The following is a 72,089-nucleotide window of genomic DNA, read 5'->3' as shown; positions in this document are numbered from 1 at the left end:
CCTAAGGCTAACCACCTTGCACAATAGAGTGATCATAGGTGACTCAGTACTGTGGCACACAGATGTCCCACTCACTAAGTTGATTAGGTAATAACCAACTGTCTATCACATGCCAGCATCTGACACATGACACACCCAGTCAGGCCACTCCACAACAACTACAAGTATCACTCTGTCATCATCCATGTGGGTGTGAATGACCTGAGACACATCTCCCTGCAGTACATGACAAGAAACGTGGTTGAATTCTCAGATATGGCATTCTCAGATATATATACACACATAAAGCTTGGCCTACTATATAGAAACATCCACTTTCTGTCCTCTTCCACTAGATTAACCCTTGCCTCTACTTTCCTCCTTCCATCTCTGCTATATGGTGCCCCCCTGCTCACTAACCTATCATCTACCTTACCTCCAAACTGGAACAATGCTACAATAAAATCTCTAAATTTGTCACTAAATCCAAATCCTCCTCTCATCACTGCACCTTCCTTCACTCTCTAAACTGGCTTGAACTCCCAAATCATCTTAACTTTCTCCAACTCTCCACAGCTCATAAACTACTATTCTATCCTACTAACTGTCCTGCACTTTCAAATATTCTTTAACCCTATACTCCACTCAGATTCCTTAGATCTTCTCACCAAAACCAGATCACAGTACAAAAACCAAAGTGCCCAGCAAGCCAACTTCTCTTATCCTTCACCCTTGCTAAAAAAATGGAATGCCCTTCCCACCTCCCTAAGAACCTGCAACAACCTAGCCAACTTCAAAATCCAACTTTATTCTCACCTTTATCTAAATAGGATATGCAACTGTACCCTTCAACCAATACCTGTCCAATTATCCTCCCCTTTCTCTCCAGTCTCATCTCTGTACCTTCCTAATCCTTCTCTAAGCCCACTTACAATTCTAAATGTAGTAGCTACTAAAGCATTTTCCTCTTTATGCTTAAGCTACCCTGGCAAACCTCCTTACCTTCCTATCCTCATCTAAAATACCAATTGCATAAGCTTCTAAACAGTTAAAGTTTTTAATGTTTTAATTTTTCTTCTTTACCTTTTTCTTTGCTTTTTATACATATGGCAATCTTTTTCCCGTTGAACTCAACTGACATTGTTAATACTTTTTGCTCTGAACAAGCTGATATTTGTTTTGTAGTCTATTTTTGTACAAAACTGTAAATTGTAATGATATCTGTGTCTAAACTCTTTTTTTGTAATTAAAGTGTTGTTAATGTGGAGCTTTTTTCCCCGGGCCTCCACTGAAAATGGGCCCCCAAGCCCAGTGGACCTCCCCGGTAATCAAACTGAAATAAATAAATAAATAAATAATGCGGACCAGGCAGGTGTGACAGTAGCTCTGACCAATATACGGCCATCATCCAGAATGATGCTGCAGTACTATTAACAGATAATTTACTGTAACATTGGCTTACGTGTTGTGTGTCATTCTCAGGGGATCCAGTATCTCTCTGCTTGGGATAACATGATTGACAGATCTCAATGCCTTGCCAGAGATGTCCTAAATCTGCCAGCCCAGGATTTCCAGGTATAGGGTAAGTGTCTTGCCACTCTTATAGTGCCTTATTAGGCATTGTTCCAAATCAAATTACCACATTAACAGCTAGACATGCATGCAGTCTGAGGGTCATGCTGCTCAACAGTAGACATCTAACTGACAAGATGCAGTCACTTAAAGTACTCCTCAGAGTGGAGAACATTGACATTTGTGTTGTAACGGAGAGGTGGTTCACAGCAGCAGACAGCAGCCGTGCACTAACAGGCTATGACACATTCCACAGCTGTCAGCCCCCAAACATGGACCACACCTCCACAGGTGGTGTCTCCATATTTATAATGGATATGCACACCTCCAGACTAGCATCCAAGCATAATGCATTGGAGGTACTTCCGGTACAACTGACTTTGGGTAATAGTGCAATCCACACCATAGCCTGCTATTGGTCCCCATCTATGTCCCTAGACTGTCAATGCAAATTCCTCAACACCATAGCATCTCTGAGGGTCCAACCCAACACTGACATAGTAGGAGACTTCAACTACCCCTCCATAACCTGGGGAAAGTAGTCAATCCCCAGTACACTGGCCCAATGCTTCCTGGAATTCATCAGTTCCAATGGCCTGGACCGGCTCATAATGACCCCCAGTAGAGGATGCAACAACCTTGACCTGTGTTGATTACTTACATATGGGACTGTTGCTCAACCACAGTTGTCAATCCCTACCTGGTCAGATCCAAACATGATGTAATCAACATGGAGCTCAACATCTCATCCATACCCCTACAAAGGTAACCACCTTGCAAAACCTCTCAAAAGCTGACTTTGCAGTCATAAAAACAGGGGTGGATGACTTTACTGCACCCATGCCAATGGGAAATAGCTGCATGAAAGCCAAATCATACACATATGCTCTGCACAAACATGTACATGGATGCATGGTACTAGCCATAGGCAACAGAACCCAGACACTGTCCTCCAAACACTGGAAGCCAATGTGATGGTCCCCTGCCATTACTAAAGTGTACAGCAGAAGGAGAACACTGTTGCAGAAAGAGATGGTGTCCCAAGACTGGTGAACCCCCTTATTAGCCTCAAGCACAACTTGGGATCCCTCATGGAATCACCTATGGACAGCTATGAAGGTAGAATTGCAGCAAACACTGACGACAATCACAAAAGCCTTTGATAGTTATATCAACAACCTCCACAGCAATAACCACAAGTGCTGTGAGTTACTGCACAATGCTAATTCCTATCCTGAGACAACAGATATTGGCCACAGTCTTGTCAAAACATTCAGTGTCAGCTTTACTCCTCTCTCCCCCCAAAGAGGACAATCACAATGGCAGATGAATTCCAGGCACCCAGCATTACTGTTGGCCAGGTTAGACCTGCATTGTCCACAGGCAAGAATACAGCTTCTACGGGACCTCAACATATCTGTGGCTGTGTTCTGCATGACATGCAAAGAGACCTGGCACCACATCTGTGTGCCCTGGTTAGTCACAGCCTCACCTCAGGCTTTGTCCCTCCAAAATGGCACACTGCTACAGTCATCCCTCTCCATAAAGGGGTAGCATCTGCAGACCTTGGGGATTATTGTGCCCTTAGCCTGACAAGTCTACTATGTACGGGTATGGACCACATCATCAGGGACCTGGTTGACCAAGATATGGGTAATCTTCTAACTCTGGACTCCACACAGTTTGGCTTTCTAAATGGTAGATCATGCCTGCTCAACCTGGTTGATGTCTTTGAGTGACTGCATACAGCCTACCTCAATATGGCCAAGGCTTCTGATACCATTCCTCAATCAGGAATTATTGATAAACAAGTAATCTCTGTGGTATCCTTGAAGTCTCAAAACAATCAAAACAACCCACTAAACAAGTGTAGTGGGGTCCAAAAACAAAACTGCAAGAAACTTCTCTGTGTGGAAGATTTGTAGTCCATATATCTCTAGTGAATCACTGTATATTAATCAGATCAGACAATATTAGTAGAAGTAGTGAACTTATACTCATCTTAAGTAAAAAAAAAAAAAAAATAAAAAATATATAATTGTACAGAATTGCTAAGTATTCGAAAGTAATCCAAGCAAGGCAGGCAGTCTGTTTCCAGTCAAAAATCCTTTATTAAGTACACAGACAAGCGATCCAAGTAAAACAAAAATAGAGTAATAGTTTCCTCACAAGCTTTCTAAATATACATATACTTTTTATCAGGCAAGGGAGTGGTTTATTATGCTGTAAAACAAAGTGTTATTGGTACACATGTTAAATTCACATCCCTTCCCCATCAGTGTGACACTCGAGCTGGTCCTGCCCTAATTAGTAGCTGTCATAATAATATAACCCTTATGTACTTTAAATAAAATTTATAATGATGTGGTACCTCTTATTTAACCAGATTATTAAGTAGATTTATCCAAGACAATATGCTACATGGCTGGAAATATATCAACCTTAGTCCATTTGCCAATCAAAAAAAAATGTATAAATATATACATATACAATTTGCCTGCAAAAAATCAATTATAAAAATCATATTCTATTTTCATACCCTATTGTTAACAAAGATCGCTTTTGTCCTTCTAGACTTCTTCAGGTCTGTGTACAAGAACCCTAAAAACTATCTATAAAAAATATATAATTGTATTATTAGTTAATATTGTTATTACACATTATTTTGAATAAAGTGGAAAAAAGAGAACCAGAAAAAGAAAAAAATAATAAGAAAAAATGTTTGGTGATTAAATATACAGTGAAATTACAACTGACTTAAAATGGTATTTAAAACCAACTGGTAGAATAAAATAAAATAAAATTAGTCACGTAAACAATGTGGCAATTTTCTAAATTCTAGTGCACTTTTAATTGAACAGTAGTAGTTTAGTCCAGGCTTCCTAAAAGAGTTCAGCTTTAACTGCCACATGAGTTCACGTTTCTCCTGAATATTCGGGATGTCTCCTTCAAGATCGCCCATGTCTATGCGATTCAGGATTTGGAACTTAAAATCTGTGTGTCTTCAATGAAGAGAAAGGTGTTTGGCTACTGCATTATTTTTACATCCAGAGCGGATTTCTGACAGATGACATGAAATTCTACGCTTGAGTTTATTTACAATATTGCCCATATAGAATGCATCGCATTCATTGCACTGTGCCCAGTAAATTACTTTTGTAGTGTTACAGTCACCCCCTGCACTGGTCTTAATGATTTTCTATAAATAAGGGCAATAAATATACAAAATGTACAATTAGTTTCACATCTTTTAGTGTTTCTCTCATATGGTCTAGGTTTAAATTCAACAAAACTTGAAAACAAGTCTTACTAATGTTCCTGGCCTTCCTATAAACAAAGGATGGGGCTTCACCTAAGATGTTAATCAGAAAAGGGTTTCCTGTAACAATATCCCAGTTTTATTCAATAACATTTTTATACTGTGATAATCCAAAGTGTATGTCAGGATGTAGCTATTTTTGCATTTGTTATTCTCTGTGGAATTATTGATAAACCCAACAAACTAGGCATCAACCCCTATATCAGTGGGTGGTTTGCAAACTGGTTCATAGAACACACAGTGTGACAGTGGCAAACTCCAAGTCAGACTGGCAAGCAGTCATGAGTGGAGTCCCACAGGGATCAATACTGGATAGTGGCCTAACCAGCATCTACTTCTCAGGAGTCCAGCCCAACACAGAGGAACTCTGACTGACCAAGTTCACAGAGGACTGCAAGCTGGGAGCTACCATGACCTCCACAAGTGATGTAGGCATCCTACAGAAAGGCCTCACTGAGACCAATGAGTGGTGTGAAAACCATGGCCAGAAGCTTAACACCACAAAATGCATCATCATCCCCTTTGGAAAAGCACTCAGTTCCCAGTAAGTACCACATCAATGGGATCCCAAGGAACACTGTAGGCATTATAAAAGATCTGGGGACACAGGCTGACAGCAACTTCTCCATCAAGCACCACATTGCCACTGTGGTCAGGAAGTCCTTCTATATGGCACATTGCATTACCAAGGGATTTGCATCCAGGAAGACAGAGGTAATGATTTCTGTCTGCTATTCCCTCATTAGACCATGCCTCAAGTATTATGGCCCATTTGCCATGTATCTAACTAGACACCTGCTACAGCTGGAGAGGCCACAGAAGCACCTCAAAAAGGGGTTTCTAGGCATTAAGCACATATCCTACTCAGACAGACTCTGAAGACCCAAGCTATTCCCTGTGTCATATCACCTAATTAGTAGCTATCTGTGCTTGACTTACAAAGCCATGTTTGACCCAGTTGTTTTAGAAATGCTACATATAAATCCATCTACACGACACATTGCAGAGACCTCCACTCCAGTACCACAATCACCACAACATGCTAGTGGGACAGGTCCCTCACCAAGAGACTGCACATGCCCTGGAATACACTTTCCATACGTCTCATGCAGAGCACCTAGTTCCAGAGAAACTTGAGAGTTCATAGGGTCATAGGTTCATAGGTTGGTACTAGGCTATCGGCCCTAGGGCCTATACAAGCCTAGCCATAACAATTTCCTGGCTATTTCTTCCCACACTATTTACTTCCCTGGACCCCTGTCTAGCAGAGCAACTGATGTAATCCCTGGGGTGAATTTCCTTTCTCCCATCCAGTCGTCAAGGTTCCTTTTGAAGAGGGTCAAAGAGGTGCTCTGCTTGACATGTATGGGCAGTCTATTCCAGAGTCTGGGAAGTCTCTGAGTCAGGAACCTATCCCTCCAGCATGTTTTATTTATTGTGATGACAAGGTTTAGATCCCCGGAGTGTGTGGCTCTGAGTGATTGGGATTTCTTTAAGTGTAGCATGTCCAACAGCTCTGGGTTTGACAGGGCCTTGTATGTTAAGCAGAGATCACCTCTGCGTAGACGATATGCGACAGAGTATAGTTGGAGTTTTTTAAGGCGGTCAGCATAGGGCATCTGCTTTAGGCCTGTGATTCTTTTAGTGAGGTATTTCTGCAGACTTTCCAGTTGTTGCAGATGTCTTGAGAGGTACATACCAAATGGGGCGTTGTATTCTACAATGCGTCTAATGAGGGATGAGTACAGTGGGACAATGACCTCCTTTTTTCTGGATGAAAAGTCTTAGTGATAAGGTGTGCCACATAGAAGGATTTCCTGACTGTTGTGGCGATGTGGTTATCGAAGGTGAGACCACTGTCCACATATGTCCCTAAGTCTCTTATCACACTTTCAGTGTTTAGTGTACTGCCACCTATGCGGTAATTTATGGGAACAAGTTTTTTCACAAAGGGGATAACTATACATTTCTTGGCATTGAGCTTGAGCCCATGGCTCTGGCACCAAGCATCTGTTTCTGTAAGGCCCTTTTGCAGAGTATCCACATCATTTGGGGATTCAATAATGGCTCCCAGTTTGCAGTCATCTGCAAACTTTGTTAGCCAGAGTCCCTTAGTGTTGGCCTGTACTTCAGAGAAGTAGAAGCCAAACAAGAGCGGTCCCAGGACTGAACCCTGAGGTACTCCACTTGTCACTTGTCTGGAGCTGGAGCTGGATTTGGTGTCAGCTACTTTTACAGTGTGGGCTCTGTCAGTAAGCCAGTTGGCAACCCATCGAGTGAAGTAGGGATTAATGCCCAGCTTAGTAAGTCTATCTATGATTCCAGAGTGGGGGAAGGTGTCAAAGGCCTTGGCGAGGTCCAGAAAGGCTGTGTGGACTGCCTTACACTCATCCATAGCTCTGGAGACTGATTCAAAGAAATCAGTAAGGTTCAGGAGACAAGATCAGCCCTTCATGAACCCAAACTGGGTGGGGTCCAGTGTTTGAAGGTTGCCAATGTCTTTGTTTATAAGTTCCATGATAATATGTTCCATGGCCTTGCAGATCAGGCTCGTCAGACAGATGGGGTGGTAGTTCCCGGGATCCAAGGTGGATCTCCCCGTGTGGAGTGGGATAACTGTAACTGTGCACCACTCAGTGGGCATGAAGCCAGAGGTGAGGCTATAATTAAACATGACACTTAGGTGAGGTGCCATTTAATTTTGTAGTTCATGTAATACACAGCCCAGGATGTCATCTGGTCCCATGGATGCTGTATTCTTAGCTTTAGAGAGTGCTTTTTTACCTGTGTGGCCATTATTACCAGAATTTGGCAATCTTCTTGTATTGAGATGGGCCATTTACGGGGTGAGAGGGGGGTGAAGTTGGCACTGAATTAATCTGCCAGAATATTGGCAATATCCTTGGGATCAGTATATTTAATGCCATTCTGTTGTAGCTCAGAGCAGATCTGAGCATTGCCATTTAGATTCTTGACATAGTCATAGAATGCCTTGTAGTTTTCTTCGGAATCTTTGGCAATTTTATTTTCATAACTAGCTTTGGAGGATTTTATACAGGATCTCAGCTTCTTACTGAGGCTGGTAAGGGAGTTTTTTGCATCCTGGGATTTTCCTCTTTTCTGCAACAGTTTCTTCCTTTTGTTGCAAAATTTGTTTATGGCAGGGACCACCAGATTGGCTTCATTTTTTTGGAGGAGAGCATCCTGTTTCTATTTGGGATTGCATGATTCATGCATAAGTGGATGTGCTCATACAGTGCCTTAGTGTAGGATTCAGCAGTTGAACTTTCTGTTCCTGTCTGCATGGGTGTCATGAAGTTTGTCACTTCTGACTTGCGTAGCATGAAGTTGGTTTTGGAAAAGTTTTTTATGGAGGTTTCCTTACTGGGGGGTCGGGGGTGGGATGTGGATGTTAAGGATGATTAGCTTATGGTCAGACCTGACCAACAAGGGGGTGACCATAGGTGTGGAGCATCAATTTTTCATGTTGATAATGGCCAGGTCTAGGATATTGGAGCCCCCTGGTGGGACTATGGATTAGTTGATCCAGGGCATTGGAATTTATGAATTCCAAGAACCATTGGGCAAAGGTGTTGGTACATGAGTAGTTTTCCCAGTTAATGGCAGGGTAGTTGAAATCACCCAGTATTAGGGTGTTTGGTTGTATCTTAATATTTTCCAGTATGTTTAGAAAGGTGTAGTGAGTTGGAGTGAGTGGATGGGTAATAGACAGTTCAACCCAAGGATCACTGCAGTGGCTATACCTGATAGAGGCACTGGGAAGTAACATCAGGTGGCACAATGGCAGGGCCCTTCTATGTGCTAGGCTTGTAAAGGCTCCTGGGCCATTAGCCTACTACACACTTGTGAACCTGTAATGGGAATGACATCAGCAGGACTGATAAAGTAGTGCACTGGGTGTTAAACTTATCAAAATTTTGTAATATGGTGTTATGCAGTTATCGCATGCACCACAGAGCTTATAGGGCTTTAGCCTGAAGGAAGGCACTTTTAAGATGACTGATATCTGTGGGACTGATAAAGTAGGGAATGAGGAAGTGTACTGGGTTTGAATGGACCCAAAAGCTTTTAGTTGTGAACACACACATACACACACACACACACACACACACACACACACACACACACACACACACACACACACACACACATACACACACACACACACACACACTCACGCTTTTACATTTGCCAGGACTGAGATTAGAGCTCCTACCTAATTAGTTATTTGTGTTATGCAGTTATCGCACATGCCACAGAGCTTATGGGGGTGGGCCTAACAAAAGTGACTTCTATGGTGACAGACATCTTTATGACTGCTAAGGTGGGGCAATGGGAAGTGCACTGGATGGGGAAGGCCTGTTCATTCCTAGATCCTACTGACATTTCTCTAAGTGTATGAGTATGCCCACCCGCCTCCATGTTCTAGTTGTGGTGTTAATCTTGGTGGCTTTGGAATTGCCTGCCCCTGCTGTAAATCTCTTTTTGCACACTCCTCCTGGACCCATCTCATTTGCTCACTCAGCTGAGTACAGTGCGATCATATTTTGATTTTGGATACTCCTACCAGTCCCATCTCCTCTGCAGTGTACACAGAGAGCACTTGGGAAGGGCATTCCCCTATAGTATCTTAATCTGCTCTGTTTCCTCCGTCTCAAAAAAAAAAAATTTGCACTTCATCTGCCTTACTGTATGTGTGTTTCTTCCTACTTTATTACCTTATTTTGCTTTTGCCTCTTCTTAAAAGTACTCAATTGAATTTATTCTGCTGCCTTTATTACTGCTTGTTAGTAGCCTGATTAAATTGTAACTGTTATTCTAAGGCCCTTGGTTTAAGCACTTGGGCTTCAAACCAGTTGTTTTACATTAAGAAGGTTTGTGGTCTGCACTGTTGTGGCAGGACAGGTAGTGTGCAGTCTTCTAAGTTGGGAACTGCTGATTGAAGGCTCAGTGTCCGTTATTCTAAAAGTGTATTAGTTCTGGGTTAAGAACTTGGGCGTCAGACCAGTTATTTTACATTAAGAAGGATTGTGGTCTGCACTCTTGTGGGAGGAAAGGCTAGATTCTGCCCTTCTGTGCTGAGAATTTCTGGTTAAAGGCTTATTGCGCATGCTTACTTGAACTGTTTCTGAAATCGGTAAGCCTTGTTTGCTGTAGCATAGACTAGATTCAGGCCGGCTGGATCTAGCTTTGTTTGTATAATTTGTGCCCTGACACAGGCTGTCTTTTTTGGAGAAGGTTTCTCTGTACCCTAATGGCAGGTCGCTGCAGCTAGAACTTGTCTGATTGAAGGCTGCTGGAACAGGGCTCAGTTTTAAGCTTTTTAACTGGTTAAATGGGTAAAGTTTTATTTTGATTGTATCTGCTCTATTTCCTGAAAAAAATATATATACTTGTTTCCTGCCTTTCTGAACTAGTATAGTCCAGTTTTTAGGTTATTGCTGAATCCAGGGCTGTGTTACAAGTTACTGTGTTGCCATTACCTTACTTGGATAGAAGAAAGTTTCTCTGTTCACCTGTGAGAGAGGGGAGCTTTGAGCAGCCTATCTGACCCTGGAGGAGTGGTTTGAGCCCAGAAGTTAGTAGTTTATTGGCCATTTTGGGATAATTTCTATCTCTTTTACTTCCCTGCTATAAAAACCTCATTTGCACAGGTTTTTACACTTGTATTCCACTCAGCAAGTGCCTTCCAGGTGTTCTGCAGAGTCTACAGCAGCAGAGAGACAAAAGAGTGACTCTGGAGTGATTAAGTATCACTTTTCTGCTTTTCTTGCTGTCTTAACTAATTCTACCTAAAATGCCAGTTTTTTTAGCAAATCTGTGATTTAAAAAGTGTGTTGTTGTACACAACTCCACACAGCTCCTCATGGTGCCCTGCAGAGAGACCCAAGAGAGACTTTTCCAGATTTAAGTATTTTTTCTTCTGTTTTTTTGCTCCAACTGCCTTTTCCCACCTAAAAAGCGGATTTCTAACGGATCTGTGCTTTAAAAAGTTTAAATTGCATTTGCCTTCTGCTTTTTACAGTTTTTGCACTTCTTTTATATCAATTTAAGTCATTTCTGTATTGTATAACTGTTGTAGGCTACACACTAAAGTGTGCTAGCATGTTTATAGCATTTACAGTGTTTTCTGTGTGTTTTTTTGCTGTTTCCTGAAAAAAAAAATTCTGTTTTCCTGCATTTGATGAAATAGATTAGTCCAGATTTCAGGTTTTGCTGAATTCTGGACTGTGGTATAGTTTCCTGTGTTGCCCATATCCTTACTTGGATAGGAGGAAGCTTCTCTGTTCACCAGTGAGAGTGGGGAGCTTTGAGCAGCCTATCTGTCCCTGGAGGAGTGGTCTCAGCCCTGAAACTAGTAGCTTATTGGCCGTTTTGGGTCAATTCCTATCTCTCTCAGTTTCCCTGCTTTAAAACCCGCATTTGCTCAGTTTTGCATGATTTTGAGAAGAGAGCAGCATCGGACAGCGCCGCTTAAATGGGTTTAAACTATTCCCGGCTCCACAAAGTCTGCTCTTCGCTTTTTCCCTTAGAACTGTTCTAAATCTCAAAGTAAGCACTCTATTTTCATTCTAAAGCCCTACAGTTGCTCGTTTAAGTAATCTTATAAGTAAGCACTAATAAACTAAAGTACTACACCCTCTTATACTCCCTTAAAGTACTTGGCTCCTTATTGGTCCTTTTTGATCAGTCAAAAAGTAGTTCCTTATACTATTCTGGCATGTCCAAAAGTCAGTTTCAGGTTTACTCTCCAGTCCAGCTGGTGAATCTGGGAATCTTGAGGCAATGTTACAACTGCCTTATGTACACAGGCCACCCTCTCCTCCTCCCAGCAAGCTCAAATATATGTGAGAGATGCAACTATATAGCCAAACTGGAGGCTGAGCTCTCTCAACCCGGTACTGGCGCAGTCAGTCAGATGGAGAAGGTAACCACACACACCTCAAATCCAGTCTCACATAGACCTATCGTAACAGCAAACCAAACACATAAACACACAAAAACATACTCGGAGGCTCGAAATAAAAATCTGCCCAAGCAGCAGAGACCTCCAAAGCAGACATCCAAGCAACCACTACCCCACAACAACACCCACATATCACATAGTTCACAAAGTCAGTGTGCCACACAGTCACAGCCCTTAAGGCTAAACAACACACCTAATACACTTGTAATAGGTGACTCTATTGTCAGACACAATGATGTCCCACTCACCAGGCTGAACAAGGAGAAGGTCACTGTAAGCTGCCTGTCGGGTGCCAGGATCTGCCACATAGCACAAGCACTCAGGTTACTCCAAAGCAAGTACAAATATGACTCCGTCATTGTACATGCTGGTGTGAATGACCTGAGATGTACCTCCCTGGACTACATGAAAAGAGACATAGAGTAGCTCTCTGATCATATAGCCCAGGCCAGTATGACCCTGACCTTGAGTAGCATCTTACCCTCACCAAGAATGATGCCACAGTATAAAGACAAAATGATAAATTTTAACAATTGGCTGAAGTATTGGTGTCATTCAAAGGGGATCCAGTGTCTGTCAGCCTGGGATGACATGCTCAACAAGCCACGTTGCTTCTCTAGGGATGGCTTACACCTGTCACCCCTGGGCTTTTGAATATTGGCTAAGGCTCTTGCCACCCCCATAGTGTCTTTTTTAGGCAAGACTCAAAAGACAAACTGACCTCCATAGACAACACAAGGAAAAAGAAACTAAGGGTAATGCTGCTCAACGCCAGAAGTCTAAACCTCAAGATGCACACACTCAAGGCTCTCTTCAGTATGAAGAATATCGATATCTGTGCAGTAACATAAACCTGGTTCAAGGCTCCCGAGAGCACCCCAGCACTACCAGGTTATACCTCATACCATGCTTTTCAGCCCCAAAACTCGGACCGAACCACAAAAGGAGGGGGAGTATCCATATTCATCAAAGATACCCACACCTCCAGGTTAGTGGCACTGCACAAAGCATCGGAGACCATCCATGTGCAACTAACAGTGGGCAAAACTGCCTTTCAGTTTGTAGCCTGCTACAGTCCACCCTCCCAAACTCAGGAACCCCACTTAGCTTTCCTGAGAACACTGGAGAATGTGAAGGTCTCTCCAAACACCATCATATTGGGTGACTTCAACTACCCAAACATAAACTGGGAGCACTACTCAAGCCCCAACACCCTCGCCCGACGCTTCCTAGAATTTATAAACTCAAATGCTATGGAACAACTGGTCACCACTCCCACAAGAGGGGAAAACATATTGGACCTGATCATCACCAACATGGGGACTCTATGTTCCATACCAGAGATATACCCCTCATTGGTAAGATCTGACCATAAATTAATCTCACTGGACATCCATATCCCATCCCCACCCCCAGCTAAGGAAACCACGGTGAAGAACTTCTCAAAAGCAAACTTCACACTTCTCAAAACTGAGGTGGCATCCTTCAAAGCCCCCAGGCCAGTGGAAAATATGGCCCAAACTGCAGAATCCTTTACAAACGCATTCTATGGACACCTACAGGAATGCATGGATCATGCTATCCCAAATAAAACCAAGAATCACTCCTCCAAAGGCAGGAGACCTGTCTGGTGGACCCCCAGCCATAAATAAGCTATACAACAGAAGGAGAACGCTACTACATGATAGAGCAAAATCCCAAAAAGGGAAGGCATCTCTGATCAGTACTAGCAAGGAACTATGATCCCTCATAAAATTATCTAAGGCCAGCTTCGAAAGAAAAATTGCACAAGATGCTAAAGATAATCACAAGGCCTTCTTTAGTTATGCCAGGAACCTGGGTGGCAACTCCCAGATATGCTCTGAGTTAGTGCAAAATGACAAAAAATACACTGAACCCACAGACATTGCCAACATCCTGGTAGACACGTTCAGTGCAAACTTCTCCCCTCCTTCCCCCCCAAAAGAGCAAATGTCTATCCCAACAGAGTGTAACCTCCCTGACATCACAGATGCACAGGTGAGAGCTGCCCTCTCCAAAGCAAAAAACACAGCATCAATGGGACTGGACGGTGTCCCGGGCTGCGTCTTACATGAGCTCCAAGAAGAACTTAACCCTCACATAAAGTCACTGTTCAATCTCAGCCTTACTACAGGATATGTACCCAAGGAAGGGCGTACAGCAACAGTGGGCCCACTCCACAAAGGTGGTGCCACAACGGACCCCGGAAACTATCGCCCTATAAGCCTGACTAGCCTGGTCTGCAAAGCTATGGAGCGTATCATCATGGAACTCATAAACAAAGACATTGGGAACCTCCAAACACTGGATCCCACCCAATTTGGCCTTGTTAAGGGCAGATCTTGCCTCTTGAACCTGGTCGACTTCTTTGAAACAGTCACCAAGGCCATAGATGAAGGGAAGGTAGTCCACACAGCCTACCTGGACCTCGCAAAAGCCTTCGACACAATACCCCACTCGGGCATCATAAATAAGCTCACCAGCTTAAATATCAACCCCTATGTCACAAGATGGGTTGCAAACTGGCTCAGGGATAGAGCCCACATGATCAGAATTGCAGGTGCCATGTCAGACTCCAAACCAGTTACAAGTGGCATCCCACAAGGCTCAGTCCTGGGACCTCTCTTGTTCGGTATATATTTCTCTGAGGTACAGGATAACATGGGATGACTATGACTGACCAAGTCCACAGATGACTGCAAACTGGGTGCCATAATCGACTCACTGACTGACACAAGCATCCTCCAAAAGGGTCTCACAGAGATGGATAACTGGTGCCAGAGCCATGGCCTAAAGTAAAATGCCAAAAAGTGCATAGTCATCCCCTTTGGGAAAAACAAAGTGCCCACAAATTACCACATAGGTGGTAATCCATTAAGTACGGAAAAGTAATTAGGGATTTGGGGATCCAAGTAGATAGCAATCTCTCCTTTGACAATCACGTTGCCAAAGTGGTTAGAAAGACCTTCTATATAGCCCACCTTATCATGAAAGGGTTCACATCTAGATCAAGAGAGGTCATTGTGCCCCTCTACTCATCACTCATCAGGCCCATAATTCAATACAATGCTCTGTTTGGGATGTCCCTTACCTGACACCTGCAGCAACTGGAAAGACCCCAAAAGTACCTCACCAAGAGGATCAGGGGACTCAAACAGATGCCCTACACAGTTAGGCTAAAGAAACCCCAGCTCTACTCAGTTGCTTACTGCCTACTCAGAGGCAATCTGTGCCTGATGTATAAAGCCATGTCCAAACCAGAATTAATGGACATGCTCCACCTCAGGAATTCCCAATCCCTTAGAGCTACATGCTCCAGGGACTTAAACCTTAGCACAGAAATAAGTAGGACATGCTGGAGGGACAGATTCATATTCCAGAGGCTCCCCTCACTCTGGAACAAAATCCCAATCCATGTTAGGCAGAGCCCCTCAATGACCCTCTTCAAGAGAAATCTTGACGAGTGGATGGGAGATCGTAGGTTTACCCCTGGGATCTCTTCTGTGTCCCTACTAGACAGAGGCACAGTAAACTAACCTTAAAAGGGCTATCTTCTGTGACCTACTATACAGATGCACAGTCAACTAATCTAAAAGGGTGGTGAAAGCCAAACACACTCTGACTAGGTTTATAAATGCCCTAGGGCAGATAGCCTAGTATCAACCTATGAAGTGTGCCCTTCTATAGTACACGTGGAACTCCATTCTAGGGATTGTTGTACTCCAGTCTGGTTTGTTTTGTGCTACAGCCAAACCTCTCAACCTGTTGGTACAGGATAATCTGGAGATAGCCTATTGAAATGTGGGGACAATGGGTCATACAGTGATTGTGACAATTTCTGTCAGTAATGTATGGGGTTCTAGGATTACAGGGCTTGTTTTAGTAGACATCTGTCATATATGCCATTTGACACTGTCATGTATTGTTTCAGTACCTCGTGACATACCTCCTCAGATCATCACAGTGATTTACCAGACGAATACAGGATGGATGATGTACACATCAGGTTTATGGGCCAAATGCTATGCATTCTTGTACAATCCAGCCTGTTGAGGGGTGTGCCTACAAGCAATTGACTGCTGGTGCTGTGGAAATGGTCCAGCACCTTAGTGGTATATTACAATGGTGGAATCTCTGTGCATTTATGTTTTGGCCTGGTCTGATTTCCAGTCCACAGTTGGGTAATATAAGTCAAACAGGATCAGGATGACAGGCAGACTGCAGATAGATGTGTAGGGGATAGGATATGTGGGGGCTGTGTCCTGGGAAGATATGCTTGCCTATGGCTACCAGTACTTTGCACTGGGTTCTCCTCAATGGTTGATTGCACTTGGAGGGCCTTGTATGTGTCGGACTATTTGACCAGCCCGGAGGTGTGTGTTTGTCACATATATATGTATGGCACACCTCATTTTGCTTGGATGGCCACATGTTGGGATCAGGATGTTGCATAGGATGAGCGATTAGGGAGGGGTGTTTTACTCCCTATGGCTGTGGCCCAAGGTTCTGTGGGTGCAGACATGTCAGTATCTTCCAGGGTTAGGCCTGCCTGCAGTGAGTGCATTCCCATGTTTAAACTCCTAGCCCTGCCTGTTGACTGTACAGAGTATCACAGAATGTCCACACCCATGACTTATATATCTTGTTGGTTACCCAAACAAGTGTGGTTTTCAAGCAAAAGTGTTTTTCACGTTACTCAGGGTTGAAGTCAGATATTACTGACAGTTGCCATCGCAGCTTCAGACTTCATACCCATCAGACATTCCATGCTAATATAAATCATTCCATCAACTTTATAACATTATTAGAGCAGTATTTCACAGATGCCCTTCTCTTTGGACCTTCATCACCCCATTATTCATGGCCTAGTCCAGATTTCTGGTTTCCTGAGACTGGCAGGTTTTCTCCTAGCAGTTATCAGCATGGCCTTTCTTTGCATTTTGTGGACTGTGTTATGTTGGTGTTATGGACCCCATGACACTCCCTAACAGGGTGCTGTGGGTGAGGCATGGGCATTTGCCAGAGACCTGTAGGCCAGGTGTGACAGATGCAGGCCATCTGTAGCAAGGCAGTGCATTCTGATGATCATATGTTCCCAGGCTGCCGGCAGGAGACACCCCTGGGATGGCACCAGTATGTTGACTGTGAATGTTACTAACAATTGCTTTCTGTTACTATTGCACCATCACTATTGTATTGCACCATCACTCTTGGTGACAGCTGGATGCTGCTTAAGGCTAAGAACATGTTACTGCATTTCTATGGGACTATGGGGGGCACAACTGTACACGATACACATCTGCACAGACTGTGCTGATATTTGCTTAATATTTTGGTCCCATTTAGCAGAGTGGTGTGCTCTATCTTTCAGACTACAGGCATAACAGTATCAATGACAGGCCAGATTGTTCTGGCATACACATTTGTAGTTTCAGACTTCTTACCTTTCAAAGCCATACTGCCACTACCAGACCTGCTGTGATATCACTGTGTAAAAGTCTGTGGGTGGGGATTTCATGGATGTCACCTTGTGGTGGCCTTTGCCAGGCATTTCTGTATGGTTTTCTACAGCTTATCTGCTGTGTGGGGTTGATGGTGGTTATAGGACCCCCACTTTGACATCCATGCATGTTACCTATGACCCCCCCCAGTTATTTGGCTCACCGCATATACTGCAGTGGCATTTGTCAGCTAGGGTGGTACTGCATGGTGTAGGTAGGGCAGTACTGGGGATATACTTCCTGCTGTCCCACAGATCTGTCAGTTGTCTGCTGCTATCCTAGTTAGCCACCACATTCCCTTACATGTTTGATCAATACCGTAGGTATGCTATCAGGAAATTCCACTCCATTCATTTATTTTGTTACAGAGCCTGGCTTACCTTGTGCCTGCAGCTGTTGTGAGGGTGGTGCTTGAGGGCTGACTATGTCGGATGCATGCAATACACTGTCTATACATGGTCAGGTATAGGTGGTGTGATGTTTGGCATCCATTTCACTGTGTGTGTGAGTCAGAGAGAGAGAGAGATCAGTCCCTGGGGCCCTACAGTGTCATTTTATGTGCTATGCATTGCCTCTTTGCCAAGGCCAGGGCATACTGGGAATGCCTCCATCTGCCTACAAGGGCAGGCTCAGGATATTCCTCTTCTGAATCACTCTGTGCCTGTAGAGACCTTGGCAAAGGTGGGGGGCTGTGTGGCTCTTCCCCATTTTGTTCCTGCTGCAGCTGTTTCAGCAAGATCATATTTTGTAGCATGGCACATACTGTGAACATGTGTGCACATGTGGCTGGAGAGTACTGCAAGGCTCCACTGGCTATGTCAAGGCAGCAGAACCGTGACTTGAGCATCCCAAACACACTCTCTATAATAATCTTGGTTTGCGTGTGTGCCTCATTATGGCGTTCTTGTGTGGGTGTGTGTGCATTTCTGATGGGTGTCATCAGCCACAGCTCCAGTGTGTAGCCAGCATCCCCCACCAACTGCCATATGGGATGTCCCCACTGGTAAATGTCGGGTACAGCTGTGACGAATGCCAGATTTGGGAGTCATGATAGCTTTCAGGGCTGCCAGCCCAGCACACACATTCATGATAATTCCCTGGGCATCGCACACAACCTGGCAGTTGATGGAGGGGAACCCTTGCAGTTTATGTAGACCCTACCCTGTCCACCAGGTGGTGCTTTAATGTAGATGTGTGTGCAGTCTATGGCACCCAGTACCTCTGAGTAGCCTACTACATGGTGGAAGCGACACATTTTGCTGGTCCTCTCCTCACAGGTGCTGGGAAAGTGAATGTGTTCAGCGGCATGTGGTCACATGGCATCCAGAGCTGGTGGGGTATCCTGGATGCAGATGCCTGTGAGACCCCCATGATATCCCCTAGTTGGTCTTTGGAAAGTACAAGTAGCTAGTATTCTTAAGGTTACACATATCTTGGTATCCACTGGGATGGGTTCCCCTCTGTTGGTTCTGTCTCTGAGGCGAGGCTGGAACAGCTCTACAATTTGCTGAAGTATGTCCCTGTCCACCCTGTATTGCTCTACTATCTCCAGATCACGTAGCCCTGGTAGGTTACCCTGGATGTGAACACTCTTCTCCTCCTCCTCCTCAGTCTGAGTTGGTTGTCAGCATTTTCCTCCTCACCACCTTCAGTCTCTAGCACATACTGATAGATCAGAGCAACAGGAGCCCCTAACATTTTTTGTTAGATTTGTCAGTTTAACATTCCCCTGAATGTGTACACTGGTGGTGTAGAGTTTGTGGGAAAAAACAGACTGAAAGGTGTTTGCATAGTTTATGGTAGTGTGCTGGGCTGCTGCCTGTGTAACTGGCTGATTCTGATACATTCCACCTGCCATCTATGCTTGTTCTCCTTGATTGCCTTCCTTCTGCTGTTTCCCCTTCCCATTTCCTCCCCGTTTAAGCCCTGATGTGCGCCACGAATTCCTGGTGCTCAAAGGTCAACAGTTTGGCTATACCCTGTGGCTTTTTTTTTTTTTTTATTTTTTTTTTTTTTTAGGCCCGGTGCACCCCCTGCCTTAGCTGTGCTTAGCTAAGGGTGAACATGGGCCATTGAGCTCCAGTGTGCTTACAACAAGCATTACACACACCCTTTTCATGTTAGCTGCTCCTCCTGTCTACACCATGGTGCTGGAGCACCTACACGGTTAAGTGCAGTCTGATACTTAGAAGAAATTTGTGATTCAGTATAAATCCCCTCATTTGCATACACAACTGCCTTACTCCTGAGTTACCACACTGAGCCTTCACCCCTTAGCAACCACTATTCCCTGGTATTGTTTTCATTCTGAATGCCACTGACTATTATGGCAAAATGCAGATTTCTCTCAAACTTGATTTTTTTCCCCTTTTTAGTATTTTCGGCATGATCTCATTTGCACCACACTGTCCTATCCTTAAACGGCCGAGATCGACCAAAAAAAAAAATTTATTTGCAAGAAAATTAACTATTTTTCATGCCAATGGCCATATATTTGGCCATTGGCATGCCTCATACATGGAATACATGCTTTATTTGAGGCTGTCATGCCTCCATTTTCTATTTTGCAGAAATGTACTGGGCTAGTAGCCGAGTGCATTTCTGCACCCTACACTGTTCCTACACGGAGACGTGCCTTCTTCCTGAATCACTAATTCAGCTCATTTGCATGGTTTTCACCAGCAAATGCTCTGATTAGCATACTGCAGGGCTTTCTGTGCAGGAACAGTGTAGGCAGGCTCATGCACATCAAAACGGCATGCTCCTGGATTGCTTGGCGGCCATATTCTGTGCAGGAGTGCCTACATTGCTCTTGCACAGTGATTTCAGCTTCGTGAATCCCGGGGAGTATCTTTGTACATATGTGCTTCTGATTGTGTATGTGCATTACTCCATGTTCTTTTGTATGTCGCATATGTTTGGTCTTATTATTTTCTTACTAAGTTTTTTCCTGATTAATATTTTTACTTGTTCTATGTTTTCTTTAACATAGTCATTTTGTTAATAAAGAACCACTACTATTTATTTGAATGTATTATTCACACTGAGGAGTACATCTTCTCAGAATGACAATAGTTCTTCTGAATATTTATTAAACTATTTCTCTCCCCCAAAAAGCCTTTGATTTGTGCTTCATTGTAGGTCAGCTTGGCTTTGAACTGCATCTAAAGCAGTCTTTTTCACATGGTGGGGGTGTTTGCAAACTTACTTTTTTCTGGCATCTAATTTGCTGATGAATATTCCAGTTTGGTGTATTTTGTCAATTGATGTTCCGCAAATGGTTAAAAAAAGTTTTCACTGTCAGCCAATTATCCTACAAAGTGCATCACATAACAAGTGATCATATTTAGGCTTAAGTGTGATCATCCAATGGAAACAAGTATGTTTCTTTTGCAAAATAAAGAATGCCTTTAATGGCGATTGAAAAACATTATTTTGAATGAAAACGTATTAACTGTATTCCATTTTTCACATTTGCCTACTCACAAAAACAAATCAGAACCATTAACGCTTGGTACCACCTGTACACATGTATTTTTGCAATAATGAAGTGCAAAAATTATTCAGCATTTACATTTGTTAAGTCATGGCACTCAAGGAGGAAGTAGTGACATCAAATGGTGATAACCAATAAACTAAGCAAACATTTTCACTTCTGTAAAATAAAGGTCCGTTTTCAGTCAAAGCTGAGTTTGGCCCATTTTGAATTAATGCTTTTTCCTTATTAACAAATTAGTAAATCATCAAATACATTGCATTCTTTGTTAACTGCACTATGTAGTGAGAATTTGAATGATAAATCTTTTGCAATCTGCTGCCAGAAGTTTAGATCATCAGTAACTGCTGAAAGAACATGCAGTACTCGCAACAACACAGATCCATTTATCATTTTCTGTCTACTGTTCGACTAATTTCTGATTTTGCATTTGGCTCTCCCCTGGTTTTTCATTTGTGAAAGAATGTTCCACCAGAAAAGTGATGATACTTTAAAATAAATTAACAAGGAGCTGGCTTTAACAACTGAAAAACTGCATAACAGGATCATAACAGAAACTATCTCAGTGTTTGTGAAGAAAATGTGTATCTGTATGCAACTTTGACTGTGTAAATACTGGCTGTCAGTGATTGTCAGTGTTGATGTGACACCCCAACCCCATGTACAAAAATTGGAAAAATGGGGTTGTGAATGAATGGCTAGATGGATCCAAGTTTGCCAGAGTGTATGTGTCTGTGTGTCTGTTTGTGTATTTGCCTCTGTGTTTTTGAGTATGAGGTGTGATGACTGTGAGGGTGTATTATATTTCACTGAAATGTGAGTCTTAGGACAAGTGATCAAACTCCAGTGGTCAATCGTAAAAACAGCAAAAATGAAAAGAAAAAAATAAACTTTTTTTTTTGCTGGGAGGTAAACCCCAACCCCCCACTCCATATATGTACCTGTTAGCGCATTCATATTGTGCTTAATATGGGAAATGCAGGTACAGCTGATCAAAAATCAGGTGATTGAACATTAGATCACAGAACAGTGGGGATTGGGAAATCTGTTCTTTCCCCACTGTAGTGATATCTCAGAGTTGGTATATATATTTTACAGGACTGCGGGGGAGGTTTCCCCAGCAAAAATTATTTATTTTTTATCTTTAGTACTTTTATGATCCAGCATTTAGGTTTGATCATTTGTCCTTTGAATTTCTGATCTTTTGGTGAAAGCTGTGACAGCTGTAGAATTATTCAGGATTTTAGCTCATTAATTTGTTTGATGTTAATAAATATTAGCACAACTGATTTACAGATTAAAAGTTACAGATTTGTTTGATTTTAGTAAGTGTCAGCAAAATGGGTTTACAAATCAAAAATTAAAAATGTTTATCTGATGTAATAATTATTGATGATTGCCCACCTTGTTAATAATGAGGTTACAGCATGGTGGGCATAATTGTGGTCATGCAAATCTGTGGACATAGATTGGAAATTTATCTGTACTGTGTAGCCCAGGGCAGGATTCACGAAGCCTCCGCGTAAGAGTTACAAGTCTTACACGGAGGCTGCAGTTAAATGGTGTGACGTCAGCATGCCATGCATATTCATGAGGGCATGCTGACTCTCACCCAAGGCTAACACGGTCCGTGTAAGAAAGTAGGGGGCATGTCCGCAGGGCGAGTCCTGCAAACGGACACGCCCCCAGAAGAGGAACAGTCCCGAAAGTAAACCCCCACGAGGGAGTCCGCATAAATGCCAACAAACACAACACAACACATGCCCTCACAGACTATAAATATAAAATGTAAAAATGAACATGTTATATATTTTTTTATAAGTTTTAAAGATGTTTGCCCGTAATTGCGCTCATTTGCACGGGCATGCCCGTCGCTTAGCCACAGTTAGCAGTCAGTGGAAAAGCATATAAGATCTAAATATGCAAAGTAAGCCAAGAAGCAATAGCGTAGTGGTAGAGACGTCGGCTGAAGAGGAGGCGGTCACGGTTCAAGCCCCCACAACATCAATTTTTATTTCTAGTGAAATAAGCACGAAACAATTCCCTGACATATATGTACATATATAAAATTATATTTTATGTAAAATGTAATGAAATGGGCCATGTATTTTGAAGAAATGTGAGATAATAAAAAAAAAAAAAATGTCAGAAGTGCCTATAGCTGAGCTACGCTCTAACAAACTGAGTATATCTGCCCGTAGGTGAGCAGTGGCTTAACAGGTGTAAAATGAGTGCCCGGGGTTGAGCAGTGTTGTAACATGCTGAAACTGTGTGCCTGTAGCTGAGCTGAGCGTAATATGCGTGCTGACAGCCAAATGACACGTATACCAGCGTAACTCGTTTGCGTGGAGCTGCGCACCGCACCAACAAGATAACCGGTGGGCAACATTGAACAAGCTGTATCAAAACTGCCTTTACACAGACACACCTCCTAGCTTGTGTAGACAGTCATAAAATAAAAAAAAAGCAATGGCCAGGCTCGAACTCCGGATACCATGCACCATAATCAAAGTACTGAACCACTAAGCCATGACAATTGCTCTTAGAAATGCAGTATTAGCATATATATAGGAATGAATGGAAAGAGAAGCATGACAAAGCAGGTTTTGTGAAGCTGATACATTTCCAAAATGGCCAATCACAGATAAGTGCGGGAAAAACGGCATATATAAGCCCCATAGGTGAGAATACACAGCATAACTGATTGTGGAATCGATTTGCAGTCAGGATGGCAGGTGTAGGAGAGGGTAGTTGCTTCTGAGCACAGAGGTGGGGTGTTGAGGAGTCCAAATATATGGTTTGGCTCCTCATCCATGATCATGAGGCCCAACTCATGCAGGGCCAGGTCCTGTGGGGAGCATACAAGGCTGAGGCGTGGGACCGGTTGGCACATGATCTCACCAGTGCCACAGGAATACCAAGGACTGGTGAACAGGTTTGTCACCACCATGCGGACCTGAAGAGATGGAAGCAGGACCAACTGAACCGTTGGATCCAGGAGGCCTGGCAAATGCCCAACGCCCCACTACTGAGTAAGTTACATGTAATTATTTATGTAAGAAATTAACCTAGCTGATATTATGGAGATGTGTATTCCAATATTACTTCATTTATATTACAGCTGCAGGTGTCCGTTCCATGAATCGTTAAGCCTATGCCGATAGGCTTGTGCGGTTGCACCACCAGGCAAGTTAGTAATTCTCTCCCTGTAACTGTTAAAAATATAAGTATGACAGCTTGCAAAAGAGTGCAGTGTAGTCACTTATTAATAAAAAGTTCAAGTAACAGTGTAAGAGAGATTCTGCTAGTACTGTGTGATTACATAAGTGTGATGCAGCCTGTAATCCAAAAATAAAAATGAAACAAGTCTGAAATAAAGATGTTCCACCTGTAATGTAATAGTACATAACCTGCAGCAGGCTGTAAATTACAGCTACACAAGCTGAGTACAACACATGTGTGAAATATATCCCCGTTTAAAATCTGAAACATGACACAAGTGAGACTGTTCGAAAGGATTGTTGTAACCAAGTAAAACATGTCAGTAAAGCCTAGAATTAAGTACCATCCTGAATTGTAAAAATAAAACAAGTGAGAGTGTGAGAAAGAGGTATGAATCCACCAATAAAGTTGTAATAACTCCTGAATAAAGTATACTGCAGTCAGTACAGAATGAAATGAATGTGACAGGCACAACCAAAGAATGAAATGTGTGCAATAAAGTACTGAAGCTGGAATGTCCGTACCACAATTTGGATATGTTGCTGTACCTTTGCAATATGCAGATAGTATGGTTGTATGAAATACCAAACATCCACAGTTGTCTAGAGCCATATAAGTCAAATGTAGCAGGATGCTGTAGCTGAACAGAGCCAGATATGAATGTGTATGAATAAAAATGCAATGTATATTAATGTAGCAGTACCATTCCCATCACCAACAAGTCTAAGTTTACACATAGGAAACTGTAGTCAGACCTGTAGGGTGTATATATCTGCAGCTAGTAGAAATGTACAGCATATGTATCGGTATTTGAAGTTGTTAATGAAATATTTCATCACCCTACCCTATAACCACAAATAATCCATTCCACATGAAATGGGTATGTGTATTCACAATTAATTCCCCTGGACATTTGTCCTGTTGGTTCATACATATTTGCATGTACATTGATGCATGTGCCCTGTTCATACATCCAAACCTGATGGCCTATTGCCATCAATCAACCCTGCATGCTGTTGGATTGTGTACTGTGTTCAAACTGTGCATGCGTTATGCTTGCTGTGCAATGTCTTGAATTTATGGGTATTTGGTTAATGGGAATACTAATGCATGCTGTTACAACTAATTGTGAATGGTATTGTTTGTTACTAACCCAAACTGTCATAAAATAATGCAAAACATAGGACAACAGGGAAGGAGGGTTCCAGCGGACCCACCTCTCCCACCTCAGCTGGCGAGTGCACCTGGCACTAGTGCCCAGGCTGGACCCTCCTCCAGTGGCCCTGTGCCACCTTCAGGTGGAAGCACTGCAGGGGATGGGACTCATCCCCCTTCTGCAAGCGTGGCCAGAGGAGACCATCCACTCACCCTCCGTAGTGTCTGGACTGTGGTGCGTAGGGAGATCAGGCATTCTGTGCTTGAGCCCCTACGCCAGCTTGAGGCATGGGTGGCACAACTCACGGGCATGCCTGCTGCCCATCCTACACAGCACCCAGCACAGCCCCATCCTGGGCAGTGAAGGCACAGTGGCAACTGCCCATGGGTGGGGATCTCAGTTCCACAGTTGCCATCTGTGGGCTCATGGGCTCGAGATATCCAAACATCCGTCCCCGTCAATTGTGTTACCCCCCCACATGTGACATACACCACCCCTGTATGCATCTTGTTTGTCTTGTCTGTTAACCTCCCCTACCTACCTCCCCAACTATACCTACTTCCTGTACCTGACATTCCACTCTAACCTGAAAAAAAAAAAGGGCACTCTGTTCCCACAAAAAAAATATGCCCCATACATAGCTGCCCATTTCGCAGACATGTCTGCTGGACATGTAAACTGGCAATTACAATTAGCTGTACAACAAATATTGTTGTCCTCACCCCTCTCTCAGGGGTGGAAGATTTCAAATGTCACACCAAATTACACACATATGCACAGCTGTTGCTGATAAAGAAATCGGCAGCTATGGGCCTATCCTACATCCTTCCTGCAAATCCCGAGCTTGTTTTCCTTCTGTCCTACCCTCTTTGTGCCCCTTTTTCACCACTTTCCTATCTCCCCATTTTCTTTTCTTTCAAAGAAATTAGCACGGGTGTGTGCAAGAGTAAGCACTTTTAAGCAGTTGTAAAGCAGATGTGCGCTTGTGTGTGCTTAGCTAAGCATGTGTGCGCGAAGCTAAGCGACAGTGCGCATGCGTGAGCTCTGCGCAAACCAGTGCTAACCTGCTTACAATTGCTTAAAAGTGCCTTAGTCACTCTGAATGACAAGGCCTGTAGTCTGCTCAGAAGCAAAATAAAATCCCACTGTCAGTCCCAAACCCAGGACCTGGGAAACAATAGTCTGGATGACTTACCACTAAGCCATGACTGCTATACAAGAACATTGTGCTGAAAGAAATATATCATGAAATAGTAGGAATGAATGTAAAGGGAATATAGGAAGTCTAGTACACAAAGCATGTCATGTATATTTACTGTCAAATCTAGTGGATTTGTAAAGTATTAGTGTGTGAAGAGAAACAGCCATGCTAGTTGGTAGCTAGTAGGTAATAATGTCACAGTAGCACCTTGCAAGCCACACGCATACTCAGAGCAGGATAAACACTGCCATAGTTTAATAGTTAAGAGCCCAGACATAGCAACTGTGACTGAGTTACAGGGATGTCCCTGATTTGAAAACAAATGTTAACTGTGCCCCACCGACTGTCTATGAAATGTACTAACAGTAGGCAGAAAGGTGTTACAACACATGCTATGGTAACTATGAATTACTGAAAGTATGCACCACTTGCAAGTCACAAATGGTGTAGTAATACACATGCTCAAAATAACCCACAGTCACAACTGCAGAGTATCAGAAAATTTCATGGGTGTATCCCACTGATATGTACCATTCCATGAGGTTGATAAAAGATGCACCTGAGAGTATCTGAGGCCTGCTCAGCAGCATAATCAAATACCCTTCTAAGTGTCAAGGCCCACACCATGGCCAGACCACACTGCATGCAGTACCACCCTACCACAACAAACACATAGGGAATTGCTGTTCAAACAGATATAGCAAGCATTACAAGCTGTGAATGTAAATGGAAAATAGGAAAGCCATAGCAACACATTACAGTAAAGACACCTAGCAGGCATACAAGGAGTGAATGTAAAGGGCAAATATTGAAGCCGTAGCAACAAATTGCAAGAGCCACTGCTATATACCAGTTACACCACAAGTCCCATAGGAAAGCACACACACCCATATACACAGTATTATTAGTCTTAGGTGTCAGTTTACATACACACTGAGAAGAGGAAACTGGAGGAAGGAATACTTAGGTTACAGTACAACATGCATTGCAGTGTCTACAACACAGCCTGAAATATGAGAGACATACCAACCATTACACTCACAGAACAGTGTCCACAGCATACCAGCATGGTCCCCACACTGATAATCTGAAAGGGCTACGCCTACCTAACAAACCTTTTTATAGCACTGTCCTGAAATCACAGTGAGAACTGCAATCACTACACAACAGGCTGCATGCAATTAGTAAATGCTGGCTAACAATTGGTGCAGAGGCCATTACATGGACATGTGCAGATACCTACAAAAGCATCCTGTACTCCCAGTCCACACATGCAATACTTTCATTGCACCCTCTGGAGGTAGAGACAGAGCAAGAGAGAGAGAGAGAGAGAGAGAAAAGAAAGAAAGAAAATATATAACAACAAAACAAACAAGTTGTCATCACAACCTGACACTGCCAAGGCAAACTGAAGCTGGCAAGAGAAGCAGCAGCAGGCCAACTATCAAAAAGCCAATGCAAACAGCTGTAACAAACACAGGTAATGTAAAGTAATAATATAATAGTCTACATACTGTGAACCCTCCATATGTGTTATTGGTCTGTATCTATGTATATGAAAATGTGCATAGGGCAGGAGACATACTGCAACTGTCACTGAAGGCTGTACATACATATGTATGTGAAGGTAACTATGTGCACATATCAATGTAGGTTGTAGTGCAATGTACAATGTAGGTTGTACAGTAATGGATGTTCATCGGTACGTTAGAGTGTGTATACATATGTGTAAATAAAAAGGTTTATAAATATATCTATCATATGTATACGTATGTATATCGAGATATGTATGTGTGTATATATATATATATATATATATATATATATATATATATAGATAGATAGATATATATATATAGATATATATATATATATATATATATATATATATATATATATATATATATATAATATGCATATATGTATACATAGATAGAGATGGATGCAGAAATACATAGACATATATAGATAGATAGAATATGTACATACATATATATATGTAATACACACATACATATATAGATATATGTAGATACATATACATATACAGACAGATCTGACTGTCTACAGATATGTCTGTATATGACTATCTCTCTCTGTCCCACCCCCTCTCTCTCTCTCTCCCTCTGTCTCTCTCTCTCTCTCCCCCTCTCTCTCCATATCTATATCTATATATCTATATCTATATCTATATATTTTATATATATATATATATATATATATATATATATATATATATATATACACATATATATATATATATATATATATGGGTCTACTTCGAATAACCGAACCGCCACTTCACCGACACCCAGAAGATCAAGACGGAACGACCGAACAGGTAGATGATCGAAAAGGCGATATTCCGACAGCCGAAAGACCGACAACGGCAACGTGTGAGCACGATCTGGTAAGGTGCGATAGTGTGGTTAGGATTGGGGAGGCGGACAGGTAAGTGTACGATAGTGAGGGATTTTAGGTTAGGGTGTGGGAAAGGTGAGTGTGCGGTAGTGTCGGACTTGGGGTTCCGGTAAGGTAAGTGTGTGATAGTGATGTAGTGTAGTGTAGGGAAGGGTTGAGTGTGTTAGGGTTAGTATGCGGGTGGAGTGAGTGTGCGATAGTGATGGGCTTAATGTTTTAGGGTGGGTTAAGTGAGTTAGGGTTAGGGTGCAGGTAGGGTAAGTGTGCGATAGTGACAGTGTTGAGGTTTAGGGGTGGGTTAAGTGAGTTAGGGTTAGGGTGCGGGTTGGGTAAGTGTGCAGTTGTGTTGGACGTTAGGGTTAGGGTTTAGGTTAAGGTTAGTGGATATGTTATTGTGCGCAATGTGTAGTTTACATTTTTTGTGTCGGTGTAATGGTGTTCGGTGTTTTGAGTTGTTGGTGTTTGTCGGTGTTGTGTGTTTTCGGTTGTTTGGGGTCGGTAAATTGTGCATCGGTGAATCGGAAGTTCGGTTATACAAAGTAGACCCATATATATATATACATATATATATATATATATATATATATATATATATATATATATATATATATATATATATTGAGTGAGGCACATGTGTGCAGATGTATTGCAACAGGTGCCTGGCGACAAAGGCATGGAGTGAACACCAGTGTGGATACTGGAGTACCATACCCCATTCCAAAACACTTACACCAGTAACCACCACATATGTGCTTGCCTGCCCACCACTGCATGTGTCAGGGGGGAACAGGGGCAACAAGTGTACAATAGGCTCCCCATTGATATTCACAGTGGCACACTAGTCCTGTAATACCTGTACATGGTATGTGTCAGCAGACACGGTGTGTCAGCTATGGACATGTAGGTCACTGTACCCCTCTACACCCCACAATGTCCTACACAGTATGTACCTCCCATGACAGCTACAGATATGGAGAAGGACACAGTCATACGTAAGAAACTGTGACAATGCACTCAAACACATTACCTATGCAGAGTGACTGACAAGACCACAGAGCATACCCATACTACCTACATAGAGGTTACCACTGCTGGATATACATAGTTAAGTCACACCCATGACAGTTGTCCAACAACCATGGTAACACCTCACAACATCCACAACCCAAATGACCTATGTCTGTCGTCCTTGTCACCGCAGTAAAGAGTACATGGTGGAGGTACAGGTTTCTACCCACAGATAAGACATACCCTGGAGTAAACCACACAGCATTAAGAAGCAAGGCTCCCCATGAGTAGATGTCAGACATACCCCTGCTGAATGTTATGCAGATAGGTAAAATGCCATATGAGTCACCCTGTGTAATTGTTTGACAGGAGCAGGTACGATCACATCACATGTGTCACAAGGGGCAGGGTAGCATAACAGTATGCTGCTGTAGGCCCAGGGCCAATAGCATACTACCTACCTAAGACACATTGCACACTCACAAACCCATTGCAAACCAACTATGTGAGGTGGAATGAGTGTGCCAGTGACTGGGTGCATGTTATGTAATGGTGTGATTGCTCACCATGACTGTCTGTCTGTCCTGGTAGTGTATGTCCTTGGTGTGAGGCCAGAGAGAGATGTGTGAGGTATTGCGATCCAAACATACTACATTGCCATATGTTGTGCTGTGTTACCCTGTATGTGACTGCGGTGTAGGTAGGGTTATGGCAAGTAAGAGTAGTGTGCATTACCAGTGAAATATGTAATGTGCATTGCATGCAGTGCATTGGTTGATAATGTTCCCCATACAGTACCTTGATACAAACCCCCAGTGTGAGGTTGTGCATTGGACCTGAACCAGTGTGCTGACTGCTGGAGTATACTAGTCTGTCGTATGGAGTGTGCCAGGTACTGTTGCACAGTTGTCGGCTGAGCACTGATATCTGGTCATTTACATGTGTATCCCCCAATAGACAGACAGATGCTATATATGGGAGTTAAGTTATATCACTACAGTCGAGTATTATGTGTATTATGTGTGCCATATTTTGCTGACATATATTGCTGACATATTTTTCTTTTCCTTTTCACGGCTATGGTTCACCAGCGAAACCCTACCTACTCCACTGCAGAGGATGAGGATATACACCTGAGCCTGGTGCGGGATTTCGCAATACTCTTTTCCCGCACCAGCTAGAACCAGCAGGAGAGGGCTGCACTGTGGCAAGACCTGGTCCGTCGGGTAAATGACATAGGCATGCATAATCGGACATATGAGCAGGTACGCCATCACTGCAGTGATTTAATTAGAAATGTCCATCAGCTTGCATCGGATATCCACAGGCAACAGCTTGCCACAGGTGGTGGGGTGGCTATACAACCCCCCTCACCAGACTGGAGGGACTACTCCTAAGTGTTGTGGCTCCAGCCCAACAGCAACAACAGCAGCAGCATACATGCATAATGATGGAGGCTGGAGCCACCCAGCAGCAGGACTCGGAGCGTGCAGGTAACATGCCATATGTATAGTTGACTGTTCTGTACACTGGTAGTTTATGCATGTGTGAGGTGTGTCCTCAGTTTGTAGCTGTTATCTTGGCAATTATTGTGGAAGAGTGATATTCTCAATATCAGCAGTAGATCTGTGGAAGCCAACTGTTGTACTACTGAACTGTATCATACTCACAGTATCAATGGAACAGTTGTGCCCACTGACAATAAATGTCTCATTTCTGCAGGTCCCTCTGGTGTAACAGAAAGACAGCCTATCCATGCTGGTGAGTGTGTAATAACAATACCTTCAATACTCTTGATACTAATAGTAATAATAGGCTGAAGCAGTAGTGCTATGTGTTTGATTGCAGGTGTGTTTGTGTCTGTGTGTTGATATCTCATATACTGAGGAGTGTGCATGTGTGCATGTGTGCATGTGTGCATGTGTACATGTGTTCATGTGTGCATGCGCACATGTGCACCTGTGTGCATGTGTGCATGTGTGCATGTGTGCACCTGTGCATGTGTGCATGTGTGCACCTGTGTGCATGTGTGCATGTGTGCATGTACACCTGTGTGCATGTGTGCATGTGCACCTGTGTGCATGTGTGCCTGTGTGTATCAGTGGTGACATTGTGTACACATTGTAAACTGTGTTTCCTGTCTTACTCCCACAGGTTCTGGTGCTGCTCTGGTGTTGTGCAGCAGGGAACCTGAATCAGCTGCCGTGGATAGTGATAATGATGATACCTGTGTAATGGCACAGGGAGGTGTGCCAGGGTCCGTCATTGGTCAGCCAATTGACAGTACACAGCTGTCGACCCCAGCAATGCGCACAGTCATCCTGCCAATACATCCTTTGTCACCAATGTCCCTAGGTGATGGACAGGATACAGTGGGCATTGACTAGGGTAATGTGGTATCGGTGGCACATGCATCCCCACACAGCAGCCATGGCCAGGGTTCTGACATGGTACCACACAGGCAGATGTCCAGGGGTTCTCGTGGGAGCATCCATGGGAGTACTGCCCCTGTCAGACATGCCCACAGAGGTCTTTCAACCTCAGCTATGTTTCGGGCTGTAATGCAGGCACAGTCACGTATGGAACAGTACACCAGACAGGGTCTGAGGGAGCTGAGAGCATGTCACACAGCTATGAATGACAGTATGCGTAATGTTGCGGCTGCCATCCGTAATTTCACCGAGGTCATTGACAGATGTTGGGGGACACATTAGATCTGTTCCACAACTACATGTCCATGAGCCAGGGCAATGGTGGACAGTTGACGCATCGACGTGGGCATATGCCAGCAACAGCAGCAGCTGGCAGTCGTTGCAGATGACAACAGGCCCGTGGCCGCTCCCATAGTGTCAGCAGCAGCCCCAGCAATGCTGGGTCTGTGCTGTCATCAGACCGCCCCAGGAGACCATGTGCACGTGGCTCTGGACAGTCCCAACAGGGACCTGTCTCCAGTCACCAACCACCTGCTTCTGATGACAGTACCCAGTCTGGCTTAATACCTGATATGGTCCGTAGCACCCCTGCCAGGCACAGGTACCATGTCTGTGGCCAGAGACAGTGATCTGTATGACCTGGCAGGTACAGTCTGTGGCTGTCCACAAACACCTGTATATGGCAGCCATGAGGTGGAACTGTGTGCATGCATACACACATGCAAATTGATAACACCTAGGGCTACCACATACATGCACACACTGCATCAACATTGACACATCTTGTACTGCTGTCCCTCACCAGCACACACACACATACATGTCAATTGGTTGTATCAGTGGCAGACTCAGGCATACCAAGTACACACCCTGTGCATATAATGAAACTGTGCCACCTCTTGCAATCTGTAACATCGGTGCAGGAACAGGTTAACATGGTGCTGATGCACATGGTGACTACATAGAAGTGTAGTAATAGTATCATGTTGTCAACAGTACAGTGTAATGATATCATTGTGGGTATATCCCAGCATGCCTGATGCAGTAACAATATGATTGTCATTGTATTGTTTTGTACACCCATAGTAATTACCATAGTGTAATGTCTGCATATCTTTACATACTGGTGGTGAGGCTGTCAACAGAAGGCCACCTGCATAGGTAGCACAGGGGATAAGAAAATGTAAGTATTGATACTCAATGATGGACATGTAAACTGCAAGTTGCATGCTGTCCACACTCGACTCTGCAATGAGGATGTTTGAGGATGTTGATATCTGTGCAGTAATACACAACAGGTTCAAGACTCACAAGAGCACCCTAGCACTACAAGGTCACACCTCATACCATGCTTGACAGCCCCAAAACACAGAACTAACTATGACAGGAGGGAGAGTCTCCATACATGTCAAGGATACTGTGGTGCCAGGACAGGTAGCATACATCCTACTAAGTTTGGAACTGCTGAGTGAGGGCTCATTGTCTATTATTCAAATTGTGTATTAGTTCAGGTATGAGCACTTGGGTTTCAGGCCAGTTATTCTACATTATGAAGGTACATGGTCTTTACACTTGTGAGAGGTGAGGCTGGACCCTGCCTGTCTGACCTGTGAATTTCTGGGTACAGGCTTATAGTGCCTGCATATTTGCACTGTTACCTACTGGAAGTCATACACCTTGTTTGTTGTAGTGTAGACTAGATCCAGGCCTGCTGACTGCAGCTTTGTTTGTATGCATGTTTGCTTGTTATTTCCCTGAAACACTGATTCCACCTGCAATGCAGATTTACAGCACCTCTGTGGATCCCTAGTGACATCTGTATTGCTTACTGTACTGATGTCCATGTCTCACTTGACAGAACGTCACTGCTCGTCCTGTTTGCATGTAAGTTGCCTGTAACACATTGCATATGACTTACCTGACATTTGCTCACGAAAGCATTTATATATACCAGCACTAACAAATCAGAAGCACTACACCCTCACATACTCACCTTGAGTACCTTGTTCCCCATTGGCCCTATGTGTTGTTAATTATTATGGAATTCACAATACTATGGTAGCATGTGCAAAGGTCACTTGTCAATCTCCTCTCTGGTCCAGTTGGTGAATCTGTGAGTCATGTGGCAATGTTACAGCTGCCTCATGTACACAGACAACCTTCTCCCCTTCCCATAAACTTACAACACATGGGAGAGATGCAACCACATAGCCAAACTGGGGGCTAAGCTCTCTTAACTCAGTACTGGCATAACCTGTCAGGTGGAGTGGGATACTACAGTGAATACAATACCAGTCTCACATAGACCTACCCGACAGCAATACAAACACATAAACACACAGGAACATTCTTGGAGTCTCAGAATAGCATCCTGCCTGAGCAGCAGACACCTGCAAAGCAGACACACAAGCAAACATTACGCCAGAACAGAGCACGTGCAACATATAGCTCACAAAGCCTGTGTGCCGAACAGTCACAGCCTGTACGGCTAAACAACACACCTGCTACAGTTGTAATAGGTACCTCTATCGTCAGGTACACTGAGGTCCCGCTCACCAGGCTGAACAAGGAGAAGGTCATGGTGAGATGCCCATCAGGCACTATGATCCACCACATAACACAAGCATACAGGTCACTCCAAGGCATGTACAAATATGACTCAGTCATTGTCTGTGCCAGTGTGAATGACCTGTGACGTACCTTCCTGGACTACATGATAGGGGACATAGAGGGGCTCTCTGAGCATGTGGCACAGGCTGGTATGACCCTGACCTTGAGTAGCATCTTACCCTCACCAAGAATGCTGTCACAGTATGTAGACAGGATGATCAATTTCTACAATTGGCTTATGTTTCAGTGACATTCAAAGGGGATCCAATGCCAGACAGTGTGGGATTACATGCTAGACAAGCCACGATGCTTTGCTAGGGACAACTTGCACCTGTCACCCATGGGCCGTTGTATATTGGCAAAGGCTCTTGCTACACACATAGTGCCTTTTTATGCAAGGCTCAAATTACATAGCCACCTACACAGGTATCACACGGGATAGGACACTAATAGTAATGCTACTCAACGCCAGCAGTGTAAACCTCAAGATGCATGCACTGGAAACTGTCCTTAGCATGGAGAACAGCAATATCTGTGCAGTAACAGAATCCTGGTACAAGGCTCCCAGGTGCACCCCATCAATGCCAGGTCATACCTCATACCATGCTTGTCGTCCCCTAAACATGCACCAAACCAGAACAGGGGGGAAGTATCCAAAGGCACCACAGATACACACACCTCCAGGTTGGTGGCACAGCACAAAGCATCAGAGCCTATCCATGTGCAACTAACAGTGGGTTAGACTGCTTTCAGGTTCATAGCCTGGCACACACCACCCTCCCATTCCCAGGAAACCCACTTGGCCTTCCTACCAACACTGGGAATATGACGGTCTCTACAAACACCATTATATGGGAGGACTGCAACTACCCAGACATAGAATGTGAGCATTAATCTAGCTCCAAGACCCCAGCTGAAAGGTTCCTAGCATTTATTCACTGAATTGCTATGGAACAACTTGTTACCACTCCCACAAGAGGTGAAAACATGCTGCACCTGTTCATCAACAACATGTGGACTATATGCTCCAGACAAGACGTGTATCCCTCACTGGTAGGATGACACCATATACAACTCACACTGTGTATTCACATACCACATGCAACCCCTGCACAGAACACCACAGTCATAAAGTTATCTAATGCAAATTCCATGTATTCACATGAGGCAGGCTTCAGACATGGGAACTATTGAAGGTCACAGGTACATATGTGTATGTGGCACACACATACATCATGTGTGCATTGACATTACTGATATAATCTATGTCGTGCAATATTGGGAACAACACCCCACACACATGGACAAACTGTGTGACAAAAACACACATGGCGTTTGTAGGATACAAACCCCTACCTAACTATGTTATGACACTTGTGAGAGACGCAGTAGCAGAGCACGCTGTTTGCATTACTGGAAGGCTTGCTTTCTCCTGCTGTACTTATAGGGTGCTGACATCATCAGTGTTTAGACAGTGGAATATGCAGCATGTGGTGTGTTGTACTAGTTGCCAAAAGGGACATTTCTCTGACACATAGAATTGCACATACCCTACCCCCCCCCACATTCACACATACACTGAGCACTTGCAGGATTCAAACCCCTACTTAACTATGTTATGACATTTATGTGAGACGCAGCAGCAGATCACGCTATTTGCAGTATTGGGAGGCTTGCTTTCTCCTGCTGTACTTATAGGGTGCTGACATCATCAGTGTTTAGACAATGGAATATGCAGCATGTGGTGTGTTGTACTAGTTGCCAAAAGGGACATTTCTCTTACGCATAGAATTGCACACACCCTACTCCCCCCCCCCCACATTCACACATACACTGAGCACTTACAGGATTCAAACCCTTACTTAACTATGTTATGACACTTATGAGAAACGCAGCAGCAGAGCACGCTATTTGCAGTACTGGGAGGCTTGCTTTCTCCTGCTGTACTTATAGGGTGCTGACATCATCAGTGTTTAGACAGTGGAATATGCAGCATGTGGTGTGTTGTACTAGTTGCCAAAAGGGACATTTCTCTTACACATAGAATTGCACACACCCTACTCCCCCCCCCACATTCACACACACACACACTGAGCACTTGCAGGATTCAAACCCCTATCTAACTATGTTATGACATTTGTGAGAGACGCAGTAGCAGAGCGCACTATTTGCAATACTGGAAAGCTTGCTTTCTCCTGCTGTAGTTATAGGGTGCTGACATCATCAGTGTTTAGACAGTGGAATATGCAGCATGTGGTGTGTTGTACTAGTTGCCAAAAGGGACATTTCTCTTACACATAAAATTACACACACCTTACCCCCCCCATTCACACACTGAGCATTTGCAGGATTCAATCCCCTACCTAATTATGTTATGACATTTGGGGGAGACACAGTAGCTGAGCGCGCTATTCAAATTACTGGGTATCATTTGTGTTCCTGACATATGTCTAGTGTGCTGACATCATTATTTATGAAGAGGTATGTACATCTGTTACTATCCATCAGTAAGGGGGAGACCATATATATATATATGCATTTACTTTGCAGAGGCACAGTGGCCTACTGTACTGCAGAGGCAGATGCCAAATACACTGTGGATAGCCTTCTGTATTCCCTAGGGACAACAGCCTAGTATTGAACTCTACGGCCATATGTTTACCTGTCAGATGCAAGTATCTGTTGCTCATAAACTGTTTGTGGGTCTTTATTGCCATAGCTTTCCCTATCTCTATGAACAACTTGTGTACTGTGGCAGATGTTTGCATATGAGTGGGATCCACTACTTTACTTATGTCTCTGTTGTAATTTCACTGTGTGCACTGGGCAGATTTCTGTATTGTGGGAGGTTCCTGTATTAACACATACAAATGCCAGATATGTGTGTGCAACTGCTGAACTGTGACATGGCCTAAGTGTGTGAGCATGCCCAGTTCACAGTTTATATGGCTTCTTGACTGACACGTCTCATTTATCTAAGTGTGCGAGCATGCTCAGTGTGAACTTTCCATATGGTGAGATCTGTGGTCCACCACATTTGTGTTTGTGTGTGGACTTCATCTATATTTCACATGTACAGTTGAGTGTTGGACATCAGGTTGTGTTCCTACTGCCCAACTGCTTTGTGTCTGAACCTCACAGGCATTATGCTGTGCCTGCTGGGTTGCCATGGGATAGTTTGCATACAGTTGTCAACATCCTTTCATACTGACCAGTGTATTGTCATATAGTGTACTGGTTCAGTACTTTCACTGTGGTGGACAGTTCATCAGTTTCAGTCCTATCACTGCTTGTAATATTTATAGTGAGCACACCAGACTGGTTGAGGGCCAGTTGTGCAGATATGACCTTGTTGCTTTTTGTTCAGATATGGACAACATAGAACAAGATTGTCTGACATTGTTAATGTATTCCACAACTTGTGTGGACAGTGACAAACAATGGCCATGTGCCCTAGGCCATTTGTAATGCTAGTCAGAGAGTGTTTGTCCTTCAACACACATATTTACTGGTGTTTGCCATGACATATTTCAAGTTTAGTGTGCTGTGCCTCTGTCTACCCGTGACATACAGGTGATATCCAGGGTACACCTACCATCTCCCTGGATAACTTGTACTGGGACTTTAGTCATGAGTGGAGTGAGCTTCTGGTTTATGGACCAATCGGTACAGCATGTCCTGTTTATGTCTGTGCTGGGGCTCAGGCCTGTCATGTGCATAGGTCACCAGCATTCAGATTTTACATGGTGCCAAATGTCCATTGATTCCAGCTTGGTCATGGCTTTATACATCAGGCACAGATCACATCTAGCCAGGCGGTATGGTACTGTGTGGAGCACAATGACCTACCCTGACCTAGCTGTGCTTACCTTCATGATTAGGTGGGTATATGGTATGTTTCTGTAACCACTACAGACACATGTTTGTGACATGCAGGATATCTATCACCTTGTGTCCCCAGGTCTCTTATTGCTCCTGATGTACTTAATGGGTTAACACCTATGTGGTAATCTGTGGCCACGTACTGTGTTTCCACAGGGGATGACTATACAATATTCTGCATTTTGCTTGTTGACATGGCTGTGGCACCACTTGTCTGTATCTATGTGTGCCTTTTGAAGGATGCTTGTGTCAGCTGGAGGGTCTGATATGTTGGGCAGTTTGTAGTCGTCTGCGAACCTGTTCAGACACAGTCCTTCCATGTTGGCCTGTACCTATGTGACATATATACCATACAAGAGAGGTCCCAGGACTGTGCCTTGTGGGATGCCAGTTTTACCTGGTTTGTAGTCTGACATGGCTGCAGCATTTCTGAACAGGTCAGTTCTGTCCTTGAGCTGGTTTGCAACCCATCTACTTGGATAGGGGTTTATAGTTAGGCTGGTGAGCTTATCTGTACTGAACAACTGGGGTATTGTATGGAAGGGTTTAGCAAGGTCCAGATAGACTGTGTGAACCACATTCCCCTCATCAATGGCCCTGGTGCATGTTTCACATGAGTCAGACATGTTTAAGGGGCAGGATCTGCCCTATGAAAGCCACACTGGGTAGGGTCCAATGTCTGTAGGTACCCAATCTCATTATTCCTGGGGTCCATGATCATCCTCTCCATTACTTTGCCGACCAAGATAGTCAGGGTTTAGGGGTGATAGTTTGCAGTATCCATTCAGGCACCACCTTTGTGGTGAGGGACCACTGTTGCTGTACACTGCTCTTTGGGTACATATCCTATGGTAAGACTGAGAGTGAGCAGTAGTGCTATTTGGTGTTCCATTCTTCTTACAGTTCTTGTTGGACACAACCCAGGACACCATCTGCTACCATTGATGCTGTGTGGTTTGCTTTGTAGATGCTGGCTGTTACCTCAGCATCTGCAATGTCTGGGGGCCAGCACTCTGCTGGGATAGATATTTGGCAGTTTGGTGCTGGTGGGGAGTTTGCAAAGAATCTGTTAGGTTGGATGTTGGCAATGTGTGTGTGTTTGGTGTATTGTTTGTGATATTTGAGTAATGCAGAGCATATCTGTGGATTATCACCATGGTTCCTGCCATCAGTTAGGACAGCTGTGTGATTATCCTTTGTGTCCTGCACAATTTGTATTGTCATAGGTTCATAGATTCATACTAGGCTATCTGCCCTGGCCATGTTTGAGCCTAGACAGACTGTGTGTGGTTTTCAACACCCCTTACAATGTGCATATTATGCCCATTTAGGGTTTAATTTACTAGATGTGACACAGAGATGTCCCCCAGTGTACACCTACTATTTCCCATGCACTTGACCGGATTTCTCTTGTTGTGTATGAGTGTGGAGCTCAGCCTATCATGGACTGGGATTCTGTTCCAGAGTGTAAGGAGCCTCTGGGTTATGAATCTGTCCCTCCAGCACATCCTATTTATCTATGTGTGGAGGTTCAGATATCTCACTGTGGTGTCTCTGCTGGATTTGGAGTTTCTGCAGTGGAGCATGTCCATTCATTCTGGATTGGACATGGCCTTGTACATCAGGCATACATCGCCTCTGACTGGGCAGTATGCATGTGAATTGGGCTGTAGTTTCTTCAGCCAGGCAGCAGATGACAGATGTTTGGACCCTTTATCCTCTTGGTGAGGTATGTTTGTGGTCTTTCTAACTGCTGCAGGTGTCAGGTAAGGTACATCCAAAATGGGGCATTGTTCTCAAGTATGGGCCTGATAAGAGAAGAGTATGGGGGCACAGTGACCTCTCTTGATCTACATGTGCATCCTTTCATGTTAAGGTGGGAAATATAGCAGGTCTTCCTGGCCACCTTGGCAATGTGAGTGTCACATGACGGGTTACTGTTCACTTGTGTCCCTAGGTCCCTGATTACTTCTTCCGGACATAATGGATTACCACCTATGTCATACTTTGTGTGTGCCTTGTTTGGTATTTAGTGAGACAATCATACTCTGCAGTGTCTTCAGGAAGGCTGACTGGGGTTCCTGGGTTTGGGAGGGTGATCTGTAGCAGGCTGCAAACTGGGATGCAGTTTGAGCCACTGTTACTTGCCCATGGATAGTCCATGCTGCTTCTTGCTGTGGTACCAACCTGGGGGTGTGGTTATCCTTGACAATTATTGATAGCCACACTCCTATTGTAGTTTGTTCCATGTTTTGGGGCTGTAAAGCATGGTATAAGGCATAACCTGGTAGTATTAGGGTGCTCTTCTGAGCCTTGACCCAGGTTTCTGTTACAGAACAGATATTACCATTCTCCATGCTGAGGTGGGTTTGGTCTGCATGCATCTTACAGTTTGGACTTCTGGCATTGGGTAACATTACGTCCAGGTTGTTATCCCTTGTGCTACCTATGGTGGTGGGTTTGTGTTTCCAGCCTTACCTATTCAAGGCACAGTGGGGGTGACTACAGCCTTTGCCAGTATCCACACAGCCAGGTGTGCTGGGTACATGCCATCCCTAGCAGGTGGAGCATCATGTCTTGCTCGGCATGTCATCCCAGGCTGTCAGCCATTTGTTCCCCTTTGACTAGCAGCAATACTTCAGCCAATTATTGTACTTGATCTTGTTGTCTTCATAGTGTGGCATCATGCTTGGTGAGGGTGAGATGTTAGGCAGGGTCATCATGTTTGCATATACTAGATGGTGTTACATTGCTTAACACATAGCAATCATGCCTCAGGTGGTGCTGCAGGGCTGCCTATGTCGGATGCACATACTACACTCCCTGTACATGTTTGAAAGCAGGTTGTGTCATGTTAGGCGTCCCTTTTACTATATGAGTGAGTCAGAGAGGGGTAGTATTCCCAGGGTTCCTACTGAGCCAGTGTACGTGCTATGCGTTGCCTCTTTGCCAAGGCCAGGGCATACTGGGCACGCCTCCTTCTGCCTACTGGGGCAGGCTCAGGTTGTTCCTCCTCCGAGTCACGCTCTGCCTGTGATGGCCTTGGCAATGGTGGGGGGTTGTTTTTCCCGGCCCTATGCTGGTCCTGCTGCAGCTGTTTTCACAGTATCATATTATGTAGCATAGCACATACCATGACAATTTGGGTACTTGTAGTTGGTGAGTACTGCAAGGCTCCATCAGATGTGTCCAGGCACCGGAACCATGACTTGAGCAGCCCAAACACACACTCTATTACATTTCGTGTTTGTGCGTGTGCCTCATTATTGCGTTCTTGTTCAGGTGTGTGTGTGTTTCTGGTGGGTGTCATCAGCCACGGCACCGGTGCATATCCAGCATCCCCCACTAAGTGACCATGTGGGATGTCCCCATTGGCAAATGTCTGGTACAGCTGCATCAGATGCCAGATATGGGAATCATGGTAGCTTCCAGGGCAGCCAGCACACACATTCGTTATTATGCCCTGGGCATCACACACGACCTGGCAGTTGATGGAGGGGAAGCCCTTGTGGTTAATGTAGGCCCTACCCCGCTCACCAGCTGGTACCTTGATGCGTACATGCATGCAGTCTATTGCACCAACTACCTCAGGGTATTCCGCTATTTGCTGGAAGAGTCGCATATTGCTGTCCAATGCCTCATGGGAATTGGAGAAATATACATGATCTCCGACATGTGTCGACATGGCATCCAGGAACTGGTGCAGTACCCTGGATGCTGATGCCTGTGAAATCCCCATCATATCACCAGTTGGTCTCTGGAAGGTACCTGTTGCTAATATTCTTAGGCCAACACATACCTTGGTTTCCACTGGGATGGGTTCCCCTCTGTTGGTTCTGTGTGTGAGGCGTGGCCTGCACAGCTCAACAATATGCTGCAGGAGGTCTCTGTCCACTCTATAGCGCTCCACTATCTCCAGCTCATGTAACCCCTGGTAGGTGACTCTGGGCCTGTACACTCTTCTCCGTCTCCTCACTGTGGGTTGTCTGGCAGCATTTGAATTGTCATCACCCTCAGCAAGTCTCCTATGTCTCCTTATAACAGCTATGGCAGCCCCTAGCATGTTTGGTCTGAGTGCAGCTTTTTCAGTTTTCACTTCTTATAGCTTACTTCTGTCTTGCAGTGTCTCTTGAGAGAAACATACTGCAATGCTGTTTGCAGTATTTTAAGTGCTGGGCTGGGCTAGTATTGCTCCAGACCAGACGTGTATCCCTCGCTGGTAGGATGACACCATATACAACTCACAGTGTGTATTCACATACCACATGCAACCCCTGCACAGAACACCACAGTCATAAAGTTATCTAATGCAAATTCCATGTATTCACATGAGGCAGGCTTCAGACATGGGAACTATTGAAGGTCACAGGTACATATGTGTATGTGGCACACACATACATCATGTGTGCATTGACATTACTGATATAATCTATGTCGTGCAATATTGGGAACAACACCCCACACACATGGACAAACTGTGTGACAAAAACACACATGGCGTTTGTAGGATACAAACCCCTACCTAACTATGTTATGACACTTGTGAGAGACGCAGTAGCAGAGCACGCTGTTTGCATTACTGGAAGGCTTGCTTTCTCCTGCTGTACTTATAGGGTGCTGACATCATCAGTGTTTAGACAGTGGAATATGCAGCATGTGGTGTGTTGTACTAGTTGCCAAAAGGGACATTTCTCTGACACATAGAATTGCACACACCCCTACAAACCCCTACCTAACTATGTTATGACACTTGTGAGAGACGCAGTAGCAGAGCACGCTGTTTGCATTACTGGGAAGCTTGCTTTCTCCTGCTGTACTTATAGGGTGCTGACATCATCAGTGTTTAGACAGTGGAATATGCAGCATGTGGTGTGTTGTACTAGTTGCCAAAAGGGACATTTCTCTTACACATAGAACTGCACACACACTCCCCTACCCCTACCTAACTGTGTTATGACACTTGGGAAAGATGCAGTAGCAGAGCACGCTATTTGCATTACTGGGAAGCTTGCTTTCTCCTGCTGTACTTATAGGGTGCTGACATCATCAGTGTTTAGACAGTGGAATATGCAGCATGTGGTGTGTTGTACTAGTTGCCAAAAGGGACATTTCTCTTACACATAGAACTGCACACACCCTACTCCCCTACCTAACTGTGTTATGACACTTGTGAGAAACGCAGTAGCAGAGCACACTATTTGCATTACTGGGAAGCTTGCTTTCTCCTGCTGTACTTATAGGGTGCTGACATCATCAGTGTTTAGACAGTGGAATATGCAGCATGTGGTGTGTTGTACTAGTTGCCAAAAGGGACATTTCTCTTACACATAGAACTGCACACACCCTACTCCCCCCCCTACCTAACTGTGTTATGACACTTGTGAGAGACGAAGTAGCAGAGCACACTATTTGCATTACTGGGAAGCTTGCTTTCTCCTGCTGTACTTATAGGGTGCTGACATCATCAGTGTTTAGACAGTGGAATATGCAGCATGTGGTGTGTTGTACTAGTTGCCAAAAGGGACATTTCTCTTACACATAGAACTGCACACACCCTACTCCCCCCCCCCACCCCTACCTAACTGTGTTATGACACTTGTGAGAGACGAAGTAGCAGAGCACACTATTTGCATTACTGGGAAGCTTGCTTTCTCCTGCTGTACTTATAGGGTGCTGACATCATCAGTGTTTAGACAGTGGAATATGCAGCATGTGGTGTGTTGTACTAGTTGCCAAAAGGGACATTTCTCTTACACATAGAACTGCACACACCCCTACCCCCTACCTAACTGTGTTATGACACTTGTGAGACGAAGTAGCAGAGCACACTATTTGCATTACTGGGAAGCTTGCTTTCTCCTGCTGTACTTATAGGGTGCTGACATCATCAGTGTTTAGACAGTGGAATATGCAGCATGTGGTGTGTTGTACTAGTTGCCAAAAGGGACATTTCTCTTACACATAGAACTGCACACACCCTACTCCACGCGCCAGCCCTACCTAACTGTGTTATGACACTTGTGAGAAATGCAGTAGCAGAGCACACTATTTGCATTACTGGGAAGCTTGCTTTCTCCTGCTGTACTTATAGGGTGCTGACATCATCAGTGTTTAGACAGTGGAATATGCAGCATGTGGTGTGTTGTACTAGTTGCCAAAAGGGACATTTCTCTTACACATAGAACTGCACACACCCTACAACCCCCCCCTACCTAACTGTGTTATGACACTTGTGAGAGACGAAGTAGCAGAGCACACTATTTGCATTACTGGGAAGCTTGCTTTCTCCTGCTGTACTTATAGGGTGCTGACATCATCAGTGTTTAGACAGTGGAATATGCAGCATGTGGTGTGTTGTACTAGTTGCCAAAAGGGACATTTCTCTTACACATAGAACTGCACACACCCTACTCCCCTACCTAACTGTGTTATGACACTTGTGTGCCGCCAAGGAGCAGAGCACACTATTTGCATTACTGGGAAGCTTGCTTTCTCCTGCTGTACTTATAGGGTGCTGACATCATCAGTGTTTAGACAGTGGAATATGCAGCATGTGGTGTGTTGTACTAGTTGCCAAAAGGGACATTTCTCTGACACATAGAATTGCACACACCCCTACAAACCCCTACCTAACTATGTTATGACACTTGTGAGAGACGCAGTAGCAGAGCACGCTATTTGCATTACTGGGAAGCTTGCTTTCTCCTGCTGTACTTATAGGGTGCTGACATCATCAGTGTTTAGACAGTGGAATATGCAGCATGTGGTGTGTTGTACTAGTTGCCAAAAGGGACATTTCTCTTACACATAGAACTGCACACACCCTACCCCCCCCCACCCCTACCTAACTGTGTTATGACACTTGTGAGAGACGAAGTAGCAGAGCACACTATTTGCATTACTGGGAAGCTTGCTTTCTCCTGCTGTACTTATAGGGTGCTGACATCATCAGTGTTTAGACAGTGGAATATGCAGCATGTGGTGTGTTGTACTAGTTGCCAAAAGGGACATTTCTCTTACACATAGAATTGCACACACCCCTACAAACCCCTACCTAACTATGTTATGACACTTGTGAGACGCAGTAGCAGAGCACACTATTTGCATTACTGGGAAGCTTGCTTTCTCCTGCTGTACTTATAGGGTGCTGACATCATCAGTGTTTAGACAGTGGAATATGCAGCATGTGGTGTGTTGTACTAGTTGCCAAAAGGGACATTTCTCTTACACATAGAACTGCACACACCCTACTCCCCTACCTAACTGTGTTATGACACTTGTGAGAGACGAAGTAGCAGAGCACACTATTTGCATTACTGGGAAGCTTGCTTTCTCCTGCTGTACTTATAGGGTGCTGACATCATCAGTGTTTAGACAGTGGAATATGCAGCATGTGGTGTGTTGTACTAGTTGCCAAAGGGACATTTCTCTTACACATAGAACTGCACACACCCTACAAACCCCTACCTAACTGTGTTATGACACTTGTGAGACGCAGTAGCAGAGCACACTATTTGCATTACTGGGAAGCTTGCTTTCTCCTGCTGTACTTATAGGGTGCTGACATCATCAGTGTTTAGACAGTGGAATATGCAGCATGTGGTGTGTTGTACTAGTTGCCAAAAGGGACATTTCTCTTACACATAGAACTGCACACACCCTACAAACCCCTACCTAACTGTGTTATGACACTTGTGAGAGACGAAGTAGCAGAGCACACTATTTGCATTACTGGGAAGCTTGCTTTCTCCTGCTGTACTTATAGGGTGCTGACATCATCAGTGTTTAGACAGTGGAATATGCAGCATGTGGTGTGTTGTACTAGTTGCCAAAAGGGACATTTCTCTTACACATAGAACTGCACACACCCTACTCCCCCCCCCACCCCTACCTAACTGTGTTATGACACTTGTGAGAGACGAAGTAGCAGAGCACACTATTTGCATTACTGGGAAGCTTGCTTTCTCCTGCTGTACTTATAGGGTGCTGACATCATCAGTGTTTAGACAGTGGAATATGCAGCATGTGGTGTGTTGTACTAGTTGCCAAAAGGGACATTTCTCTTACACATAGAACTGCACACACCCTACTCCCCCTACCTAACTGTGTTATGACACTTGTGAGAGACGAAGTAGCAGAGCACACTATTTGCATTACTGGGAAGCTTGCTTTCTCCTGCTGTACTTATAGGGTGCTGACATCATCAGTGTTTAGACAGTGGAATATGCAGCATGTGGTGTGTTGTACTAGTTGCCAAAAGGGACATTTCTCTTACACATAGAACTGCACACACCCTACTCCCCCCCCTACCTAACTGTGTTATGACACTTGTGAGAGACGCAGTAGCAGAGCGCACTATTTGCATTACTGGGAAGCTTGCTTTCTCCTGCTGTACTTATAGGGTGCTGACATCATCAGTGTTTAGACAGTGGAATATGCAGCATGTGGTGTGTTGTACTAGTTGCCAAAAGGGACATTTCTCTTACACATAGAACTGCACACACCCTACAAACCCCTACCTAACTGTGTTATGACACTTGTGAGAGACGAAGTAGCAGAGCACACTATTTGCATTACTGGGAAGCTTGCTTTCTCCTGCTGTACTTATAGGGTGCTGACATCATCAGTGTTTAGACAGTGGAATATGCAGCATGTGGTGTGTTGTACTAGTTGCCAAAAGGGACATTTCTCTTACACATAGAACTGCACACACCCTACTCCCGTACCTAACTGTGTTATGACACTTGTGAGAGGCGGAGTAGCAGAGCACACTATTTGCATTACTGGGAAGCTTGCTTTCTCCTGCTGTACTTATAGGGTGCTGACATCATCAGTGTTTAGACAGTGGAATATGCAGCATGTGGTGTGTTGTACTAGTTGCCAAAGGGACATTTCTCTTACACATTGAGCTGCACACACCCTACAACCCCTACCTAACTGTGTTATGACACTTGTGAGACGCAGTAGCAGAGCACACTATTTGCATTACTGGGAAGCTTGCTTTCTCCTGCTGTACTTATAGGGTGCTGACATCATCAGTGTTTAGACAGTGGAATATGCAGCATGTGGTGTGTTGTACTAGTTGCCAAAAGGGACATTTCTCTTACACATAGAACTGCACACACCCTACTCCCCTACCTAACTGTGTTATGACACTTGTGAGAAATGCAGTAGCAGAGCACACTATTTGCATTACTGGGAAGCTTGCTTTCTCCTGCTGTACTTATAGGGTGCTGACATCATCAGTGTTTAGACAGTGGAATATGCAGCATGTGGTGTGTTGTACTAGTTGCCAAAAGGGACATTTCTCTTACACATAGAACTGCACACACCCTACTCCCCTCCCTAACTATGTTATGACGCTTGTGAGAGACACCATAGCAGAGTGCACTATTTGCATTATTGGAAGCTTGTTTTCTCCTGCTGTACTTCTAGGGTGCTGACATCATCAGTGTTTAGACAGTGGAATATGCAGCATGTGGTGTGTTGTACTAGTTGCCAAAAGGGACATTTCTCTTACACATAGAACTGCACACACCCTACAATGCCCTACCTAACTATGTTATGACACTTGAGAGACGCAGTAGCAGAGCACACTATTTGCATTACTGGGAAGCTTGCTTTCTCCTGCTGTACTTATAGGGTGCTGACATCATCAGTGTTTAGACAGTGGAATATGCAGCATGTGGTGTGTTGTACTAGTTGCCAAAAGGGACATTTCTCTTACACATAGAACTGCACACACCCCTACTCCCCTACCTAACTGTGTTATGACACTTGTGAGAAACGCAGTAGCAGAGCACACTATTTGCATTACTGGGAAGCTTGCTTTCTCCTGCTGTACTTATAGGGTGCTGACATCATCAGTGTTTAGACAGTGGAATATGCAGCATGTGGTGTGTTGTACTAGTTGCCAAAAGGGACATTTCTCTTACACATAGAACTGCACACACCCTACTCCCCCCCCTACCTAACTGTGTTATGACACTTGTGAGAGACGAAGTAGCAGAGCACACTATTTGCATTACTGGGAAGCTTGCTTTCTCCTGCTGTACTTATAGGGTGCTGACATCATCAGTGTTTAGACAGTGGAATATGCAGCATGTGGTGTGTTGTACTAGTTGCCAAAAGGGACATTTCTCTGACACATAGAATTGCACACACCCCTACAAACCCCTACCTAACTATGTTATGACACTTGTGAGAGACGCAGTAGCAGAGCACGCTGTTTGCATTACTGGAAGGCTTGCTTTCTCCTGCTGTACTTATAGGGTGCTGACATCATCAGTGTTTAGACAGTGGAATATGCAGCATGTGGTGTGTTGTACTAGTTGCCAAAAGGGACATTTCTCTTACACATAGAACTGCACACACCCTACCCCCCCCACCCCTACCTAACTGTGTTATGACACTTGTGAGAGACGAAGTAGCAGAGCACACTATTTGCATTACTGGGAAGCTTGCTTTCTCCTGCTGTACTTATAGGGTGCTGACATCATCAGTGTTTAGACAGTGGAATATGCAGCATGTGGTGTGTTGTACTAGTTGCCAAAAGGGACATTTCTCTTACACATAGAACTGCACACACCCTACTCCCCTACCTAACTGTGTTATGACACTTGTGAGAAACGCAGTAGCAGAGCACACTATTTGCATTACTGGGAAGCTTGCTTTCTCCTGCTGTACTTATAGGGTGCTGACATCATCAGTGTTTAGACAGTGGAATATGCAGCATGTGGTGTGTTGTACTAGTTGCCAAAAGGGACATTTCTCTTACACATAGAACTGCACACACCCTACTCCCCCCCCTAACTGTGTTATGACACTTGTGGGAGGCGAAGTAGCAGAGCACACTATTTGCATTACTGGGAAGCTTGCTTTCTCCTGCTGTACTTATAGGGTGCTGACATCATCAGTGTTTAGACAGTGGAATATGCAGCATGTGGTGTGTTGTACTAGTTGCCAAAAGGGACATTTCTCTTACACATAGAACTGCACACACCCTACTCCCCCCCCCACCCCTACCTAACTGTGTTATGACACTTGTGAGAGACGAAGTAGCAGAGCACACTATTTGCATTACTGGGAAGCTTGCTTTCTCCTGCTGTACTTATAGGGTGCTGACATCATCAGTGTTTAGACAGTGGAATATGCAGCATGTGGTGTGTTGTACTAGTTGCCAAAAGGGACATTTCTCTTACACATAGAACTGCACACACACCCTACTCCCCTACCTAACTGTGTTATGACACTTGTGAGAAACGCAGTAGCAGAGCACACTATTTGCATTACTGGGAAGCTTGCTTTCTCCTGCTGTACTTATAGGGTGCTGACATCATCAGTGTTTAGACAGTGGAATATGCAGCATGTGGTGTGTTGTACTAGTTGCCAAAAGGGACATTTCTCTTACACATAGAACTGCACACACCCCTACAACCCCTACCTAACTGTGTTATGACACTTGTGAGAGACGAAGTAGCAGAGCACACTATTTGCATTACTGGGAAGCTTGCTTTCTCCTGCTGTACTTATAGGGTGCTGACATCATCAGTGTTTAGACAGTGGAATATGCAGCATGTGGTGTGTTGTACTAGTTGCCAAAGGGACATTTCTCTTACACAGAATGCACACACCCTACTCCCCTACCTAACTGTGTTATGACACTTGTGAGAAACGCAGTAGCAGAGCGCACTATTTGCATTACTGGGAAGCTTGCTTTCTCCTGCTGTACTTATAGGGTGCTGACATCATCAGTGTTTAGACAGTGGAATATGCAGCATGTGGTGTGTTGTACTAGTTGCCAAAGGGACATTTCTCTTACACATAGAACTGCACACACCCTACTCCCCCCCACCCCTACCTAACTGTGTTATGACACTTGTGAGAGACGAAGTAGCAGAGCACACTATTTGCATTACTGGGAGCTTGCTTTCTCCTGCTGTACTTATAGGGTGCTGACATCATCAGTGTTTAGACAGTGGAATATGCAGCATGTGGTGTGTTGTACTAGTTGCCAAAAGGGACATTTCTCTTACACATAGAACTGCACACACCCTACCCCCCCCTACCTAACTGTGTTATGACACTTGTGAGAGACGCAGTAGCAGAGCACACTATTTGCATTACTGGGAAGCTTGCTTTCTCCTGCTGTACTTATAGGGTGCTGACATCATCAGTGTTTAGACAGTGGAATATGCAGCATGTGGTGTGTTGTACTAGTTGCCAAAAGGGACATTTCTCTTACACATAGAACTGCACACACCCTACAAACCCCTACCTAACTGTGTTATGACACTTGTGAGAGACGAAGTAGCAGAGCACACTATTTGCATTACTGGGAGCTTGCTTTCTCCTGCTGTACTTATAGGGTGCTGACATCATCAGTGTTTAGACAGTGGAATATGCAGCATGTGGTGTGTTGTACTAGTTGCCAAAAGGGACATTTCTCTTACACATAGAACTGCACACACCCTACAAACCCTACCTAACTGTGTTATGACACTTGTGAGAGACGAAGTAGCAGAGCACACTATTTGCATTACTGGGAAGCTTGCTTTCTCCTGCTGTACTTATAGGGTGCTGACATCATCAGTGTTTAGACAGTGGAATATGCAGCATGTGGTGTGTTGTACTAGTTGCCAAAAGGGACATTTCTCTTACACATAGAACTGCACACACCCTACTCCCCCCCCTACCTAACTGTGTTATGACACTTGTGAGAGACGAAGTAGCAGAGCACACTATTTGCATTACTGGGAGCTTGCTTTCTCCTGCTGTACTTATAGGGTGCTGACATCATCAGTGTTTAGACAGTGGAATATGCAGCATGTGGTGTGTTGTACTAGTTGCCAAAAGGGACATTTCTCTTACACATAGAACTGCACACACCCTACTCCCCCCCTACCTAACTGTGTTATGACACTTGTGAGAGACGAAGTAGCAGAGCACACTATTTGCATTACTGGGAAGCTTGCTTTCTCCTGCTGTACTTATAGGGTGCTGACATCATCAGTGTTTAGACAGTGGAATATGCAGCATGTGGTGTGTTGTACTAGTTGCCAAAAGGGACATTTCTCTTACACATAGAACTGCACACACCCTACTCCCCCCCCTACCTAACTGTGTTATGACACTTGTGAGAGACGAAGTAGCAGAGCACACTATTTGCATTACTGGGAAGCTTGCTTTCTCCTGCTGTACTTATAGGGTGCTGACATCATCAGTGTTTAGACAGTGGAATATGCAGCATGTGGTGTGTTGTACTAGTTGCCAAAGGGACATTTCTCTGACACATAGAATTGCACACACCCCTACAAACCCCTACCTAACTATGTTATGACACTTGTGAGAGACGCAGTAGCAGAGCACACTATTTGCATTACTGGGAAGCTTGCTTTCTCCTGCTGTACTTATAGGGTGCTGACATCATCAGTGTTTAGACAGTGGAATATGCAGCATGTGGTGTGTTGTACTAGTTGCCAAAAGGGACATTTCTCTTACACATAGAACTGCACACACCCTACTCCCCCCTACCTAACTGTATTAAGACACTTGTGAGAGACGGTAGCAGAGCACACTATTTGCATTACTGGGAAGCTTGCTTTCTCCTGCTGTACTTATAGGGTGCTGACATCATCAGTGTTTAGACAGTGGAATATGCAGCATGTGGTGTGTTGTACTAGTTGCCAAAAGGGACATTTCTCTTACACATAGAACTGCACACACCCCTACACCCCTATCTAACGAGTTATGACACTTGTCAGAAACGCAGTAGCAGAGCACACTATTTGCATTACTGGGAAGCTTGCTTTCTCCTGCTGTACTTATAGGGTGCTGACATCATCAGTGTTTAGACAGTGGAATATGCAGCATGTGGTGTGTTGTACTAGTTGCCAAAAGGGACATTTCTCTTACACATAGAACTGCACACACCCTACTCCCCCCTACCTAACTATGTTATAACACTTGTGAGAGACGCAGTAGCAGAGCACACTATTTGCATTACTGGGAAGCTTGCTTTCTCCTGCTGTACTTATAGGGTGCTGACATCATCAGTGTTTAGACAGTGGAATATGCAGCATGTGGTGTGTTGTACTAGTTGCCAAAGGGACATTTCTCTTACACATAGAACTGCACACACCCTACCCCCCCCGGCTACCTAACTGCGTTGTGACACTTGTGAGAGATAGCAGAGCACACTATTTGCATTACTGGGAAGCTTGCTTTCTCCTGCTGTACTTATAGGGTGCTGACATCATCAGTGTTTAGACAGTGGAATATGCAGCATGTGGTGTGTTGTACTAGTTGCCAAAGGGACATTTCTCTTACACATTGAACTGCACACACCCTACTCCCCTACCTAACTGTGTTATGACACTTGTGAGAGACGAAGTAGCAGAGCACACTATTTGCATTACTGGGAAGCTTGCTTTCTCCTGCTGTACTTATAGGGTGCTGACATCATCAGTGTTTAGACAGTGGAATATGCAGCATGTGGTGTGTTGTACTAGTTGCCAAAAGGGACATTTCTCTTACACATAGAACTGCACACACCCTACAAACCCCTACCTAACTGTGTTATGACACTTGTGAGAAACGCAGTAGCAGAGCACACTATTTGCATTACTGGGAAGCTTGCTTTCTCCTGCTGTACTTATAGGGTGCTGACATCATCAGTGTTTAGACAGTGGAATATGCAGCATGTGGTGTGTTGTACTAGTTGCCAAAAGGGACATTTCTCTTACACATAGAACTGCACACACCCTACGCCCTACCTAACTGTGTTATGACACTTGTGAGAGACGAAGTAGCAGAGCACACTATTTGCATTACTGGGAAGCTTGCTTTCTCCTGCTGTACTTATAGGGTGCTGACATCATCAGTGTTTAGACAGTGGAATATGCAGCATGTGGTGTGTTGTACTAGTTGCCAAAAGGGACATTTCTCTTACACATAGAACTGCACACATCCCCCTTCCTCTCTCTATCTAACTGTGCTATCACACTTGTTAGAGACGTAGTAGCAGAGCACACTATTTGCATTACTGGGAAGCTTGCTTTCTCCTGCTGTACTTATAGGGTGCTGACATCATCAGTGTTTAGACAGTGGAATATGCAGCATGTGGTGTGTTGTACTAGTTGCCAAAAGGGACATTTCTCTTACACATAGAACTGCACACACCCTACCCCCTACCTAACTGTGTTATGACACTTGTGAGACGCAGTAGCAGAGCACACTATTTGCATTACTGGGAGCTTGCTTTCTCCTGCTGTACTTATAGGGTGCTGACATCATCAGTGTTTAGACAGTGGAATATGCAGCATGTGGTGTGTTGTACTAGTTGCCAAAAGGGACATTTCTCTTACACATAGAACTGCACACACCCTACTCCCCCCTACCTAACTATGTTATGACATTTGTGAGAGACGCAGTAGCAGAGCACACTATTTGCATTACTGGGAAGCTTGCTTTCTCCTGCTGTACTTATAGGGTGCTGACATCATCAGTGTTTAGACAGTGGAATATGCAGCATGTGGTGTGTTGTACTAGTTGCCAAAAGGGACATTTCTCTTACACATAGAACTGCACACACCCCTACCCCCTACCTAACTGTGTTATGACACTTGTGAGAGACGAAGTAGCAGAGCACACTATTTGCATTACTGGGAAGCTTGCTTTCTCCTGCTGTACTTATAGGGTGCTGACATCATCAGTGTTTAGACAGTGGAATATGCAGCATGTGGTGTGTTGTACTAGTTGCCAAAAGGGACATTTCTCTTACACATAGAACTGCACACACCCTACTCCCCCCCACCTAACTGTGTTATGACACTTGTGAGAGACGATTTAGCAGAGCACACTATTTGCATTACTGGGAAGCTTGCTTTCTCCTGCTGTACTTATAGGGTGCTGACATCATCAGTGTTTAGACAGTGGAATATGCAGCATGTGGTGTGTTGTACTAGTTGCCAAAGGGACATTTCTCTTACACATAGAACTGCACACACCCTACTCACCCCCCCCTACCTAACCGTGTTATGACACTTGTGAGAGGCAAAGTAGCAGAGCACACTATTTGCATTACTGGGAAGCTTGCTTTCTCCTGCTGTACTTATAGGGTGCTGACATCATCAGTGTTTAGACAGTGGAATATGCAGCATGTGGTGTGTTGTACTAGTTGCCAAAAGGGACATTTCTCTTACACATAGAACTGCACACACCCTACTCCCCCCCCACCTAACTGTGTTATGACACTTGTGAGAGACGAAGTAGCAGAGCACACTATTTGCATTACTGGGAAGCTTGCTTTCTCCTGCTGTACTTATAGGGTGCTGACATCATCAGTGTTTAGACAGTGGAATATGCAGCATGTGGTGTGTTGTACTAGTTGCCAAAAGGGACATTTCTCTTACACATAGAACTGCACACACCCCTACCAACCCCTACCTAACTGTGTTATTACACTTGTGAGAGGCGAAGTAGCAGAGCACACTATTTGCATTACTGGGAGCTTGCTTTCTCCTGCTGTACTTATAGGGTGCTGACATCATCAGTGTTTAGACAGTGGAATATGCAGCATGTGGTGTGTTGTACTAGTTGCCAAAAGGGACATTTCTCTTACACATAGAACTGCACACACCCTACTCACCCCTCCCCTACCTAACTGTGTTATGACACTTGTGAGAGACGAAGTAGCAGAGCACACTATTTGCATTACTGGGAAGCTTGCTTTCTCCTGCTGTACTTATAGGGTGCTGACATCATCAGTGTTTAGACAGTGGAATATGCAGCATGTGGTGTGTTGTACTAGTTGCCAAAAGGGACATTTCTCTTACACATAGAACTGCACACACCCCTACAAACCCCTACCTAACTGTGTTATGACACTTGTGAGAGACGAAGTAGCAGAGCACACTATTTGCATTACTGGGAAGCTTGCTTTCTCCTGCTGTACTTATAGGGTGCTGACATCATCAGTGTTTAGACAGTGGAATATGCAGCATGTGGTGTGTTGTACTAGTTGCCAAAAGGGACATTTCTCTTACACATAGAACTGCACACACCCTACTCCCCCCTACCTAACTGTATTATGACACTTGTGAGAGACGCAGTAGCAGAGCGCACTATTTGCATTACTGGGAAGCTTGCTTTCTCCTGCTGTACTTATAGGGTGCTGACATCATCAGTGTTTAGACAGTGGAATATGCAGCATGTGGTGTGTTGTACTAGTTGCCAAAAGGGACATTTCTCTTACACATAGAACTGCACACACCCTACCCCCCCCACCTAACTGTGTTATGACACTTGTGAGACAGTAGCAGAGCACACTATTTGCATTACTGGGAAGCTTGCTTTCTCCTGCTGTACTTATAGGGTGCTGACATCATCAGTGTTTAGACAGTGGAATATGCAGCATGTGGTGTGTTGTACTAGTTGCCAAAAGGGACATTTCTCTGACACATAGAATTGCACACACCCCTACAAACCCCTACCTAACTATGTTATGACACTTGTGAGAGACGCAGTAGCAGAGCACGCTATTTGCATTACTGGGAAGCTTGCTTTCTCCTGCTGTACTTATAGGGTGCTGACATCATCAGTGTTTAGACAGTGGAATATGCAGCATGTGGTGTGTTGTACTAGTTGCCAAAAGGGACATTTCTCTGACACATAGAATTGCACACACCCCTACAAACCCCTACCTAACTATGTTATGACACTTGTGAGAGACGAAGTAGCAGAGCACACTATTTGCATTACTGGGAAGCTTGCTTTCTCCTGCTGTACTTATAGGGTGCTGACATCATCAGTGTTTAGACAGTGGAATATGCAGCATGTGGTGTGTTGTACTAGTTGCCAAAAGGGACATTTCTCTTACACATAGAACTGCACACACCCTACTCCCCCCCCCACTCCTACCTAACTGTGTTATGACACTTGTGAGAGACAAAGTAGCAGAGCACACTATTTGCATTACTGGGAAGCTTGCTTTCTCCTGCTGTACTTATAGGGTGCTGACATCATCAGTGTTTAGACAGTGGAATATGCAGCATGTGGTGTGTTGTACTAGTTGCCAAAGGGACATTTCTCTTACACATAGAACTGCACACACCCTACAACCCCCTACCTAACTGTGTTATGACACTTGTGAGAGACAGTAGCAGAGCACACTATTTGCATTACTGGGAAGCTTGCTTTCTCCTGCTGTACTTATAGGGTGCTGACATCATCAGTGTTTAGACAGTGGAATATGCAGCATGTGGTGTGTTGTACTAGTTGCCAAAGGGACATTTCTCTTACACATAGAACTGCACACACCCTACTCCCCCCCCTACCTAACTGTGTTATGACACTTGTGAGAAACGCAGTAGCAGAGCACACTATTTGCATTACTGGGAAGCTTGCTTTCTCCTGCTGTACTTATAGGGTGCTGACATCATCAGTGTTTAGACAGTGGAATATGCAGCATGTGGTGTGTTGTACTAGTTGCCAAAAGGGACATTTCTCTTACACATAGAACTGCACACACCCTACTCCCCCCCTACCTAACTGTGTTATGACACTTGTGAGAGACGAAGTAGCAGAGCACACTATTTGCATTACTGGGAAGCTTGCTTTCTCCTGCTGTACTTATAGGGTGCTGACATCATCAGTGTTTAGACAGTGGAATATGCAGCATGTGGTGTGTTGTACTAGTTGCCAAAGGGACATTTCTCTTACACATTGAACTGCACACACCCTACAAATCCCTACCTATGTTATGACACTTGTGAGAGACGCAGTAGCAGAGCACACTATTTGCATTACTGGGAAGCTTGCTTTCTCCTGCTGTACTTATAGGGTGCTGACATCATCAGTGTTTAGACAGTGGAATATGCAGCATGTGGTGTGTTGTACTAGTTGCCAAAAGGGACATTTCTCTGACACATAGAATTGCACACACCCCTACAAACCCCTACCTAACTATGTTATGACACTTGTGAGAGACGCAGTAGCAGAGCACACTATTTGCATTACTGGGAAGCTTGCTTTCTCCTGCTGTACTTATAGGGTGCTGACATCATCAGTGTTTAGACAGTGGAATATGCAGCATGTGGTGTGTTGTACTAGTTGCCAAAAGGGACATTTCTCTTACACATAGAACTGCACACACCCTACTCCCCCCCCTACCTAACTGTGTTATGACACTTGTGAGAAACGCAGTAGCAGAGCGCACTATTTGCATTACTGGGAAGCTTGCTTTCTCCTGCTGTACTTATAGGGTGCTGACATCATCAGTGTTTAGACAGTGGAATATGCAGCATGTGGTGTGTTGTACTAGTTGCCAAAAGGGACATTTCTCTTACACATAGAACTGCACACACACTAGCCCCCCCATTCACACACTGAGCATTTGCAGGATTCAATCCCCTACCTAATTATGTTATGACATTTGGGGGAGACACAGTAGCTGAGTGCGCTATTCAAATTACTGGGTATCATTTGTGTTCCTGACATATGTCTAGTGTGCTGACATCATTATTTATGAAGAGGTATGTACATCTGTTACTATCCATCAGTAAGGGGGAGACCATATATATATGCATTAACTTTGCAGAGGCACAGTGGCCTACTGTACTGCAGAGGCAGACGCCAAATACACTGTGGATAGCCTTCTGTATTCCCTAGGGACAACAGCCTAGTATTGAACTCTACGGCCATATGTTTACCTGTCAGATGCAAGTATCTGTTGCTCATAAACTGTTTGTGGGTCTTTATTGCCATAGCTTTCCCTATCTCTATGAACAACTTGTGTACTGTGGCAGATGTTTGCATATGAGTGGGATCCACTACTTTACTTATGTCTCTGTTGTAATTTCACTGTGTGCACTGGGCAGATTTCTGTATTGTGAGAGGTTCCTGTATTAACACATACAAATGCCAGATATGTGTGTGCAACTGCTGAACTGTGACATGGCCTAAGTGTGTGAGCATGCCCAGTTCACAGTTTATATGGCTTCTTGACTGACACGTCTCATTTATCTAAGTGTGCGAGCATGCTCAGTGTGAACTTTCCATATGATGAGATCTGTGGTCCACCACATTTGTGTTTGTGTGTGGACTTCATCTATATTTCACATGTACAGTTGAGTGTTGGACATCAGGTTGTGTTCCTACTGCCCAACTGCTTTGTGTCTGAACCTCACAGGCATTATGCTGTGCCTGCCAGGTTGCCATGGGATAGTTTGCATACAGTTGTCAACATCCTTTCATACTGACCAGTGTATTGTCATATAGTGTACTGGTTCAGTACTTTCACTGTGGTGGACAGTTCATCAGTTTCAGTCCTATCACTGCTTGTAATATTTATAGTGAGCACACCAGACTGGTTGAGGGCCAGTTGTGCAGATATGACCTTGTTGCTTTTTGTTCAGATATGGACAACATAGAACAAGATTGTCTGACATTGTTAATGTATTCCACAACTTGTGTGGACAGTGACAAACAATGGCCATGTGCCCTAGGCCATTTGTAATGCTAGTCAGAGAGTGTTTGTCCTTCAACACACATATTTACTGGTGTTTGCCATGACATATTTCAAGTTTAGTGTGCTGTGCCTCTGTCTACCCGTGACATACAGGTGATATCCAGGGTACACCTACCATCTCCCTGGATAACTTGTACTGGGACTTTAGTCATGAGTGGAGTGAGCTTCTGGTTTATGGACCAATCGGTACAGCATGTCCTGTTTATGTCTGTGCTGGGGCTCAGGCCTGTCATGTGCATAGGTCACCAGCATTCAGATTTTACATGGTGCCAAATGTCCATTGATTCCAGCTTGGTCATGGCTTTATACATCAGGCACAGATCACATCTAGCCAGGCGGTATGGTACTGTGTGGAGCACAATGACCTACCCTGACCTAGCTGTGCTTACCTTCATGATTAGGTGGGTATATGGTATGTTTCTGTAACCACTACAGACACATGTTTGTGACATGCAGGATATCTATCACCTTGTGTCCCCAGGTCTCTTATTGCTCCTGATGTACTTAATGGGTTAACACCTATGTGGTAATCTGTGGTCACGTACTGTGTTTCCACAGGGGATGACTATACACTATTCTGCATTTTGCTTGTTGACATGGCTGTGGCACCACTTGTCTGTATCTATGTGTGCCTTTTGAAGGATGCTTGTGTCAGCTGGAGGGTCTGATATGTTGGGCAGTTTGTAGTCATCTGCGAACCTGTTCAGACACAGTCCTTCCATGTTGGCCTGTACCTATGTGACATTTATACCATACAAGAGAGGTCCCAGGACTGTGCCTTGTGGGATGCCAGTTTTACCTGGTTTGTAGTCTGACATGGCTGCAGCATTTCTGAACAGGTCAGTTCTGTCCTTGAGCTGGTTTGCAACCCATCTACTTGGATAGGGGTTTATAGTTAGGCTGGTGAGCTTATCTGTACTGAACAACTGGGGTATTGTATGGAAGGGTTTAGCAAGGTCCAGATAGGCTGTGTGAACCACATTCCCCTCATCAATGGCCCTGGTGCATGTTTCACATGAGTCAGACATGTTTAAGAGGCAGGATCTGCCCTATGAAAGCCACACTGGGTAGGGTCCAATGTCTGTAGGTACCCAATCTCATTATTCCTGGGGTCCATGATCATCCTCTTCATTACTTTGCCGACCAAGATAGTCAGGGTTTAGGGGTGATAGTTTGCAGTATCCATTCAGGCACCACCTTTGTGGTGAGGGACCACTGTTGCTGTACACTGCTCTTTGGGTACATATCCTATGGTAAGACTGAGAGTGAGCAGTAGTGCTATTTGGTGTTCCATTCTTCTTACAGTTCTTGTTGGACACAACCCAGGACACCATCTGCTACCATTGATGCTGTGTGGTTTGCTTTGTAGATGCTGGCTGTTACCTCAGCATCTGCAATGTCTGGGGGCCAGCACTCTGCTGGGATAGATATTTGGCAGTTTGGTGCTGGTGGGGAGTTTGCAAAGAATCTGTTAGGTTGGATGTTGGCAATGTGTGTGTGTTTGGTGTATTGTTTGTGATATTTGAGTAATGCAGAGCATATCTGTGGATTATCACCATGGTTCCTGCCATCAGTTAGGATAGCTGTGTGATTATCCTTTGTGTCCTGCACAATTTGTATTGTCATAGGTTCATAGATTCATACTAGGCTATCTGCCCTGGCCATGTTTGAGCCTAGACAGACTGTGTGTGGTTTTCAACGCCCCTTACAATGTGCATATTATGCCCATTTAGGGTTTAATTTACTAGATGTGACACAGAGATGTCCGCCAGTGTACACCTACTATTTCCCATGCACTTGACCGGATTTCTCTTGTTGTGTATGAGTGTGGAGCTCAGCCTATCATGGACTGGGATTCTGTTCCAGAGTGTAAGGAGCCTCTGGGTTATGAATCTGTCCCTCCAGCACATCCTATTTATCTATGTGTGGAGGTTCAGATATCTCACTGTGGTGTCTCTGCTGGATTTGGAGTTTCTGCAGTGGAGCATGTCCATTCATTCTGGATTGGACATGGCCTTGTACATCAGGCATACATCGCCTCTGACTGGGCAGTATGCATGTGAATTGGGCTGTGGTTTCTTCAGCCAGACAGCAGATGACAGATGTTTGGACCCTTTATCCTCTTGGTGAGGTATGTTTGTGGTCTTTCTAACTGCTGCAGGTGTCAGGTAAGGTACATCCAAAATGGGGCATTGTTCTCAAGTATGGGCCTGATAAGAGAAGAGTATGGGGGCACAGTGACCTCTCTTGATCTACATGTGCATCCTTTCATGTTAAGGTGGGAAATATAGCAAGTCTTCCTGGCCACCTTGGCAATGTGAGTGTCACATGACGGGTTACTGTCCACTTGTGTCCCTAGGTCCCTGATTACTTCTTCCGTACATAATGGATTACCACCTATGTCATACTTTGTGTGTGCCTTGTTTGGTATTTAGTGAGACAATCATACTCTGCAGTGTCTTCAGGAAGGCTGACTGGGGTTCCTGGGTTTGGGAGGGTGATCTGTAGCAGGCTGCAAACTGGGATGCAGTTTGAGCCACTGTTACTTGCCCGTGAATAGTCCATGCTGCTTCTTGCTGTGGTACCAACCTGGGGGTGTGGTTATCCTTGACAATTATTGATAGCCACACTCCTATTGTAGTTTGTTCCATGTTTTGGGGCTGTAAAGCATGGTATAAGGCATAACCTGGTAGTATTAGGGTGCTCTTCTGAGCCTTGACCCAGGTTTCTGTTACAGAACAGATATTACCATTCTCCATGCTGAGGTGGGTTTGGTCTGCATGCATCTTACAGTTTGGACTTCTGGCATTGGGTAACATTACGTCCAGGTTGTTATCCCTTGTGCTACCTATGGTGGTGGGTTTGTGTTTCCAGCCTTACCTATTCAAGGCACAATATCCACACAGCCAGGTGTGCTGGGTACATGCCATCCCTAGCAGGTGGAGCATCATGTCTTGCTCGGCATGTCATCCCAGGCTGTCAGCCATTTGTTCCCCTTTGACTAGCAGCAATACTTCAGCCAATTATTGTACTTGATCTTGTTGTCTTCATAGTGTGGCATCATGCTTGGTGAGGGTGAGATGTTAGGCAGGGTCATCATGTTTGCATATACTAGATGGTGTTACATTGCTTAACACATAGCAATCATGCCTCAGGTGGTGCTGCAGGGCTGCCTATGTCGGATGCACATACTACACTCCCTGTACATGTTTGAAAGCAGGTTGTGTCATGTTAGGCATCCCTTTTACTATATGAGTGAGTCAGAGAGGGGTAGCATTCCCAGGGTTCCTACTGAGCCGGTGTATGTGCTATGCGTTGCCTCTTTGCCAAGGCCAGGGCATACTGGGCACGCCTCCTTCTGCCTACTGGGCAGGCTCAGGTTGTTCCTCCTCCGAGTCACACTCTGCCTGTGATGGCCTTGGCAATGGTGGGGGGTTGTTTTTCCCGGCCCTATGCTGGTCCTGCTGCAGCTGTTTTCACAGTATCATATTATGTAGCATAGCACATACCATGACAATTTGGGTACTTGTAGTTGGTGAGTACTGCAAGGCTCCATCAGATGTGTCCAGGCACCGGAACCATGACTTGAGCAGCCCAAACACACACTCTATTACATTTCGTGTTTGTGCATGTGCCTCATTATGGCGTTCTTGTTCAGGTGTGTGTGTGTTTCTGGTGGGTGTCATCAGCCACGGCACCGGTGCATATCCAGCATCCCCCACTAAGTGACCATGTGGGATGTCCCCATTGGCAAATGTCTGGTACAGCTGCATCAGATGCCAGATATGGGAATCATGGTAGCTTCCAGGGCAGCCAGCACACACATTCGTTATTATGCCCTGGGCATCACACACGACCTGGCAGTTGATGGAGGGGAAGCCCTTGTGGTTAATGTAGGCCCTACCCCGCTCACCAGCTGGTACCTTGATGCGTACATGCATGCAGTCTATTGCACCAACTACCTCAGGGTATTCCGCTATTTGCTAGAAGAGTCGCATATTGCTGTCCAATGCCTCATGGGAATTGGGGAAAGATACATGATCTCCGACATGTGCCGACATGGCATCCAGGAACTGGTGCAGTACCCTGGATGCTGATGCCTGTGAAATCCCCATCATATCACCAGTTGGTCTCTGGAAGGTACCTGTTGCTAATATTCTTAGGCCAACACATACCTTGGTGTCCACTGGGATGGGTTCCCCTCTGTTGGTTCTGTGTGTGAGGCGTGGCCTGCACAGCTCAACAATTTGCTGCAGGAGGTCTCTGTCCACTCTATAGCGCTCCACTATCTCCAGCTCATGTAACCCCTGGTAGGTGACCCTGGGCCTGTACACTCTTCTCCGTCTCCTCACTGTGGGTTGTCTGGCAGCATTTGAATTGTCATCACCCTCAGCAAGTCTCCTATGTCTCCTTATAACAGCTATGGCAGCCCCTAGCATGTTTGGTCTGAGTGCAGCTTTTTCAGTTTTCACTTCTTATAGCTTACTTCTGTCTTGCAGTGTCTCTTGAGAGAAACATACTGCAATGCTGTTTGCAGTGTTTTAAGTGCTGGGCTGGGCTAGTATTCTGCCTGTGTAATTGTCTGCTTCTAATTGTTTTCACCTGCTAGCTCTACCAGTATTCCCTGCTAGCTTCCTACTATTTCTTCTGCTTCCTTTTTCCTCTTTGTTTCCTCAGGGTGGAGCAGTGCGCATACCAGCTAAAACACACTCACAGTGGCTACCACGTGCGCACACATGCTTACATGGATTAGAATCTGCTTATTCGGGTTAAAACGCGTGCACACCAGTGCAAACAGGTTTACAGATATTTAAACAGGCTCCTACATGCTTACTCTGCCTTACATGCACGCACTCTGTCTTACTTGCGCCTCCCAGTGCACACACGCGCACATGCACGCACAGCAAGAAACTCTGGTGTTAGCCACAGTATACACCTTCCATTTCTTGACTTTCCCATGCTTATCTGTTGACACTCCTCTTTCTATGCTGTGTTACTGACATCTTTCATATACCACTTTGCTCCAATGAGCTTGATTTCTTTCTAACATTCCCCCCTGTGATGTCACCTATCTCCTACTCTGCTACTCCCCTTTATCTAACTCTTACGTTACACGGAATGTGCTCATTTGCTATGTGACAGTGAGATTCACTATCCTACCACTCATTTGCATAGGATTGCCTACTAATGCTTAGTTACGTGTCTTACACTCAGCTTCCCCCATAGCAACCACTAAATGATGGCCATGTTGTTTTTGGTCTGCTAGTCCCTGCATTGTAAATCCGTGCATTGCATAAAACCCACATTTGTGGGTTTAAAACCTTTACTTTGATGTTTTATATAGCGCAGCCCATTTGCGTGGGGCTGCGCTGCATTTAAACCTCGCCGATCGCCAAAAAAAAAATTATTTTTTTTCATGTTTGCATCGGGTTACTGTGCCAATGGCCACATATTTGGCCATTGGCATGCTACCTGACATATATGCAAACTTTATTTGGAGCTGACATGGCTCCATTGTGTTATTTGCAGAAACGTACTCAGTTGTCAACTGAGTACATTTCTGCACCTAACACGACTCTTACACAGGCTGGTTTCAGCTTCGTGGATCACTAATCTACCTCATTTGCATGCCTTTCGACTGCAAGTGAAGTAATTAGCATATCCACGCCCTGCCCATGTAAGAGACGTTTTAGCAGGTCTCTTGCATGGTATTTCGGGCTGTTCCTGGATCGCTATGGCTGCATGGAGTCTTACACGACTCTTAGACTCCATGCAAGCCATCGTGAATCCTGCCCCAAATCTATGGCCAACATTCATAGTCAAGTCATGAAATCTACTAAGTCCTCTGAAAGTGAAATCAAGAATATGCACGAACACATGTATGGCTGTACATATGTGCTTCTGACTGCATGTGTGAATTAGTATCTGTCCTTTTAATGTTTACTTTTTTTATTTCCAATTTGGTTAGTCTGATTATTCTTCTTACTAAGTTTTCTTTACTTTTTTTCCTTTACATACATTGCATATGTTTGGTCTGATTAGTTTTATTATCAAGTTTTCTTATTTCTTGTTTAATAATTTCATTCAGCATGTGCTCTTATACAACATGGACATCTGGCTAGTGAAAGAACACTACCATTTCTTTTAGTGTGTTACTCAAACTGAGGGCTATGTCTTTTCATAGAACTATGTACTGCTTAGGGCAATGGGCTAAAAGGCATAGAAAAAGGAGTATATGAATGACTGTATATTGGTATACAAATGAAGATGCAGTCAAGTGAGTGCTTAATCACCCACAGATGAGTATTAGTGAAAGCAAGTTGTGATTTATGGGCATCAGGCATAATGTCACACAGGCGGCTACATCAAAGTATAAAAGCAAAAAAAAAAATGTCAAACTTTATAGAGCTATGCCCAGTAAATGATCTTGGAACAGCAGCAATTGTCATACATCAGCATCTTATCTGCACAACTAGTGTTCTTCAAGTGACATGATGTGGTGGCTTGTGGCATCAGTGAAAACAGTACAAGCAGAGGCTCATATCATAGCAGCTGACACACTGGCAGCTCCAGACCTACCTTTTAGTGAACAGAGACATTATATGGGTAATCTTACCTCTCAACTGTACAGGTTTTCACAAAATGTCCAGATTTTTTCCCTCATATTTTTGGTCTGTTCTTCATAAAAATTGTGTTTTTTTTTGACAAATCACTGGGATAATCTAAGGATTAAAGTCACTAAATAATGTCATGCATTTGAGTTTCAGACTTCATACTCATCAGAAAATGCATTTTAACACAAATTCTGTTATTATAGCAGCCTTCTACATTAATAAAAACAATATTTAAAATGTGTCCCTATTTTTGGGATTTTGTCCCCCCATAATGTTAGGCTTTGTTCAGATTTCTTCCTCTAATAGATTGAGAGTTATTGAGTATTGGTTTACCTGTATGGTCTATAGACTGGAAATAGAGGAATACATGGACTTCCCATACCAGTGGATACCAAGGAATGTGTAGCTCTTATTTTAATAGAAATAGTGACCTTTCAGAGACATAGTGAGGACACATTGAGCATATAAGACATATTGACATGTAGAATATTGAATATGTTCACCAACAAATTGCAGCTACATACTTTACCTCTCTCTATGCCTCATCCTTTCCCATATGTCTCTAAAGTATTGCAGGTGGTGTATGATACCCTTGGAGCCTTCTTTGAAATGTCCATATGAAATTCCAAAAGCATGAGATAATATCAGTATAGCACTGCTAATATCAAAACCAGGAATATGGTAGTGTGTGTGTTTGACCAGCTCAAATCCCAGTTCTGTAGCCTAGACATATCTAGGAGAGAACTGCCATATGCCCCTACCACAGCCTGTTAGGAATCAGGCAGTCCAGTCATTATTACCAAGACCCTTCACACTCACAACAGCAGACTCCATTTCAACTTTCAGTATAACAGCCTCCAGTGCTGACAGTGGTGGTGATGATCAGCAACTATAGGCAGCTCTCCCAGATGGCATCATGTACTGTGTTTGACAGTATAGGCAAACTAGTAGTGTATAGTTCACCTCTGAAGGCACCAGCATGTACACAGTGACACTGCAGTGTCATATAGAACAATATGCTTCATTCAGAGTTCTTTGCAGGCTATGCCAGTGCATGCTTGGTCAGTCACATTGTACATCAAACATCTTCACTTACTCCACTCATGAATGAGGGTGATGTGGTCATAGCTGCCATCATTTGTACAGGTGCCAGAGGACACATGGACACATGTCTGTCAACACATCCTGGAAGTATGGGGCTACTGATCAATGGACACAGAGACATGGGCCATGGGGAGGCATTGTCATCAGTGTCACAGATAATTTCCTGTTGACCATGGGGAGCCATTACCCCTGTGCAATGTGAACACTGTCATAGTAGGTTATGGGGAGGCATTATGAACCTATACACTGTGGTCCTTACAATGGAAGGACATAACAGGACTAGATGACATTTCAAACACATGTGTGGTAGAACTGGTGGAGCAGATTTGGAACAGGGTGCACACAAGGTACCCTATCCCAGGCAGCTCTGTATAGTGACTGACTCCAATGCGGGGTGGGGTATAGCTATGGTGATTCCCCAAATGTAGCAGGTGCAAACTGTTTTCCCTATCATGGTCATTCTATGTGGTCACCATGTAATTTAACATACCACCAGCCACAGGCAATATATGAGTATAATGCACTAATGATAGCATGGAGACGGACATGGATGAAATGTGTGCCAACACAGACTACCTGAGGCTAATCATGGCACTATTTCTAAATGTTATTATCTTACACAGGCTTTGGCAGTGCTAGGGAACATCCTACATGTGTTATGGAAACCTCTATTTCCAGGTCAGAGTGGGTAACTGCAGAGTGTGCCAGTATTATGATGCTGCACATCTGTTGATTGAGGCCAAGATCCTCAACATACATCCAGGGCTGGCTGTGATGGTGATTGATGATTTGAAGAACTGGTAGCCAGCAATGTGCTGGCTACTTGCCAGTCAAATCTGGTAGAAGCCTGTTGCCACAGGCCTAGTGGTATGTATGGCAGTGCTGTCAGTGGGAGGGGGTGTCCTTTGATAGCAATGGTATGTCCCCATGGTATGTCTTCTCTATGGAAACATGCATGGAAGAAACACAATTGTCTTTTCTGGTAATCAGTTTGGAGGGGGACAGACACTGTCAATGTGTCTTGGGACTGTGAGTAAATTTGCGCATCATCATCATTAGACCCTGCACATGTGCTGATCTCAGTCTGTTGTCCTGATCCAGTTTTTACAGATGTTCCTGTAGCAGTGGTCTGCATTGTTCATACACAATACATGAAGTAAAAGAATGACAGTGTCCATCTCTCAAGATGTGATGCTTTTTGGTGTTCAGGCAAATGACTGGTGGATGCATGCTGACAATTATAAAACACTTACCTGTGCAGGCAGTGTTCTGAGTCTGAAAAATTGATGTACTTATGGAGCACATAGACAGTGGTTAGTGTGCACTCCCTGATGCCAGTTGGGCAAATTTGCTTTACAGCACATGCTGTATGGTGACTAACCTTGTTGGCGTGTATGTATGATACATTACACCTATCCACTCCCAGATACAACTTCTCCTTGCATGTTAACTGATCCATTATTGTATTCATGTAGAGATGCAAGAATAATTCATCTTCTGTGAGGGCTGTGTTGGCAGCTCAACCTCCTCCAGTTGCAGTCCTTTCCACCACTTTGCTAGATGCCGTTAGCTCTCTTTATGTCATTGCCTATTTTCAGACATTGCTCTTTATGCAATTTCTCCTACCCATGGCAATGGCATCATGAACCACTGTGTCCCACATTTTATCCTGTAAAGGTTGATGGACATCCACTTACCCTTGGGTTCTGAGTCCTTCTAGCAAGACTTCTTTCCTGACCAGGCTGCCATCAGCCAACTCCAGAAAACATGCATACATGCAAAACCACTGACATATGAATGTTGGCTTGACTATTCAGCACATGACAAGGTTAGGCAGTGCTAGGTATACTATGGGGTCCACAGAGATGCTGGGCACTGGGTATACTAGTATTTGGCAAGGTATGCAGTGGCACTAGTGGACCTCAGCAGTGATATAACTGAGGTGAGTAATACAGTTGGGAGCTGTTCTGGATGGGGGCTTCCCTGATAGCAGGTGTGAGAGATTACAGGGGCAATTGTTGGGAACAAGGTGTAGGATGCAGTGCTTGAGGCAAAATTTGCGGACATCCCCAGTAGTTTTACCCTTGGAAGATAGGGTTGGGGGAGAACAGCCCTTAGAATGTGCACATAAGGCTATTGGAGACCAGCACAGTTCAGAATAGTAATATTACCACACATCCAGTAGTATTACTACTGTGTATTACCAAGCACAAGCATACATGTATATGACAGTGGTGTACTATAGCCTAGGTCAGACTGAAAGGGGAGACATTCGTATTGCAGTAGGCTGTTATTCCTCAGACACAGTTGTAGGTCTACAGGTATATAACCTGCATGCACTATAGCTGTAGGTTTATGTTGCAGGCATATATAGTAAGGGTCTATGTTAGAAGATCGAATGTTCAGGTGATCGAACACCTAAACATTGATCTTCTAATATTGAACCTAAAAACGTTGAATGTCCCAGGGAAACACGTCAGTTGGCCACTAAAACAAAAAAAAATAACTTTACATCCAAAGTAAGTGGGGGGCTTTGCCTCCCACACCCCAAACGTGGGGGGCTGTGCCCCTACACCCCCCTAACTAAATATATCAACTCCGAGATCACTCTACAGTACACAAAACGGGAAAATCTGGTGAATGACCAAGGGAAATCTTTCCCTGCATTAAATTGGCCATTCACCAATTTTTTGCTTTCGATATTAGAAGATCGATGTTTAGGTGTTCAGTCACCTAAACATTTGATCTTCTAATATAGACTCGTACAGTAAGGCACACCAGTGTTCCCATACCTACATTGCTGTTATGGATGGATCTTCATAGGCTGATATTCACATGGTTATGATACTACTGCATTACCTCTAACCACAGTACTACAGAATACTTTGAACTTCCTCTAGGCTATATCCTATGGAAATGCTGTTGCTGTGACGCCTGATAGTGCTTCAAGCTGATCAGATACATTTGGTCCTGCTGTTTCTTTACTGCATTTTTTGGCTTCTAACATGATGGATGGTTGGTATAATTTGCTAGTGTATGCTAGTAATGTGGCCAGATTCTGCCAATTGCTATATTTCACAAAAACGCATTTTATTTATTTATTTATTTATTTATTTATTTATTTATTTATTTATTTATGTATTAACATTTGATTACCAGGAAAGTCCAACTGGGCAATGGTGCCCATTTTCAGCAGAGGCCCAGGGAAAAATCCCAGCAAAATTTAAGCAATGTGATTTTTCTTTACATTAACAATTATTACATATAAACATTTCAAACAAAATTAACAGAATAAAAAATTACAACATGGTCAAATATACCTCTCAAACTTCAAATGCTAAAAGCAATAGCAAAATAATAAAAAAGATAGTCCTTGGGATTCAATAAACTCTATGTAGGAATCATGCAAAGCCTACATGGAGTTTACATGTGTGCACTGTGCTGCCAGGTGAACAGCAGTGCTCAACACCATGCAATGCATAGTCATGCCGCGCGCCTTAAGTGAGGTTTTGTGGCTTGCAACAGTGTTGTCAGCCAGGAAACCATGTAAGTAAACATGGATAACAATCCTGTTAACAGCAGACCACTTATGCCACAATGCAGAGTATTGTGATATCCCATCCCTGGCATTCTGTACTGAAGCTGTGTAAATGATCTGTAAGGGTACATGGACGGCCATGTCCAAGAAACACTCAGGGGATGTGTGTGTATTGAATAGGGACATGCGGCTGAATTATAAGAATGAACAGAGGGAATGAAGACAGGTGAAACATCCTAATGTACAGAAGAAGAGGGCATGTCAGTGGCAGATGGTTGTTGCAGCAACACTAGTCACATATCTATATGATATCTATATGATACATATCATCATAGGTTAAAAGGAAGTTACTAAGCTATTGGGCTATGAGTCCCTTATAAGCCTAACCAAGATTCCTGTTTAACCTGCAACTTGAACAGCACACTTTGTGCTTTTTATTTCTTCATTTTACTAAAGCCTACATTTTAACAGAATTTCTCAGTGAACTTTTTGTTGTGGTGGAAGCCTTTTTTTTCATTTTACTATTTATGCCTATTAAGGCTTCCTCTGGAGCTGGTTTTTAGTTTGGCTGTTTGTGATTGGTCAGATTATAGGATATGAGGTCCACATTATACTTTGCTTGTATGTTTGTTTTCCTGACTTAACAAATCCCCCCATGTTTTCTTGTCATTGCAGGTGTTATCATGACTGTGGCAGCAATCTTTGTTATGTGTTGATACTGTCTTTATTATACTAATTTCACAGTTGGAATCAATGATTGCCCGCAATCTGTAACCCTACAGGCAGCTGTTTGGACACAGGATGTGCATGTCATCTGTGATGTCCATCACTTAAATAATGGTCAGGAAAGGGCCTAGCAGACAGTCCTGATGTATGGACCTTATCACTGGACCTGAAATATAGGTCACTTCACACATTTCAACTTAGTGAAATGCCACGCACATGATACACTGATCTACCTATTGGTGATATAGCTGTTTATCACCACATAAGACAGTGCTGATTGAATACCTCAGTGTGGATTGGTGTCATATGCTTTGGCCTGGTCAAGTTCCACAAGATTATATTGTCATCATAAATGCCCTTGAGGACAACTGTCAGAGGTAACAGACATGTTGTAGCATTAACAACTGACATGTGTGTTGCACACAGTGGGAATATTATTAGTGTCCATTTAGAAATGCCCATGATGACATGTTGGTCTACCTCACAGATGGAGTGAATTAGGATGCCTCTATACATTCATACGTCAGGTGCTGTCCCCCCAACTTAGATGGATGCATGTTGATGTACACCCTTCTACTGGAACATAGCCCATGTGAAAAGTGTTTTGAAGTATTTATTTAACTGTTATCAGGAAGGTGTATGTGATGAGTTATGCCATAGGTGATCTGTGATGCTGTCACAGCCCACTGATTTATGGTAGGCCTGTATGAAGATAAGACAGTGCATACTGCCTATTGTGATCTGGCCCAGGGGTTGGATGCAGTCTCCCATG

The sequence above is a fragment of the Protopterus annectens genome, chromosome 1.part1 (genome assembly GCF_019279795.1).
Source record: "Protopterus annectens isolate FY-2018-M chromosome 1.part1, PAN1.0, whole genome shotgun sequence".
Taxonomy (NCBI): Eukaryota; Metazoa; Chordata; order Ceratodontiformes; family Protopteridae; genus Protopterus; species Protopterus annectens.
This window is presented reverse-complemented; position numbering follows the sequence as displayed.